This window comes from Cucumis melo, chromosome 9 (assembly GCF_025177605.1).
Source record: "Cucumis melo cultivar AY chromosome 9, USDA_Cmelo_AY_1.0, whole genome shotgun sequence".
In the NCBI taxonomy this organism is placed as follows: domain Eukaryota; kingdom Viridiplantae; phylum Streptophyta; class Magnoliopsida; order Cucurbitales; family Cucurbitaceae; genus Cucumis; species Cucumis melo.
Window position 1 is genome coordinate 13,581,870 of NC_066865.1, and position 72,089 is coordinate 13,653,958.

General features: G+C 31.2%; 1 protein-coding gene and 2 long non-coding RNA genes across 10 annotated transcripts; 2 read left to right on the top strand and 1 right to left on the bottom strand.

Moving 5' to 3' along the window:
- Positions 1-719: 719 nt before the first annotated feature.
- Positions 720-2,015, bottom strand: LOC127150912 (uncharacterized). 2 transcript variants are annotated; one of them, XR_007823486.1, is made up of 4 exons: positions 1,921-2,013; positions 1,667-1,842; positions 949-1,281; positions 720-824 (listed from the first exon to the last, which is right to left on the bottom strand). It is a non-coding gene; the product is annotated as an uncharacterized LOC127150912 (long non-coding RNA). The 2 variants fall into 2 exon arrangements; XR_007823485.1 differs by having other exon boundaries at positions 1,667-2,015.
- A 19,794-nt stretch (positions 2,016-21,809) lies between these two features.
- Positions 21,810-24,805, top strand: LOC103499313 (uncharacterized). Of its 6 annotated transcripts, none has more exons than XR_007823494.1 (4): positions 21,810-22,685; positions 22,973-23,054; positions 23,232-23,387; positions 24,570-24,805. It is a non-coding gene; the product is annotated as an uncharacterized LOC103499313 (long non-coding RNA). The 6 variants fall into 6 exon arrangements; XR_007823496.1 differs by having other exon boundaries at positions 21,810-22,000; positions 22,514-22,685; positions 22,973-23,387; XR_007823493.1 differs by having other exon boundaries at positions 22,973-23,387.
- A 6,142-nt stretch (positions 24,806-30,947) lies between these two features.
- On the top strand, positions 30,948-33,892 carry LOC103499314 (U-box domain-containing protein 2). 2 transcript variants are annotated; one of them, XM_051089605.1, is made up of 3 exons: positions 31,207-31,337; positions 32,526-32,588; positions 32,735-33,892. In XM_051089605.1, exons 2-3 carry the CDS (start codon positions 32,560-32,562, stop codon positions 33,588-33,590), a joined length of 885 nt encoding a protein of 294 aa, XP_050945562.1. In that variant the 5' UTR covers positions 31,207-31,337; positions 32,526-32,559; the 3' UTR covers positions 33,591-33,892. The 2 variants fall into 2 exon arrangements, with proteins under 2 accessions (XP_008460513.1, XP_050945562.1); XM_008462291.3 differs by lacking the exon at positions 32,526-32,588 and having other exon boundaries at positions 30,948-31,337.
- Positions 33,893-72,089: the final 38,197 nt, after the last annotated feature.

Sequence of the window (72,089 nt, forward strand, 5' to 3'; positions counted from 1 at the left end):
AACTAGCCCGAAAGTATAATAAATGAGTCATTGAGGTCGTAATATGAAGTAAAAACTTGGTTATTAAACGAGGGCCGCCAAGATGAACTGCAGGACAGGGAATAAAAAAGAAAAAACATCCTGCGTATAAACTATAGCCTATTTACTTACGAGAAAATATACTACGAAAATATGGACTTCTGATTACTGTCATAGTTCCAGGCAATGCATAACCATTGGAACTTTTCACAACCTTGTCAGAATACTTCCTTTTCCCCTTTATCGTTACAGTCAAATCTTTCCATGCAATGTATGCCCCAGAAATTTTTCTTCCAACCCCTCTATCAATGATAGAACTTTATCTGTTTCTATCATTGATAGACACCGATAAATTTCCATTAGCGTCTATCAATGATAAATAATTATACAATATTTACCACAAATAGATACTTATAGTAGTCTATCAATATCTATTGGGATAGATATTGATAGAACATTGTGAATGTCTTAAATAATGCGGTCCTATAAGCTATCATAATCGGTACACAATAATGTCATCTAAATTCAGGACTAAACTATTGGCCTAATCTTAGCCATCTAATGTGTTGAGTGTGATGTATTTTGGGTTAGGTACTGAGATTATCACAGAATTAATAATGAAAAAGATTGAGATTCAGAAACCCAATTTCAAGCCAAAATAGAAACTTGCCTGGTCAATGAAGAAATCGAAGTATTGCTTGAAGTGATTACGGATCATGTGTTTTCCAGTAGAGAGAAAACAGACAAGATCATAGGATTGAAGTGCAGAGTAAACAAATCCAATAACATTCACTGCCATACAGTACCTACAAATTTAATGAAATTCCCAAATTGAATCAATTTTAGAATATCCAATTCAATTGAAGTTAGAAGGAAATTGCATAAGAAATTTCAATAGGAAGAAATGGTTTCATTGAACGAATTGATTACCGGAATTCCTTATAGCGATAGAATGAATCCAAAGCCCAGCCCTGATCCTTATCAGAAGCCATAACCGAAACCGAGACCAAACAGAAGGCAAATCCACAAATTCTAAACCCTAACAAGATCTTCTTCCTCAATTCCTCCTTCTTAATTTTCTTAATCGATAAACTCTCCATCAACTTCCGTCCTCGCCCAACCTTACCGCCATCAGCACTCTCTACATCGCCATCGCCATCACTATCGCTAACCTCTTCCACCTTCCGCACCCCCTGTATTTCAGTATCCACCTTCGTTACAACAATCGGCTCAAATGGCTGCGCGCGGTTGGCTGCTACAGGTCTGGGAGATGGAGGATTAGCGGAGGCGACTTTAACTATTTCAAATTGGCTCTCTCTGAATCTACTGATAATCTCCACGCTCTTCATCAAATTCTCCATTGCGCTGTTATCGTACATTCTAGATCCATGGCCAGGGGTTCCTTTAGCCTTGATTATCAACGACCATGGCGATCTGTCGGCGTAAAAAACCCTAAACTCATCTTCCGGTGAAGCTTGTCCTTCATCCATCATAAACCCTACATTCAACTCCTTGAACTCCTTCGACTGAATGAACTTCGCAGCTCCATCGGAACCCCCAATCTCCATCGGACAGGGATGAAATCCCGGTTTCTGAGATTCCAAATGGAAAAATGATCCATACCAAGTCACAAGAAGAAGAGGCTTACCTGGACCGAACTCGAGTGCCTGCATATGGAGACCGATTTCTTGTGCTTGAGATCTGAGGAAGACGACGGCGGAGGCGTAATCGGGATCTGGATGTGCGGTTTAGATTCTGAGGTAGCGTTGAAAGCGAGAGACCAGAGAATCTTGATTGGATTCATCATCAACGTACTGCGAATGGCTGAAAGAGAGAGAAAATGAAAGGAGAAGAAGATAAAGAGTAACTGAAAAGAAGCGATAGTGAAGACGGAAATTCGACATGGGCTGTGCCGGTGGTTGCGGTGGTCAAGTAGTTCAAGTAAGTGGTAGAGCCGGTCGGAAAGTGATGAGATTGAGCAGCTATCGAAGAAGAGAGGGAAGAAAGTGATCGAGATTGAGAAGGGTGAAAGAAATTTAAGAAAGATGAAAAATAGTGTGGGGAGGGTTTGAGAAAAGAATAAAGTAAGAGAGAGAAAGTTGAATTTTTACAAAATTAAAAACTAAAAATAAAAATAAAACAAAAATGGGCTTTAATGTTAGTTCTAAAAAAGCAGGGTGTTTAATGTCGGTTTTAAACCGACATTAAAGATAGAGCTTTAATGTCGATTTAAAACCGACATTAAACATCCACCTTTTGAAAAACGACATTAAAGCCTATTTTTCATTTTTTTTTCACCCGACATTAAAGACTAGATTTCTTCTAGTGTATGCCCTTATTAAGTATATCCTCTTTCGGTATATATTTTGCGTTACCTAACTTAGTTTTTAAAATTGTTGCAGAATCAAATGTTGGAACTCCAGTCCCAGCCTACCCTAGAGGGTAGTCAGTCACTCTCTGGGGATGAGATATGCGATCAGGTGTTGGGTAGACGACCAGGCTACTCAAAAGGTCTTGGTTGGGGACCCAAGCTAAAGGCCCGCAAGACAACGAATGCAAACAGTTCCACGACATCTTATTTATCATCAACATAAAAAGAGATTGAATTACAATCTAAACTTAATGAAGCTTTGGAATGGATTGAAGTGCAAGATAGAAATCACGCAGCGTTAGCTTAACAAGTGGAACGAATGCAAAAGTTGATAGAAGACTTGATTCAGGCACAGCAAGGACCACCCAATGATCCCTAGCTTTGCGGTACATATATATGTCTCCATTATTCTTAAGTTTTTGCAATGATAATATACAGTGAATATATAGATATATGTACTAAACTTACTTACTTTTGTATCATATTGTAGGACCCAAGGTGTAGAATGGCGCGTACGAGCCTCGTTAGGAGACGTACGACTTTGTTTGTAGTATTTTGTATTATGAGAACTACATTTTTTGTATTATGAATGCTATTAATTATGTTTTTTAACTTATTCGTATTATGAATATTAAATCTTTTTTTTTAATTTGTCTTTGTATTTCTTAATTTATTAATTTATATTGAATTTGTTTTAATTTAATTCAAAACATCGAAAAAAATATTTGAGCAATCCGAATGTCATTATTTCACAAAAATAAAGAAATTGTTTGAGCAAAATATTTAGGGAGAAAAAACTAAAGATTACATATTTTAAAAAAAAATACATATAAAAAGGAATTCAAAACGCAACGAAACATCGAGAATAGGTTGCACAAAAATATCGGAAGAAATCATTCCCGACGCTACGACATGAGTCGGCAAAAATGACGTCGAGAGAGGACTTCCTGACACCGGTGATTTCGTCGTCAAAAAAGGCATCGAAAGAGGTATTCTCGACGTTCACTTTTCCTGACGTATGTTCCGATACCGTGAAAAACGTCGGCATATCCTTTTCTGACGTTCTTTTAACTTCCCTCGACGTTTTTTGCGTCGGAAGTACTCCCGTCTCTATTAGTGCAAGATGATACATAAGTACGTAAAAGACTTCTTAAACATGCATAAAAGCACTCCAAAGGACTTAAGAAAGGCATAAATTAAAAAGTTTGGAATGTGCGAGATGTGTGCGAGATATGTATGAGATAATACATAAGTACCTAAAAGGCTTCCTACACATGCATAAAAGCACTCCAGAGGACTTAAGAGAGGCATAAATTTGATTTCAAAACTCATAGAAAAAGTTTGAAATGTGCGAAATTTGTACGAGATAAAACATAAGTACCTAAAAGTGATTTCGAAATCAAATTCATGCTTCTCTTTAAGTCCTTCGGAGTGCTTTTATGCATTTTTAGGAAACCTTTTAAGTACTTATATATCATCTCGCACACATCTCGAACATTCTCAACTTTTACTATACATTCCAAAATCAAATTTATGTCTCTCTTAAGTCCTTTGGAGTGCTTTTACACATGTTTAGGAAGCCTTTTAGTATGTATTATCTCGCACACATCTCCCACATATCTTGCACATATCTCGTACACATTTCACACACATTCCAAACTTTCGCTATGCACATAATGTTAAATTTACCCAAACAAACCATCCCATTACACTTGAGGCTTATTGCATAGCACTTGAAAAATTCTTTAATTGTCTCTAATTTAGAGTTATTGTTGCTAGTTTGTGTCGTTTAATGTTCTTTATTTAGTGAGTTTAAAAAAACAAGTTATAAGGAAAATTCAAACATAATTGGACAAAAATTAGGGTAAAAAATTAAATAAGAGAAACCTAGGGCCAATCATGCAACTATAAGGTAAAACGAAGCCAAAAAACACGAAAAAATAGGGATCCAAAGCTAGCTCTTAAATGTGAATGACGCTACAAGAGTTCATTCTGAGGTTGTGCACTAGCGTTGTGGTGCTCCAAACTTCGGCATGTAGATTACATCATGCAGTGGTACCATTGGATAATGTTATCGTCTGATGCAACTATTGACACCACATTGACACCACATGTGAGTGTCTTAACATTCTATGGATGGTGTGCTTCTATCCATGGAATCTCTTACAAGTGCCTACCTTTAAGGATATTTTCGTAATGTTGCATCCTCATTTGCTCAACCTATGTTATATAATTTTATTTTGGTCCATTTTCATTATGATTTTCACTCTAAGGGTGCCGAGACCTACAAAATCATGAAACAAACATATAAAGTAAGAAATGAGTCTAAACTAAGTGGACCAAGTTAAAACATTTTAAGTGTTATATCTGCATCAAATTATTATTGGTATTTTATTTAACAACTTTGATGTAATTTTAGTATATATTTTTAAAATTTTATTATTTTCATGATATTTAAAGTAGGGATATTTTATCATTTTACTTGAACCCATGATGTGATATTAGGGTTTTCATAGGGAGGTTATCTAAACCATATTGCCTTTAGTTTGTTTCGAAAAGTATTGCAATGAATTGAATTTTGGTAACCTTTTAGCTTTTTCTTTTAAGTAGAGTTCAGCGAAACTTGCATGTACTAAGGAACTGACAATCACTACAACAAAATTGGATTATAATGTGATTAATTCAAAACTGACATTATAAGAATATGATGTCGTTTATAAACCGACATTAAAGAACATATCATTAAAATAATTATCTGAGAGATCACATGTCTAACCCAATCCTTAAGTTGAAACTAAGTTGATTTTGGATTTTAGTTTTTTTCTCAAATAAGAAGTTCACATATATCCAAAGAGGGCTTAATTTTCAATTCACTCAAGGTTTCGCAACTAACTTTTTTTCCCAATCTTGTAGTAATAAAGATGAATTGTTATATTTGAATGTCTTTCAAAATTAAAGGATATAAATTGAAGTTTAGGGTTAGTTGTGCAACAAACAAACACTAGTGAACGTTTAACTTAAACCTTTGGGTATACTTTAAGATCATTTCATTCGTGTGTGAACAAGATCCTTGTTTATAGAAAACATATATATGGCTTGTTTTATAGTGTAGTCATGAAGTACTAGAGGTATCATGCATGTGCAATAAATATATATAATTGAAGTTTGAATGGTGGCAAGACAAATGAACTAAGATTTTAACAAACCCCTCATACCTAGAACTGACCTACACCTTCTGCACTGTGCTAATTCAATCTTGGTCTAACAAAACTTCATAACTTTTACATATACATAACTACTTCCATTACCAAATTCAATATAACCAAATTCAAAATAATTAGAATCAGTCTATATATCTTTGTAAGTAAAATTGTTTGTAAGAGAAAAACCAAACCAAACCACAGATAAATAAATATATAGGGAGAATTGTTTTGAAATATAACAAAATAAATTAATATATTTACAATAAAATTAAATCACAATCTATATGTAATAGATCTTGAAAAACTGCGATAAAGTACTATAATTTGTGTCGATCAATAGCCATATAGAGACATATAGTAAATTATGGGCAGATTAGTTGTGGATATTTGGTATATTTTGATATATTTATTTATCGTAGTTAATATTAATAATTAGTATAGTTAGGGAGATTTCTAATTTGTTGTAAGCCGACACTTTTGGTTTGGCTTTTACTTCTAACAATATTAGTTTTGAAGATTTCTAAATTGGCGAAGGAGATAAAAACAGGTCAAACTTGAAGCAAAGTTTAATTAAGAATAATTATTATCATTTTGATATTATTTTGTACATATGAGGAGTCCATTTTTGTATTTGGGGTTTAATCTTTTTCCTATGTTTCAAACTTTGATCGCCGACTTGATAATTTGTACTTTGTAAATTTCTAAATAGAGAAAAACTTACAAATTTTTTTCATTATATTTGATTTGCAACAATCTTCAAGTTTAAATGGTTTTTCTTTTCTTAAATACCAATTTTTTTACTTTGGGTTTGTTAAATTAATATTTTAGTCTCTCCACTTCAGACCATCTCTTTAGTCTTCAATGTCCTGTTTGGTAATTTTTTATTTTCTTAAATTTAGTTTATAATTTATGCAATCTTTACTATATAAAAAGGCAGTATCCTTGGAGAAAAATTTTTAGACAAAATTAATCAATCCATTTTAGTTTTATTTCAATTTTGTCATAAATCTACGTGACAAATATGAAATCGATAACTCTCGTTATTTCAAGAGAATTTAAAGTTAGAAGTTGATATCATAACTTCAGTTAGAAAAGAAGATCGCAATGGAACAGAATTAACTTACCGTTATATATTTAATTTATTTAACAATATAATTATGATAATTAATTAAATACCACACAATAAACTATTCAAATTTGAATAAAAAAAGGAAAACTTTAACAAAACACCAAACTATTTACTAATGGAACAAAAACAAAGAAAGCATGCACAGCGGAAGACTAGGATCATGTTTTACTCTATATGCATCTAAACGATTTAGAAATTAACATGCTACAACTAAACGACAGACCTAAACGAAGAATAGAGAAGGTAAACGATCTTTTTATGAAGGAGAACTTAGAGATATGGATGGAGGAAGGTGTATCGTTTAGAGATTTTTATGAAACTTTTTGTCATCCACTTCTCATTATGTAAATGGAAGTTTATATAAAAAAAATTACATGCAAAATGCATGCAATTACTTCATTAAATCTCAACACCTAATTAATACATTAACTATTAATTGAATTAGTGGCTTATAATTGCATTATAAATTGCCACATTTCCCACTAACATTTAGTAATAAATATATCAGTCAAAGGACAATTTGGTCATTTGACCAATTAAGTCAAAGTCAAACTTTGACTTTTCTTCATCGAAAGTCAACTTTTTGACTTTTTGCTATTATATCCGTCTTGACGAATTTCAACTTCCAAGTATGAATCCGCATTCATTTTTCTAAAATTCAAATCATATTTGAATATAAATCCGATCAAAGTTTTGTTTTTCAAAGTCAAAAGTCATGTTGACTTTTACAACTTTGACTGTTTCAAAACTTTCCAAACTTCTAAATATGAATCCATATTCATAACATAAAGCTTAAAGTTTATATTTATCAACTTATATCATATATACTTGTCGGTTTCTCTCTCTTTACCTAATTCGAAAAATTTGAGTTATTCCAACATATTGTTCTAAGTTGAATCCATATGAGCTAGTAGGGGAACCTCATAAACCTATAGATCATGGGCTCCAACGATTCGAGATTAACTGGCTAAACTCTTTTAGACCAAGCTTAATCAACATTCGTTAACTAATGAGTCATTCCACTAAAGACTCATAGTTGCACTCCCCTCACTATATATATATTTCTGTCCACCTGATATAACTATGATGGGTAAGTTGATCCTTCACAAGTTGTTCGTAATCTTGGCTAGGTTAAAATACCGTTTTACCTCCGAGATCACATCTTGCCCCTTGAGACCCACTGATCCACTATTGAACAATTGGTTTAAGGTCCAACCTATAAACCTGAATCCTTCTCAGGCGAAAGAGAAGGTGGGGCCCCTTGTTCAAGACTTGGATTCAGTCCTTAAGAGAACAAACTATCTACTATCCCAGAATTGGGTAGGAGTGAATTCCATCTTACACCCTATGTTCTCTAGCTATCCATTCGGTTTTATTCCTGAAATGGGAGGCTTATTGGGCCAACAATGATGAGCTGCCCTCACCTATGCAAATCTAAGGATATTATCGAATAAACAGAAGTTCATAGTTAGTTTAGGATTAAGATCAAGTTACATAGGTCATCATAATTGAAATAGTCAGTTTATATAGCTTACGGCATTATAAATAAAAGTGACTATTTCGTGATTCCAGTCTTATGCAAACCATTTACATAGGATGCCCCTACTCCCATGTCTTCATATGAACGATTCAGGATTACATCGTTTGTACTAACTACGGAGCAGGCCGCATTCATAGTGTTTTTTCAGAATAAGGCGTCCAACCTTATTCATACACTATAGACTATTTAGGCTATTAACTTGAACTTAATCCATGTTTATGTCTCTACATAAAGTTCAAGTGTATTGACAAACTTAGTAAAATAGTATCAGGACCTTAATTTATTGGTTTTAAGATTATAGCATTCAATAACAAATTTATTAAATCAAATAACAAAGTATGAGTATTATGACATAAATTCCAACATTTACGGCCTGTGTAACAAAGCCCATAAAGTTAGCCATTTTTTTAAATATTCCAGGTTTGTCCCTTCTCTTCCTCGTGATTTTTGTGCAATTTCTTTCATCGTCTCCCTCCTCGATTTCTTTCATCCTCTTTCTTCTTTTCCTTTTCTTTTTTTCTATGATTTCTTTCCATCATCTTTCTTATTTTTCAATTGTTTTTTTACGTCGTTAAATTTTTCCATCGTATTTTTTTTCACTGCGATTTCTTTCCATCATATTTCTTCTTTTCTGATTTTGTGATTTCTTTCAACCGTCTTTCTTCTTTTTGGATTCTTTTTTACATCATTTAATATTTACATCTTCTTCTTTTCTGATTCTTTTTTACGTCGTTTAATCTTTTCATCGTCTTTCTTCTTCTTTTTTTTTTACACGTTTACATTTGGATAACCAAATCTAAATGACTGTGTACAAGACAAAGAATCTTGAAAAAAAAATCATTTTGATTGGAGTGGCCAAATGTAAACGATCGTGTAAAAAAAAATAAAAGATTGTGTATAAAGAATCTTGAAAAAAAAAATCATTTAGATTGGAGTAGACAAATGTAAACAATCATTTAAAAAAGTAAACAGTCATGTCAAAAAAATAAAAGATAATGTATAAAAAATCTTAAAAAAATCTTGAAAAAAAATCATTTGGATTGGAGTAGCCAAATGTAAACGATCGTGTAAAAAAGTAAACGATCGTGTAAAGAAATCTAAATGATCGTGTACAAAATAATTAAAAATTAAAAAAAAAAATCATTTAGATTTGGGTCCCTAAATCTAAACGGTTGTGTAACAAAATTAAACGATAGAATTAAAAAGATAATTTGTAGTCATATGTAAACGATCACGTATAAATTGTAGTCATATCTAAACGATCGCGTTGTACCCATATCTAAACGATCACGTATAAATTATAACCATATCTAAATGATCGCCTTGTAGTCATATCTAAACGGTCGAGTATAAATTATAGTCATATCTAAACGATCGCGTATAAATTATAGTCATATCTAAACGATCGCGTATATATTGAACCATATCTAAATGATCGTGTACAAATTATAACCATATATAAACGATCGCCTTGTAGCCATATCTAAACGATCACATATAAATTATAGTCATATCTAAACGATTGCTTATATATTGAATCTTATCTAAACGATCGCATATAAATTATAGTCATATCTAAACGATCGCAAATATATTACGCGCGCGTTAATGACAGCGTGATTGACGGGGTATTTTCAGTATTTTACATGGTGGGCCTCTAAGCTTTTTCCGTTTTTGAAATTGTTCTATACAGTGTAAATATTTTGCCGTTTTTTTTATATTTTTGAAAAGACCCCATAAAAATATATTATAAATATAATGTTGAATGATAGGAGGGATGAGGTTAATTGAAAGCAACCAAATATAAATGTATCATCAACATAAGCTCAATTCAACGGACACTTAATGTATTTGAAGAAAAAAGGTCATGGGTTCCATTCTTTCGCCCACAAATTTGTATACTTAAATTATTGTAAGGATGATATATATGTTTCTTGAAAATTAATTTTCAAAAATTTTCAAAAGTTAGTATCAATCTCCCAACAAATTTGTTTCTTAATTTTTCCTTAAAATTGGTTATTTAGCCTCAACATGGTAGAAGTTAGAACAATTATTTTAGGACTACATTATCATTTTTAATGTTTAGAGAATTATAGATGTTATTTTATTTCACGGTTGATTTCAAATATGTCAAAATGAACCAAAATATTTACAAAATAAGGTCCACATATAGATGTTGATCCACTACTAGAAAAAGACTCTTTCTTGACGGTTGATTTTTTCTTTTCTTGACGGTTTCTTGAAAAACCGTCAAGAAAGGGGTGGTTTAATGAAAAAACCGTCAAGAATTTTGATTAAAAGGCGAAGGGGAGGCAATTTACAGAATTCTTGACGGTTTTGAAACGTCAAGTAATATGCAATTTTTTCTTGACGTTTTGAAACCGTCAAGTTGTTTATTTTACATTCTTGACATTTTTAAAATGTCAAGAATTTTTATGAGTTTGATATTCTTGACGTTTTTTAAAACATCAAATGTATATATTTATCCTTGACGTTTTAAAACTGTCAAGAAATGTCGATAAATTCTTGACGTTTTAAAACGTCAAAAATTTTCATTTTCAAATTTATTGACGTTTCTTGACGTTTTAAAAACGTCAAGAATGTTTTATAAAAAAAACCTATTTTTTAAAAAATATATTATTTTATTAATATTTATTATTATTATTTATTATTTTATTATTATTATTAAATTTCTTTTTGAAAAAAAAAACCCTAAAATTCTTATTTTCTTCATCTCATAGCCGCAACGCCCGCCTCCCTCATCTTCTTCTTCTTCTTCTTCCTTAACCAATTGCTGCCACCTCACCCCATCTCCTCACTTCTCCACCGAATGTCGTCGTCAGCCCCTCTTCTTTGACGACCACCCACCGCAGTCAACCGTGCGTTCTAGTCGTTCGTCGACAGCCACCGAATGCACCGCACCGACGACCACCCACCGTTTGCCTAAGCCGAGCGTTGAGCATCGCGTCATTCTTCTCCCCGTGTGTCGTCTGACGAAGCCCAGCCATTACCACTGCATTTCTTCAAGTCACACACCAAACCTCAGCCAACCCGAGCCAACCCGAGCCGAGATCTCTATTGTCCAAGCTGATTTTCTGTCTTCTTCAGTCGCGTGCATCGAGCTACCTCCCAAACCAAGTCGCTCGCGAGCCACCCTTCCTTGCAGCTACTTGAGCCAGTGCTTGGTAAGAGAGAAAATGTGAACCTTGTAGTTGTTTCCTTAGCCAATTTCAATATTATTGTTGGATTGATTGGGTTCATGACCAATGATTTTTCTTGATGGGTTAATTTCTTATTATTGTTTTGAAAACTATCACCCAAAACTTTACCTTTCGTTATATTTTTGTGCACATATTTTTTAAACTACATTCATTAAATGATATCTATAAATCTACAATAATACATTTATTTAATATCTCCACCTTCAAATTATTAGATAGAAAAACATACCACTCTAATGAATTCATGTGGCAGTTTTATATGCATTTTTAGGTGACTTTTATCCATTTCCAATAAGCCCACCATTGACATGTGCTCTAAAGTTGTTTATATTTTAGGGAATTATAATACTTTTGCTAAAGAAAACTTTGTATATCTTTTTATTTTATTAAGGTCCCTCTCTCTATGTTTAATTGCAGAGAAGGGCCTTCATTTAAAGGGATAAAATAGTTGATAATGAGGACCAATGACAATGTTACAAGTTGATATTAGCAAAAATAACAAGGTTGAAAGTAACTTAAACCTTATAGTATCCCAAACTTTCTTTGTCACTTTTTTTTCCCTTTTTGTGTTGCCATCAAATTTTTCTAAGTTTATTCAACTATCCATAGACTTGGGCAAGGAGATTGAGGGGATATGAAGTTTCTTGATGTTGGAGATTTAGTGTTCACTTTAACCCACTGTGTGTATTGGCCAATACGACTTTGTTATTGTATTATTTTCAATTAAGTTTATAGGGGAAATTATGGACCACCAAGCTTTTCTATTTGGGATATCATTGAAGTTACCTTATAGGGGAAATCATGGATCACCATGCTTTTCTATTTAGGAGGATATTGAAGTTATCTTATATTGAAGTACTCAATAGAAACATTTAGGAATTGTTTTGGATGTACTTTATAGTTGATTTCATCCACTTAAAATACCTAAAAAAACCAATCAAAATAAGCACTTATAGTATGTATTTTGATATTCCTTTGTGAAGAAGGTAGAGTACCCATTTAGACTTTGTTTTAATAATTGCATTTGTTTGCATGCAAGTTCTTATTCCATTGTATTTTGATTGTTGGATTTTAATGTTATAGATTGGGTTATGGCCTATAGTAACTTGTATTCTTTTTGTTAGTAGGAGTTGCTAAAATCTTGTATTTCTCGTATTCTTTCATATGAATTTCTTTCATATTATGAATTTCTTGTATTCTTTCATATATTATAATTCAGATTGCTTGACGGTTTTGAAATGTCATTAACAATACATTTCTTGATGGTTTGCAAATGTCATAAATAACAATATTCTTGACGGTTCTAAAATGTCATTAAAAATCACTCTTGACGGTTCCCAAATGTCATGAAAAAGAGTACTCTTGACGATTATTAAATGTCATGAAAAATGAACTCTTGACGGTTTCTAAATGTCATGAAAAATGCACTCTTGACGGCTTTTAAATGTCATGAAAAATGCATTCTTGAGCGTTTTAAAATGTCATGAAAAATGCAATCTTGACGGTTTTAAAATGTCATGAATATTCGTATTCTTGACGGTTTTCGGGCTTCATTATCTCATTCTTGACGGTTCTAAACGGTCATAAAAACGTATTCTCTTGACGGTTCTCAACTGTCATGAAAAATTGAATACTTGACGGTTAAAAAATGTCAATGATACCAATTCTTGACACATTTTAAAACCATCAAGAAAATGGTCTTTCTTGACACTGGATTCAACGACGGTTTTGAAACCGTCAAGAATACTCATCCTTGACAGTTTAAAACTGTCAAGAGAGTCAGTTTCTGTAGTAGTGATCACTGTTTATTTCATAAAGAAGGAATGCAATTTTGCCGCAAATTACCCTTAATTCTTCATATGATTTGTAATAATTAACAAAATTATATATTAATAATCAATAAAAAAAAACTAACCGTATAAATATACAACTTTACCGCCCATTATCATGTTAGGAACTTTTCACTCATTAACACAATTTACATTTTCAATTACATCAACGATTAACAACACTAATGTTTGATTTTTGTACAAAAAACATAGTTGGAATGAATATCGATCACATTAGAGTTAGAATATATTACACTACTTGAACCATTATCCTTCATGAGTTTAAAAAAAGGTATGTAAAACTATTATAAACAAAAGCAAAATTTTCAAATACCTATTTAATTAAAAGTACGATATTTTAATTAGATTTCAAAAATTATGAAAAACTAAAATATTGGTCATTTTTTCAACCAATACTCAATTGCTAAGCTATGGTGAAGTTAACTGAACCGTAAATATGCAGACTAACCAAATTAAGTTAATTAAAAATTAAAAAAGATATTTAGCTCTATGATAATACACTAATATTTAAAAGTGTTCCTTTATTTACATCCAACTTATACACTAGTTCATATCTCCTTTCAAAATTACATGTTAATTTGTTATTCAACTTTCATTTTGGTGATGATCCACAATATCTAAAGCATAAACTCAGACAAGACATAAATTAATTTCAAATTTATGTTTGGTAGGATCAATTAAGTTTCTATTTTTTTATTCTTTTTTTTATATAATTTTTTTAGAGACATTGTTGATACCAAAATTGAGAGGTGAAAAAGAGGTTGACTTTTGCATGGTAACTAAACTAACAATTTTGTTCAGATGGTAGAAGAACGTCGAGCATTTTGAGAAAAAAATTTGAAACAAATGAGTGGTATTTTTAAATATAAACAAAATAAATTAAAATGTTTACCATATATAACAAAATTTTGGATTCTATTGATGATAAAAACTAATGAACTTCTATCATTGTCTATTAACGTCACTGACAGTACCTATCAATATCTATTTTTTGATAGAATCTGAAATTTTGTTATATTTTATAAATAGTTTGTCAAATTTACTATTTTTTATAATTTTCTTTATTTTAAACTATTTTTATCAAAAAATTTATAAAAGAAATAAAAAAACATGAATGTAGCTCAAGTGATGTAATAGAATACCTCTGAAAAACTGTTTTTTAAAACATTTTTTTAGGGGTGTAATTGGGTCGGGTCGGGTCGGGTTTTCTTCAAAACTTACCCGACCCGAAATGTACGGTTAATTCTGAAACCTGACCCACATTCGGGTTGGGCCGAATGGGTCGGGTCGGGTCGATTTTTTTTCTCTCCTTCTTAGCACTTATCTCCTCTGCAGTAATTAAAAAATTCACATTGGATAATAATCTTCATTTGACAGAAGCACTCAACATTTTCATTTCAATTTTAAGAAGGAAATGACGTTATTTACTTATCTATCCATGTTTAGGGGCAAGCAAGTAACCAAATTGTTTCTGAAACCTTAAAATCTCAACTCTAAAGTCTAATTCTTGAGAGAGAAAGAGATCCTGCAATAGCTTTAAGGCACTAAATAGATATGCTGGAAATGAATTGAAAAGAGCTTACATATATGATTACATACTAAACTGCAATAGTTTAATGTTTAGCATGTCACTAGCTTTAAGGCACTAAATAGATAAATGAAAATAATACTGGAAAGTGCAAACAGAAGTTCATTAAATCTCATTTGACTTGAGGGTTCAAAATAATCCTGCAACATTAGAATCAATCACAAAGATCCAACTATTATCTTAAATTAATGAACAGAGTTTACAATTGTGAAGGTATGAATTAATGAACATCTTCACGATACCACCTTGTTCGTATAACCCAAAGTGCTTCCATCACTGAGCTTCAAGACTCTAAAAAAAAAAGATTCGATATTTAACAAGTTAACAATTTTAAAAAAATGTAAATAAAGATTTGAGAGTAGGGATTTAAACCATAGAGTCATTATTCAAATTCTCAAATGCAGCTTCCATCTCCTTTTCTATGTTTATGAATTCTAGATCAAAATGACAAACAGTTAGCTTATATGGGATAATTGAAAATTTTAAATGCGTACTTCAAAAAGAATATTACCTTCATCAATTTCTTCAGTCCCGTCAATTTCTTCAGTCATGTCATCCAAAGGTTTAGACTGAATCCAATTATGAGCACAAATGAGTGCCTCTGCAGTTTGAGGAGTTAAAGAACTTCGAAAAGAATCTAACACCCATCCTTCAGTGCTAAAGGCAGACTCAGAAGGCACAGTTGATATAGGAATACTGTAGATGTCCCTAGCTACTTGTCTAATGATCTTAAATCGAGAGGAATTCACCTTCCACCAAGTTAGCAAATCTAAATATTCATCGGCCATACAATCTATACGAGCCTTATCCAGATAACGAGTCACCTCTGTTTTAACATCATCTAGACATGTTTTGTTACTTTGTTTAAATCTATCATGAACAGTAGCACGTGCCTTATAAGATCCACTAGATGAGATAGAAGGTATTTCACTTTGACTTTGAAAGACAAATCCTTCGATAGGTGTACATGATTGTGTTTGTGAATATTTTTCTTTTGACATTCTCATATAATAATCATCACACAATCGACGAAATGCTTCTTCAACCTTATTCGTCCATATTTTTGCACAATCTTCCTCCAAAAATTCATTAAAACAATAATTATCACATAAGCTAGCTTGTACCTAGGGTCAAGAACTACAGAAACATACAATAATAAATTGGTCTTCTCACTTGTAGTTATACCCCAATACTTGTTGAATTTTGTCTGCATGCTTAATGTCATTTGACTCAATAATGCATTCTCATACGATGAGTATTCACGAATTATTTCTTGGATCAAACAAAGTTCTTGAAAAAATATGTTTGAAGTCACAGACATAGATGCAGAAAACTTCATTGTTAATTCTGAAAAAGTCTTTAGGAACTTTACAAACACTTTTGCATTATCCTAATCTTCAGTAGTAGGAATATCATCCTTTGGCAAATAACTAGGGTCATGCTCCTCCAATCTTTCAAAAGTCTTTTGACACTTAATTGCTCCATCCAACATAGTAAAAGTAGAATTTCATTGTGTCGGAACATCCATTGTAAGACAATTTTTTGTTGACATCTTATCTTCTTTAGCAAAATCTTTAAATATTTGCAATCTAGCAGGAGATGACCTAACATACTTCACAGCATTTCTGATTCGAATGATAGACACATGCAAATCTTTTAAGGCATCACTAACAATTAAATTAAGAATATGGGCACAACATCTAATGTGAATAAATTCACCATCCAAAACCAACCCATTTCTGCCTTTAAACTTTTTAACCAAGTAGGCAATGGCTACATCATTTGAACTCGCGTTATCAACCGTTACAGTAAAGAGCCTATCAATACCCCAACCTTCTAAGCACTTTTCAATGGCTCTACCTATGGTATCTCCTTTATGATTAGCTACTTGACAAAAGTTCAAAATTCTTTTGTGCAAGTTCCAATCATCATCAATGAAATGAGCCGTTATAACCATATAATTAATATTTTGTACAGAAGTCCACGTATCCGTTGTTAAACAAACTCTTTGGCCACTTCGAGTTAATGCATTTTTCAACTTTTTTTTCTTCTTCATATACATTTGAAAACAATCTTTTGCAACGGTTACTCTTGATGGAATCACAAACTTTGGATTTAATGTCCGACAAAATTGGTGAAACCCTTCACTTTCTACGAACTTAAATGGCAATTCATCCAAGATAACCATCCTAGCAAGCATTTTTCTACAATTTTCTTGAGTGAATGATGTAGCCATCAAACTACTTTCAGAATCTCCCTCTCCTTCAACATTATCTTTCAATGGATTTACATACATCTTACATTTCTCTAAATGTCTTTTTAAATTAGTGGTACCATTTCTTTTGGAATCACAAGCATATGAAGCCCCACAATGTTTACAAGCGGCCCTAGGATTTAGGATCACATCCTTCTACTTTTATAAAATGTTCTCATACCGATGATGGTGGTTTAACCGATTTTCTTTTTCCTAACACTGGACTAGAACAACTCTGATTTGAAGTCTCGTCTACCGAGAATGAAGTCATCCTACACATAGAAAAAAAACACTCAAATCAATAATTGATACAAACAGAAGCTCATGCATTTTAAACAATGAATAAGGTAAACATCTTGAGAATTGAAAACTGAGTGATTGAGTAAAACAACTGGCAAGAAAAATGGCAAAAGAAACAAAAGAATTCTTAGAAATGTTGTGGAGATGGTTCAAAGATATGAAGAAAATGGGCACGCAAAAAAGATTCATGATGGACTTCCATCACTAATTATGAATCCACAAAATACCCACTTCCAATGAATCTTGGAACTCACAAAATCCGTTCATCAAACAGCTTATATTCATTCTGAACTCCCCATTCCATCAAACATCAACTACACATGGAATGTCATTTGATTCACTTTTACTATAGTACTTAAAATGTTTTGTATGTTTTGTACACTAGTAATATCCGGACAACATTATTGATCAATTAAATAGGGTGAAAAATAGGGTGAAAAACAAACTGCCCTTTCTAAATACTTTGGTGGTGGAAATCTATAGATAACATTGAAGCCCAACTCTTGACAATCTATAGAAAAGGTTGCAACTCACAACCATACACCATTGAATTAAAACCAACCTCATGGCATCACCAACAAAACCTCACAAGATACTAAAAAAAGCCCAAAAACATGTTATCTCTCTGCATATAAAATTAATAAGAGACCAAACCAAAGAAGGAAAATTAAGGAAGAGGTTGAGCAAATTAAACAAATAAACATTTGCGAGCAAAGAAAAAAAATGACGGATTCAATTCTTACTCCAAAAGCCATAACTTCTCCAAACCACATTTGAGAAGATAAATTAGCGAGAAATCCAAAACCCAGAAAGAAAAAACAATCAGAAAAGATTCGCAAGTTCCTAAAACAATATATTTGATAAGGATATTGCATGGAAATGGATCGAAAACAAAAGAAAGAAAGATACAGGGAAATTAATTAAGCATATTAGAAAGAGAGAATTAAAAAAAGAAACCTGAAATTGGGGAAAGTAAGAGGGATCTATTGATTGGGTGTTCGATGAACGCGGTGGCCTGAAAGAGTTGCCGACGAACATGTCGCACTGAAAGTCGGATGAAAAAAGAAAGAAGAAGAAGAAGAAGTAGGAGAGGAAGAAGAAGAAGAAGTAGGAGAGGAAGAAGAAGAAGAAGTAGGAGAAGAAGAAGAAGAAGTAGGAGAGGAAATGAAGAGCGAAGACTGAAGAAGAGTCGAAGAGGATAGGAAATGAAATTTAACCTAATCGGTTATTTTAAACTCGACCCGATCCGAACCGAATTAAATCGGGTCGGTTCAGTTCAGTAACACTGGTGTTACTAACCGGTCCAACCCAAACCGAACCGAGTCGGGTCGGGTTTTTTCACCCCTACATTTTTTTTTTTTTGTACTGTCCTTAATTTAACCAAATTTTTATTTGACTCAGGTTAAATTTCTCTTTCCTTCTTAAATTTCAAATATTCCAAAATATCTCCTCCAAAATCATTTAAAAAAAAGAAAATCTGAAATTATGAAATTAGGAACTGACATACTTAAATTAAAATGTTTCTTTGGTCGTAATCAGATATTGAGTAATGGTGATTCCATCGAAATTTAATTAGGTTAAATGTAACGCAACAAAATAAAGGTAAAGGATATTATTAAGATATATTCGGTCAACCTGAATAAAAGAAATGCATAAACTTATGCATATGCATGTGTGCAATACAAGTGAACGAGAAGAAAGTAACTTTAAAAATATATCTGAATTACAACTTAAGGTATTCTTTTCATTCAAATATCATTTTATTTCCCCATAAAAATTTGTTCAATTTTAGTTTCAACCTTCCTTATCATTCAATTTGCAGTAAATCTTAAATATTAAAATTAATTAAATGATAATATAATATTATTAAAGAAAAAAATAAATTGTGTATATATTTTCAAATATTATACTGAAAATGCTATAGACAACAATTTTTTTTTTTTAAAATCAACCATAGATTAGAATCATAGACTAAATCTAGATTTTTTTTAAAATACATGTACTGTAAATTGGACAATTGAAAGTATAAAGTACCTCAAATTGAACAAATTTCAAAGTCTAGCAATCAAAATAATAATTTTTAAGGGATCGAATCCCACAACAGAAGTATTTAGGGGGCGTTTGGGATAAAAGGTGGGTTATAATAGTCTAGGAATTATATTGTTTGTGGATTATTATACTATGCACTTTCGTTTTGTATGTTGATCAGTATTATATTAGAATCTATGTGTTTGGGGTGGCGATTCTTATAATCTTGTTTTTTCACTACTCTTTCTTGACATACATATATCTGATACATGAAATACACTTTTTTTTAAATTGATTTTATTAAATCTTGTTAATTAGGATGTTCGTTAATTAAATTTAGCTTTAATCTATAACTTTCACTACTCTTTTTTGGCATACATATATAGGGTACATGAAATACACATTTTTCTTAAATTGATTTTATTAAATCTTGTTAATTAGGATGTTCGTTTAATAAATTTAAGGTTAATCTCCATAAAGTAATTTGGAAAAAAAAAACTCAATACATTCTTAGTTAGATATTCGTATATACTCAAACTCACGTTTTTTAACATTATTTTTATTAATGGAAGGAATATATTATTATGAAATAGATCAAGATCAAATTTGTAAATATATTTTTCAAGCACATGTATTTTACATAATATGCTTTTAGTAGTTGGAATTTTGTGTACAAGAATGCTTTTGGCTGTAGTGCAAAAGCTTCTACTCTTTTTTTTTCTAAAGATAGGACTATATATAGAGTAATTATAGTGGGTAGCAATTTTTAGAATAACTATTAAATATGTAAAAATATTTTTAAAAAATTATAAATATAGCAAAGTCTATCGGTGATAAACCAACATTTGCTACATAGGGTTCATCATGATAAACTTCTATAATTGATAGATTTAACTCTCCCTCTCTCTCTTTCTCTACTACCACGGACCAGGCATAAGAATCGGAATCAATCACAGACCGACGAAGCGAGAGAAGTTTCTCTGTTTCTGTGCCTAACAATGCAATTTATTTCACAAAGTTCTAGTAGGCTACAAAATTACATAAATGTTTAGCCCAAATGTCAAAACTACTGTATATAAGGAAGAAAAGCGAATACCAGACATATTTGTTTTTATTTCAAAATACTCGTCTGGCAACCTTTCTTCTTAAAGAAACTTCTAAAAATTGCAGCGTTGTTCTTTTAAAATCAACTTGCATCGCTTTTTCCATTTTTTTATGTAAGAAAGTTACGGTTTCGGCAAAAAATGACGCATATAAACAAAAAATTTCGGCTGTTGAGTACCGATTCGGTAAGTTTTATGATCTTTATTCACTAAATTTGTTAGGGTATATAATGTATATTACAGAACATTTTGACTGGTTATGTATTGAACTGTAATATAGTTGATAGTTTTAGTTATATGTTTATTTGACTATCTTGGACTTTTTAAACTGGAATGAACATATGTGAACTAGGGGGAAACTTTTTGCTTTAGCTATTAGATAGTGTACCTTGCAGGCACGGTGTCCTACGGAATCACCACATATTGTGTTCCTACGAGATCACTAGACTGATTAGATGAATCCTACAAGATCACTAGACTGATTAAGTGTTCCCACGAGATCACTAGACAGATTGACGTGTATCCTATAGGATCACAAGACTGTTATGGTGTAGGACACTTCATAATAGAAAGTTAACAATTTTTACCCTTAACAAGACTAGTAATGGGTCTTTTGCTGGGTATAATTTTATGCTCACCCTTTTCATGTTTAACTTTTTCAAGCAAAGGTAATATGAGAGCGAGGCAGACCGTGAATAACAAGAATGGCTCGTGAATACCATATGAGAACCTTTCAAATGCTTCTGCTTAACGTTTTGCTTGTTTTTAAGTTTTGATGATTATTACAGTGGGTTTTATGTTTAGAACTATTGTATGTTTCATTTTGACTTAAAACAAAAACAATTTTGTCTTTTCATGTTTATTTGAAATAGGGCCCGAACTAATTTTCTTTGATGTTCATTAAATAAATTTTATAATCTTTTGTATATTAACTATTTAATTTGGTCTCTTGTCACTACAAGAAAAGTGATCCATTATGACAGTTGATTCCATCTCAAGTTGAAAGGAGAGAAGAAATAAATGCCATCAAATGTCAAAAAGTGCGTTTTTGGTGGAAAAAGACGGAAATTTTTTGGATTTGAAGAATTTATGACAATTTTTAAGTGTCATGAATCTATGAAAATTTTTAAATATCATTAAATATAAATAATCAAATTATAAGTATTTATTTTAAATTACATAAAAAGAAAGAAAAAGAATAGGGAGGGAATTGAAGTTTCTTTTTCGTTCAAGCGTCCCCTCTTGTTCTCTCGTCGACTGCCCCATCACCATCTTCTTCCTCTTCTTTTTTCTCCGCTAGGGCGCAACAACAATCATCCCAAATTTCGTGCTCCTTCCTCTTCTCCCTCTGAACCTCTTTCCCTCGTCGGTTCTCACACTCACAGTATTTTATCTGTAAGTTTTTCTAATCTTTTTGAACTTTATCGTCGACTTCTCATGTTGGTTTTTGGGTTCTTGATTTCTCTTCCATGCCCCCTAAGTTTACCCTTTTCTCTAAAAAAAAGTTATCCCCTAAGTTTCCTTTCCTTTCTCTCCCCCTTCATGAGTTTTTCCTCCATAGCCTTCAGGATGAACTACTCCGACAAAATCGTCCAAGGAATAAAAACTCTGACTAATAGCTCCGTTTTTCTCTACCCAAGATACATTTCTTCTTCTTCTTAGTTTTTCTCCATTTTTCTCTGCCATAATTTCTCTACCCTAGTTTCATTTACAAATCTCACCATTCATCACCATTCGTTTGTCGATTTGGACTTCAAGTCAAAGAGCGATCTTGTCGTATTTCATCCCGTTGAATCCCTTTAAGAAACTATAATTTTTCCTTCTCAATCTATCTTAGTTTTTTTTCTTTCTAAGTTGCTATGAGATAGAGATAGAGATAATAAGTATTGTTGCTGTCTTACTTACCAGTGGAAGCCTTCGAAGCTTTCAAGGATGTTGTAAGCTTCTACGTCTCTGAACTTAACATTCTCAGTTGGAATATCTTTGCTTATGTCTCAATTTGAAGATTGTTGCATGTTTTCTCAAGGACATAGTAAGATGGTCTAAGACTTACTTTTCCAGGATTTTCTGTTGGAATTTGGTAATTGCCTGTATTGTTTTATTTTTTATTTTTTCTTTTTTTAAAGTTGTTCTAGTTTTCTACATTTAAAGTTTTGATATGGCTCAATTTACATTGTTTCCTCCAAAACCAAACGTAGTAATTTATCTTTTTGATTTTACATAAAGGAAACATAGAGATATTGGTGAGTAAAACAGACAAGAAAAACTTATTCTAGTTGTGGTTACTACGCTTTAAATAGGAAAAACGTGTTACAATGCCCTCCACCACTCCATTTTTTTCATACCATTTGATGTCATCTTATTCAGGTTGCTCCAAAACATTGAAGATTGGATATAAAATATAGCCAAGATGCAGTTTTACTGCTTTCTTTGATGAACTTGCCTAATGGTATTTGAGTATTGGAGTATTCCCTTTTGTTATGGAAATAATAGTGCTTATTGTTGCACCATACTATGAATTAGCTATGCTTTTTGAAAAATATTTGCTGCAACTGATTCCCTCTCTGTCTAAGAACGGTTCCGTTTGTTGTAACCCTTGATTAATCATACTATTTTATTTCTAAAGGAAGCGAACTACTATTGATGAACATAACATGCAGAGCATTTTTTAAGAAGCAGAAGTAGTTTTGTAAGGAAGGTTTTGAAATGGTCTTCCAATGATGTGATGTATTCATGCTCTCTTGCTGGGAACTGTGGTCTTGCAGAGCAACCAATGTAACAGGTCTTATTTCTTTCCTTCGAGATCATTTCTATTTAATGATACAGCCAATTGGTACAAGAAATCTTGAATTGAGATAATATATATCTTTCATAATGTTGTCTCTTGTTACCAAAAACTTTTACTTTTATGAACACGTAGTGTGTGTGTGTGTGTGTGTGTATATATATATATATATATATATATTCATTAAATAATGGGTTTCAAATGCTTTAAATAGTTGTCACTTTAAGTTATTTAGATTTTCTTATTCTTGCTCAGATTGCATCATTGGTGAATGATTTTTGTTATTTTATACATTGTGCCTCGTGTTCGTACTTTTACACTTAATTTAGTTAAGTATTTCATGCGTACTGACGAGACTAGGACCATGTCTTTGAAGATGCATAAACTTGGATTGCAACCGACATTCCACACATTTGATGGTTTTGTTAGATTAGTTGTTTTAGAGAGAGGTTTCAGTGCTGCATGGAAATAGTAAGTTATTTTGGCTTTGATTAGATCTTGATTCGTTACAAGCTAATCTTTTTCATTTATTGGAATACATAACACTGATGTTGGAGTATGTCTTACATTAAAGCGAAACTAATCATCATTCTTTTTGGCTCTGCATTATTAGGATGTTTGAGAATAGCTGTTATGATAGAAGATGTTCTTTATACAAAATTGCTTTATCACTCTCATTGAAGTACTAAATATATATATGGTTTTAGGAGAAACATAGAGAGACTCAAACATTCTATACTTCTAGATTTTGTGACCTTCAGAAATTGTTACTAAATATATATATGGTTTTGGATGTATTCTTGTTGAACAATAGAATGTCCATATGTCCAACTAAGTTTAATTAATTTTCGTACTATTTAATGTTGTCATCGTGGTTGAACAAAACCATTATTTATTGTTTCTCTCATTCACAGTAAAATATGTTTCTGTTACTCATTTCCATTAATTTCTAAAGAGGAGTTACTCAAATAGAAGACGTTCAGATTCTTATTGCAGATTTGGGTATCATAAACTTTAGTTGTCACTAATATAATCACGCCCTTTCTCTAACCTACTAGATCTCTAGTAATCAAAACTAGATTTTTGGTGTTAAGTTTGCATAAGAGTTTTCTATTTTTCTCATATTCTTATATTGATGTGTAGAGTCATACTCTAAAATTTCATTTTTTTTCTTACTAGGTTTTGCAAGAATCCATTGGAGCAATGAAGCCATATTGGAGCAATTGATTGATTTCTAGGCCTTTTTGTAGGTTTGGTAGAAAATTTTTGGTTGAAATATACTATTTAAATAACTTGTTGGTACCAAAACATGTATGTTCATTCTATCATTGTACAAACCCTTTACCATCAATTATACAAATACTACAAAGTGTATGTTAATGTATATATATTAAAGCGTGGACAGTTTGTTTCCATATGGGTGTGTTGTATAGTACTTTGTGCTTGAATTAGTCTGTGTAATGGCAGGGCGGCAAGAAAAACAGGGATTGAAAAAAAAATAGGGCAAGAAACAAATGTAATTATCGAGGAGTATATGACATATTTGAATTTTTTCAAAAAAAAAAAACTGTCATGGAAAAGATATTCTTAACAGTCAATTAAACTCATACTAGGTGAAATGATGACAGTTAATCATTGTCATAAAATATAAATAATGACAGTAATTGTCTGTCATAAATTATAAATAAAGACAGTTATTGTCTGTCATAAAATATAAATAACGACAGTTATTATCTATCATCAATAAGAGATTTGTGACATTTATTTTCTGGCATGAAAAATATCTTTCATAACAGTTTTTTAAACTCTCATAAAATACTTTTCATAACTACTAGAACAATGACTGCAAATAACTATCACGAAAACTAACTATGATAGCGTTTAACTGTCATCTTAAGCAATTTTTCTAGTAATGAACGAAAGTTTATTTTTATTATTATTTGTTTTGGTTTAAACTCTAAAGTATCTTTGAGTTAAAGTAATGACCTCAATTTAATATAAGGAGTTGAGTTGTTACACTATTACAAAACATAAAGGGGTAAAAACTTGTACAATTCATCATATTCAAAACTACCTACCTTACAAAATCTCTCTCCCAAGTTCAAAGCAGTCAACTCTTACCCTATCCAACCTACACATTCTTGACAATGTCTACGAGGCCGTTAAAGACATCAATTGAAAGCAAGTTGTATTGGAAGAAATAAATGCCTTAGAAAAGAATAACATGGGGACTAACAAACCTACTCCATGGGACAAAATGGTAGGATACAAATGGATTTTCACCATAAAAAAACAAAGCTAATAGGGAAATAGATAGACTTAATGCCCGACTTGTTGCTAAAGGGTTTACCCATTCTTATGACATTGACTACCAATTGCCCATATAGCAAAATTAAACATTATTTGTGTCGTTTTCTTTTTAAAATTGAATAATGATTGGACACTTCATCAATTAGATGTAAAAAAATGTCTTCCTCAAAAGCGACCTAGATGAAGATGTATATATGAATACACTAATAGGTATAGAATCAACAAAAACTGTTAATAAGGTATACAAAACCCAAGAAATATATTTATTATTTAAAACAATCTCTTAGAGCCTAGTTTGAAAAGTTTTCAAAGGTAGTAAAGAACAACTAAGTATTTACAGTGTCAATCGACCATATCCTCTTTGTCAAACATCCTTGCAAAGAAAAAATAGTAATTATTATTGTGTACATGGATGGCATATCATAATAGGATACCATGAAGAAGAAATAACAAATCTAAAGCTACTTTTAGCTAAAAGAATTTAAAACGTAAGACTTTGACAATCTTAAATATTTCCTAGGAATGGAAGTGACAAGTTCCAAGAAAGGTTTGTGTATCTCTAGAAAAAAGTACATCATTGATCTTCTAAAGGAGACATGTATGCTCGAGTGCAAGCCCTCAAATACTCTGTTTGATTCTAACTATTCCTTGGGAAAAGAAAATACATTGATCAATAAGGAGCAATGTTAGAGACTTGTTGGGAAGTTAATTTACTTAACTCACACTAGACCTGATATTTGTTTTGCAGCAAGCTTTATGAGTCAATTTATGAATAACTCCACTATGCAAGTTGTTTATAGGATACTTAGATTCTTAAAAGAAACTACAGGGGAGGGATTATACTTCAAGAAATTCAAGAAAAGAATTATTGAGTAAGCTAAAAAAATTTCAGAAGATCAGTAACTAGATATTGCACTTTTGTGTAAGGTATTCTAGTCAATTAGAGAAGTAAAAAATAAGTTGTTGTGTCTAGAGCAATGCACTCAAGTCATATGTGAAGGAATATGGCTCCAAATTAAAGCATCTTAGTGAGACTAAAACTCACTACAAAAGAATCACTAGAGGTTCATTGTGACAACCAAGCAACTATAAGTATTGTCAAAAATCTTTGTCACCATAGCCTCATAAAATATGTTGACATCGATCGACACTTCATCAAAGAGAAAATTGAAAACAGAAGCATGTCTCTCAACTACTTACCCACTAGAATGCAGATTGCTGACGTTCTTACCAAAGCTTTACTCAAGAAGAATTTTGATGCATTAGAGATTTAATCAATATATACAATCTTGCTTGAGAGGGAATGTTGAATATTGGAAATTCTCTCCCATTAAATGAAGTTACCTACCTTGTTTAATTTTTCCTTTTATGAAAAGTTTTCCTTATTTTCCTTTACGACTGTTATTCATATTTTCTTGTATAATTCTTTTCCCCTCTTCAAGTTGCGGGTTGTGTATTTGTTTAGAAAATAAGAAGAAAGTTTTCAGTAATTAGAAATTCTATAGTTATGAATTGTGAGATGGGCTTTGAGGCTTTTGTTTGTGATTTAAATTGTGACATTTTTTTTTGAAAACCCAAAGTCAAAGATTCATTGAGTTTCTTTAAAGGTTGAGTGGTTGAAGGAAATTGAAATTTTTTTAAAAAAGTGGAAATAAATTTTATGAAAAATTGGTTGATAGCCAAGTCACATTGTTGAAGCATCATTAAAAGTGTGTTGGATTTGCTGTGTCATTAAATAAGTGTCATGGTTAAGGAAGGAAAAAAATTTGCAAAAATGACCAAGTGTCAAGTAGGCGGTTAAGCAAGGAAGTGGGTGTTAGGCGTTTAGAGGTTATGTTGGGTGGCCAAGTTGTGGCAAAAACCTCTAAAGACAAAGCATTAGCCGACCAAAGTCATATGGAGTGTGCGTGGCCGAGAGTTGTTGAGATGCCAAATAACTTCTTAAGGCCTATAGAGCTAGGCGAGATGAGCATGGGCTAGGTAGCAAAAAAAAAAAAAAGAGAGCAAATAACCTCTAAGGATGATACTAGGCTGAGATTTGTGTGTGCTGTCTCAATGGGTGTGATTGGTGGCCAACATATAACTAGGTGAGGAAGACTTGACTTGAAAGGTTAGTGAAGCATATGTGCTGATGATAAGGGAAGGCCCTAGGTGAGGAGACTGGGCTGCCAAAAGGCTTGGCAAGGATGCTTGCATGCACGAAAAGGCTTGCGGCCATGTAAAAAGGTTAGAAAGGTATTTTATGCTTGGGCATTTTGCTTAAGGTTTAGTCGAGGAAGTAAGGTTGGTGGCTGACTTAGGCAAACTGGTTAGACGAGTTTCAATTGTCCTTTGCATGAAAGAGTTGAATTAGACAAGTTAGAGTTGTTAATAAATTCTTATGCAAGGCTCACTATAAATAGGTCACTTTAGAAGAGAATTTCTCTCATCTACCCATGTGTTTTGGTTTAGATTACTCTTAAAAATTTTTAAATTGAGTCTAGTTTTCAGATTAAAGATTTCGATCAAATTTGAGGCAAGAAAGATTAGGTTTAAACTAAAGAAAATAGAAAATGTCATTTTCAAATAGAATTTGAGTAGTCTTTACTTATAGAGGGTTACATGATGTATTTCTTGGATTTTTTTTTCTTTTGCTAAAATTTCTTTAACAAGTTTTATTCTTGCTACCTTCTGTTTAGGCCGTAAAATTGCTCACTAGCTCCACAAGGAAAAAGAAAGTAAAAAATAGATAAAAGGAATAAAAATGGACTTTCGGGATTTCTCTTGTTATCTGAGTTTTTGACTATTTTGATCATCCTTCTTCAAGTTAATGATTTGTTAATCTGAGAGGGTGTTTAGGATTTCTTATTTAAGGTGTTTAGGATCTTGTTTCATGTACTGTTGTATAATGTATATATAAACACAATATTAAGATTTCATTTTGTATATACATATGTAAAAGAGAAATATTATAGTTTATAAAAGAATATTAATTTTATTTATTTGTTGGCGTAAGAAAAGATATTTATCTACACGGACCCATAACGTCGATTTTTAATTATTTGGTGTCATAAAAAAATGGACAATAGTGCAACAATTTAATAAAAATAAATTTATAAAAATAGATCCAGAAACAAGGCTTTAATGTCGGTTTTAAGCTGACATTATTGGGGATCTTTAATGTCGGTTTTAAACCGACATTGTTGGCCTCTTTAATATCGGTTTCAAACTAACATCAAAGCTCAACTGACATTAAAAGCATTTAATAACACTATCAAAGATGTCAGACCGACATTAAAGTCCAATTAAGATTAAAGGACTTTTATAACACTACCAAAGATGTCAGTTGGCCTTTATTGTTGCTTTTAAACCAATATTTAAATAAATTTTGAATGAGGTATAGCACACACATACATATGAGCTATTGCTAGTATACCATTGTTAAACTTGCAATTCATGTATGATTGATGCACTACATTTTATCTATTTGATTGGATGTTGACACATATTATATGTTATATATTGATTTACTTTTAACACCTTCCTAATACAAATAGAATTAAGAATATACACCTATATTTTTTTTTTTAAATAGCAAGTCTATCATTAATGTATGTAAGCTACAACTTATATATGCAAGATAGTTAATATAATTAATTGACATACCTAGTTTAACTAACAAGTTCATTAGAAAAAATAACTGTAACAGAATTAAGGGTATGTTATTGTTGAATAAGAAATTTTGGAACCAATCACAAATTGCCACATCATTTACTAAAATAATTATATTTGGGATTAACTAAAAATTGACATGTGTCCCAAATTAAATTTTAAGACAAATTGGACAATTATAATGATGTCAGGTGTCTTTATTATGACAATTGGGTCAAATTAATTATTTTAGTTCAATTAAATATTATTTAGTTATGCTAAAAGTCAATTGAGCTAAAAAATAAGCTTAATTTAGCCTAAAATAAAATATGATCCAAATCCATGTGATTGAGCCCATGGGTATGGTCCATGGACTAGAACAGACTCAAGTCCATAAAAGCCCACCAGGAAACTCTATAAATAGAGGAGTTCTCTTCATTTGTGGGGTTGGAAATTTTTGACTCCAGAAAGTCTAGAGAGAATTCTCCCAAGAGATAGAAGCCTTCTCAACTCCTGAAGTCAACCAACCTCGAAGATCACCGAAGATTGAAGCTTCTTTGAAGATACAAACTTTCTTCCAAGACTCCAACTTCAAGAACACTCTCAAAGATTAAAGCTCCTTTGAAGATTCAAACTTTCTTCGAAGACTCCAACTTCAAGAACACCCTCAAAGTTTGAAGCTCCTTTGAAGATCCAAGCCTTCTTCGAAGACTCCAACTCCAAGAACATCACGCACTTCGCTTCCTCAAATTAAGTGTAAGCATCCAGCCGAGAGAGAATCAGATGATCAAATTCTAGAGATCGAACCACATCGCATCAAATCAACGCAAATACAACATCAACACAAGTTCAACTCCACGAATCAAATTTCTTCGAAAATCTCGTGTGAACAGTTATTATCTTGAGATTAGAGGTTCGTTTTCTTATTTCATACATTCTAACAAGTCTATCAATGATAGACACAAAAGATAATTGTAAAATACATATTTGATCCAAATTTTGTAATAAAGTTGAGGGTAAGAGATTTGAACCACATATAACTTGATTCTTAACACAATACAAACGCTATAGTTGAACTAAACATGTGTTAACATTTGATTCATGGAATATTGATATGAAATTACTTTTATGCTTGATAAGAAGAATGCCTAAAAATAGTGGGATAAGGGTAGAGATCACGAATTAAACCAAGAAAAAAAAAAAAGAAAACGGTGGTAATGAAAATGTAATTTGAATTGAAGTATTAATATTTGAAAATCACCAAACCTAAACCTAAATACAAAAGTCGTTTCATTTCAACTTCCAATCCGATAACGACTCTTATATCACTTTAATAACTGCCCTTGCCCGTGCCCGTGCCCCTACCCCTTGCCCCCACACTTTAATATTACGAATTTGCCCTCTACACAAGAAAATTCAACCGTCAAAAACATAACCTATACCCTCCTATTCTATTTTCCTCTTAAAAAGAATTCATTATTAATTTTATTTAATATTCATTTTTTATTATTATATTTTTCCTTTTTCTCTAAAGAAAAAAACGAAGTTAATTAATTAAATTGAATTAAAAAGAAATAGAAATTAAAAAAACAAAACAAAAACGTTTTCTCTCTCTCTTTTTCCTAACTGTTGCTTAAAGCCACGCTCTTCTCTTCTCTTCCTCTTAAATCTCTCTCACATCTCTCTCTAACTCACCCCTCCCTTCTCCTCCCTCATGGATTATTGCACCTCTCCCTCCGCTACCCACCACCACCGCACCACCGCCGCCTCCTCTCCCGACGCCGCTCTCCACAAGGCTCTCCTCCTTGTTCAATCCGACGCTCTCGATTCCAAGTTCCAAGGCGCCTGTGAAATTCGCCGACTCACCAAAACCTCCCAACGCTGCCGCCGTCACCTCTCTCAATCAATCCCCCATCTCGTCTCCATGCTCCATCGCCTTCACTCCCCTGAATCCCACCTTGAGGCCGCTCTCCTTGCTCTTCTCAACCTTGCCGTTAAGGATGAAAAGTAATTAATTCCCTCTTAGATCTCTTTTGCCTTCTATTTCACTTGATTCCTTTTCATTCTTTTGGAAATTTGGATTGACTTTTCTCTTTCCGTTAAGTTTAATCAATTTTTTTTTAATTAGTTTCGCTTTTTGATTTGTTTCATCAAATTAGCGATACTCCATGAGGTTTTATGGTTACTTATGTTATTTTCTTACTTTGTTTGGCCGGTGAGAATAAAGAAATGTAAAATGTGAAAAAATAGAGGGAGGATAAGGAGGAGGAGGAGGAGGAGGAAGGAGGTGGGGAAGAAAATCTATCTCAAAAGAAATTTAAATGTGTTGATTGGCCAATTAGATAGAGATATGCTTTCTTGGATTCCCTTAAGATGACGTTTTTCTTCTATATTGACTATGTTTTTTGAATTGATAAAGAATTTGCTAGCTCTGTATTTGTGTTTGTTCTGTTGGGCTTCGTTTATTCTATTGTTAAATATACTGTTGTTATTTCGTGGCTTTAGTTGTTGGAGGCTTCCCCTTTCCCCTTTTTTATTTTTTATTTTTGTAATGTGGTTGGCATGGCACGCGGTGGTTGAGGTCTTTGATTACCCAATTTTGGGTACAAAAGAAAGGAAAAATGTGTTATTTTGTCTGTTTTCTTTTTGAAATGAAAGCCTCCAGATATTTTCTTTCTTCATGATTTAAGGTCCATGGGAAATATGCTGTTATTAGTATATATGATATTTCTCTTAGTTACTACTTTGTGATATGGGATGATCTGTTTTTGAGTGATTTGAAGAAACATTATTTGAAAGGTTTCGTAGAAAAGGTATTCAACAAGCAGACTTAATCTTTCGAAATTGAAACATGATTTTCTTTAAAATTGGTTTGTCACTCTGTTGATTTTCATATTATCTCCTCAGCTCTTTCATTAGCTTGCTTATCCATTACAGGATCCTCCCCTCCCCATTTGACTGCTCTCTTGCTAACTAAATTCATTGACCTACATATAATTGGCTCCTCCTTCGGTACATGCGCATGGCTGACTGTATCTTGCAGATGTGCTATTTCCCGGTTCTTTACTTGTTCCTTGCACATGATATTCCCTGTCTCGTTCCGCCTACAGCATTTTTGAAAATTTTCCTAGAAAATTTTGGTCTAAATTTCAGTTTGTGGAACTCCTGTTCACATCAAGTTTTAAACTGTTTCAGTACCATGAATGATACTGTTTGCTGAAGGAAGAATATGACTACCTGTAGTGATTTTTGTGTTAGGTAATGTAATGAACTTTGATTTTGTTAATATAATGACATCTGTTTCTTTAATTTGTTGGTGGTAGGTTTCTGATAATTGATTCCATGTGTAACACTGACTTTAGTACCTATCCTTCAGATATTAATTTATTGTAACATGCCTACAGGAATAAGATCAAGATTGTAGAAGCTGGTGCCTTGGGACCAATAATTGGTTTTCTTCAGTCAGAGAGTTTGATACTACAGGAGAATGCAACTGCTTCTTTACTTACTCTATCTGCTTCTACTGTCAATAAGCCATTAATAAGTGCTGCTGGTGCCATTCCTCTCCTTGTGGAGATTCTTAGATGTGGAAGCCCACAAGCAAAGGCAGATGCTGTAATGGCCCTTTCCAATCTTTCAACACTTCCACATAATCTTAGCATCATTCTAGATTCAAACCCAGTCCCTGCAATAGTTAGTCTATTGAAAACTTGTAAAAAATCCTCAAAAACTGCTGAAAAATGCTGCTCATTGATTGAATCCTTAGTTGGTTTTGATGAAGGCAGAATAGCATTGACATCTGAAGAAGGTGGAGTTCTTGCTGTTGTCGAAGTACTTGAGAATGGCTCTCTTCAAAGTCGTGATCACGCTGTTGGTGCACTATTGACGATGTGTGAGAGTGACCGATGCAAATACAGAGAACCTATCTTAGGAGAAGGGGTAATCCCAGGCCTTCTTGAACTAACTGTCCAAGGGACACCTAAATCTCAGTCAAAGGCTAAAACCCTCCTAAGGCTATTAAGAGACTCTCCATATCCAAGATCTGAACTTCAAGCAGACACAATCGAGAACATTGTTTGTAACATTATCTCTCAAATCGATGGAGACGACGATCAATCTAGTAAAGCAAAGAAGATGCTGGCAGAGATGGTGCAAGTAAGTATGGAGCAAAGCTTGAGGCATTTACAAAGAAGGGCTCTGGTATGCACACCCACTGAAATGCCTATTAATGCATGCACCTCTGAAGTTTCTTCAAAGTAATAAAATTTGTACTTAGCTTTCCCCATGGAGTTTGTAGCATAAACTTCAATAGACATAAACTTCTATAGTTGTTACCGTTAGAGAAAAGGTTCATAAAATAAGATGAATAGGAAAACAAGCCAGTCCAGGCAGTTAGTGGGAGTGTCGGGAGACTGGTAAAATGTCAATAAAACTGGGAATGGGATCTGTACGAGGTTTAAATCATACTTTTTTTTTTCCTTTCCTTTTTGCTTGTTTTGTAAATTTTCTGTGTATTACATTATAGAAATAGTGAAGTTTGCAAGTGTTCGTTTCTCTTCTAATTGTTAAGTGTCCCTCTCTTTGGGTACATAAATATTGGAGTTGTTTGGCCCTTGTTAAATCGACTTTAATAGTGTTATTATTGAAGTTTGTACATTTATCGAGTAACCTTATATTTTTTTCTCTTTTAGAGAACTTCGTCTTACAACTTTCCATATTGAACAGAGTTTTTTAACTCAAACATATTAACTTTGTACATCATAACTCAATCAATTCAATATCCGTAGGACATGTTGAATGATACATTGGAGAAGTTAGTGTCATTCTCTCATGGGTTAATGTGAGTTTGAATTGTCATTTCTTTGATGAATTATTGGAAGGTACTAACTTTAGCTTTGATGTTTATGAACTATTAGAAGGTACTACTTTAGCTTCTTCATGTGCATGTACATGGCATAAAGCCAAAGTACTCGATGATCACAAAGCAAAAGAAGGGTAAACAGGAAAGAAGGATAGGGAAACTAGGGATAGGTTCTTGCCTTGGGTTACAAGTGATTCTTGTGCCAACTCTTGCCTTGGATACCCTTTCTATCCCAATCTTGTTTGAAGGAGAAAGTGGGAATGAATCTTCACTCTAACTTGTTACCACTACACATATGCACACACGTGTTGAAAAGTAGAAGGTACATCTCTTTTTTAAACTCATTTACATAAAGCTAAAATGATTGGTCAAAGAACATTTAGCCGTTGGTAATTTCGAGAAACATAGCACTCTCAAACTATGCTCATACCAATGAGAAAGACTTGAAGGAGTTTTCACTCGGTTCACAAGTTTCTCAAAAAAAATTTGATCTCGTGAGTGGGTCAACTTTGTGCACCTCGATTAATTTCATGGGACAACTCATTTGACCCTACTCGAGTACTTACCTATTAAACTAAAATGATTGGTCAAGGACCATTTAGTCCTTCACTAATTTCGAGAAACATGGTACTCTCAAATTATGCTCAATATCAATGAGGCTTAAAAGTGTTTTTAGTTTCTCGAGTTTTGTCCCTAAAATTTTACAACAATATGTACTAGACTTCAAAACATTTTATCCCTAAGTTGTCAAAATACATCTTTTTGGTTTGAAGTTATTGAAAATAGGTCGAAAAGATCCTTGCAGTGTTCTTTTTCTCATTTTAAATTTTAAAAATATTTTTTAAAAGAAGTCTCTTTTTGTAAATATATATTAAAAACATTAATAAAAAATTTCAATGTGGGATTCTCAACATGCCTTTGATCACGACGGTGCTTCTTTGGGTTTTCACCATTTTTGATCGAATCTCAATTTCACTTTATTGGACCAAATACCTGTTTTGGATTCAATGAGCTCTAATACAATATTTAATAATATGTGGTTTAATTTCAAAATCAACAGGCAATGAAAGAATTAACACATCTATCTCATAACAAGTGCGAGTCTCATTGATTTTCAATATCTGAACACAAGCACCTTTTAAAACTTATAATCTTAAGAACTTAAAAGACTAAAAGAGATAATTTTTGAAAATTGAGGGAGCAAATAGACCTATTTTAAAACTCGTATGGACTAAAAATGTATATTTTGAGAACTTAGGGATCATATACATTTATTCTTTAAAATTTGAGAAGTAGAACAAAAATAAATAAATAGTTTTCGCTTTTGTTAATAAAGTTTTAATTTTAAAGAAATAGTTTCAAACTCTGCTATTAGCAGAAAGAGTATAAAATGAATAACCAAAATGCATAACCATATAATATAAACACAAGAGAAGAATGAATGGAAATGTGGAACAAATTAAAAAAGAAAAAGAAGAATGAAAAGGAAAAGGAAAAGGAAAAGGAAATTATAGATCAACACCACCAAGGTAAGAATATTGGAACAAAAATTATCTTTATTCTTTCATATACAGCAAAGTTGTAAAAGAATGGGTCAACAGTAAATATTTCACCACAGACCAAACAACAAAGTAAGCATGTAGAAAAGCAAATATAAAGAGAAGGGATAAAGAATGAAATGTCAAAACTTACACTTCCTAACTCAATACAATTTTAATTGGCTTCCTTGGTTTTGTTACTATTATATATTTTAATATAATTACAAGCTATCTTCAACTCAAAAATATATATTTCTATCTATACAAAAGTTTAAACATTAATCCGTAGTTACAAACATTGCTTATCCTCTGCAGATCCACGATTCTTGTTGTCTTTATTTTAACTTTTTAAGTCTTTAATTTTGGAAAAAGAAATTTGGAGTGTTTGGTAAATATCCAAAACATAATTTTCAAAATAAAGAAAAATATACAAGTTTATAAAATAAGTTGATTTCTACAAACATTTGAAATTAGAAAAATATTTTTTTAGTGTTAATTTTTAATCGCTTCCTAATTTCCAAAGTCAAAGCAAGTAAGCTCTCCATCTCTCGGTACTAAAATTATTGTATTTTAGAGATTTATAATTTTTTTTTCCATCTCTAGGAACCCCTCTTTATTCACAATATGTGAAGGTGGAGGAACCAATCTTGTCCTTTAAAATTAGTATAAGTTCGTGTTGGTTAAACTAGGTATAAAATTAACTACTATCGTTTTGTTTTATGAACAAAATCTCTCTCTTTTTTATTTCTCTTTCTACCTTTGATAATCATTTCTCCTTATTTTATCATATTTTATCTCTTCTTTTAGAAAAAAAATTGCATATCATGATGAAAGATGGATTAAATGTTAATAGTCCCTGTGTTATTCATTTTGGTCGCTATATTTAAAAATATTCATCGTGGTCTAGTACTATCAAATGTGATCCATTTAGTCTTTACTTTGAAAATCCTTATTCTAGTAATTGTACTTTTAAAAACCAACCAGTTTGACCATTTCATTTTTAAGTGACCAAATAGTTTCTTAAAAATGCAAGGTCCAAAATTAAAATTACTATGACTAAAAGGAACCAAAGTTAAAAAGTGTATAGATGGATGAAAAGGGAACATTTTAAAATAAAAAAAATCGAAATGAATTAAAATAAAAAAGTAGAAAAATGAAAAGTAATATTTAATTAAAACTATACATATATATATATATATAAGAAAAGTAGGAGTAATAAGGATATGTAAATAACCTTCTAAATCCATGAATAGTTGACATATCTGTTTCTTTTTGGCCTAAACCCAATTGAATTCACATACCATTCAAATCACATAACTTATGCTTTTTGTTGGTAGAATGAGTCCAACCAAAAGCCAGCACGTAAAGCATTTAAGCAAGAAACAACTAAAATTAACACCTCACGATAATAAATTAATTTGAGGTTATCTATTTTCTTTAGTGTGAAAGATAATTTTAGAAAAATGCATTCTACAAAGATCACACCCACACAAAAAGTTACTACGAATGGATGAAATGAATAGTTTTAAAGGGCAAAAAAAGAGAGAAAAGAGATGAGTATTTTAAAGTTGATATCTACTTTTAGTTAGTGGTGATGATTAAGATATATTGTTAGTAATACTTTGAAGTGTCCAAGCAAACTCACAATATATACAAAAGAAAAGAGAGGTTGAGAAATAATGTTTAATGGGTTACCAAACCAACTTTCCAAATCACCAACCAAACAAATGATTGCACATCAATTCTCTTCCCCATGAAGCAATGCCCCCTATGCTCTCTTTTTCATTTGCTTTTCATTCAACATAAAACTACTCTTAACTTTTTCCTTTTTATTACTTTTTCTATTTTTTTATTCATTATACTTTGTTAATTCACACTTTAAAATATATTTGTTCAAATAACTCCAAAGCTTCAGTAAGGAGTTAATTGTCAACATCACTGGGAAAAGTTTATCAAATATCTATGTTGATTAAATAAAAGGCCAAAAACTTTTTTTTTAAAAATGATATTAATTACAAGAACAATACTACAATAATTTTAGGTTCATCTAAAAGATAGTTCTCTAGTGGGCCAGTTGAATCTTTGGTTCATTAGCCCATGGGCTCTATCTTGGACCTAGCCCAAATCGTTTCGTAGGCCCACTAGGCCTACACCTATATTTTGAGTTGACCCAAGGGTATATATGGAAATTGGTTTGTTTTCCTAATGACAAAAATAGGATGGATGAAAAACAAAAATAAGATTAAAATCAAAACTTTCTTGTAGTTTAGTTTGGAGCAAAATCGTATATCCCATACACGACTTTACTAAATCCAGTCACAACTTACTTGCCAGCCACGTTAACATGTGCGGAAGAATAGTCAAACTTTTACAAACTAAATTTGTAGACCGAATCTCCGACTTCAATAAATTATTTAGTATTTTTAATTTATTTAATTGTATTTATTATTTTTAATTATTTATTTAATAATAAAATAAAAAAATATTTTAGCCAGTAATTTCAAAATGAATTCAAATTAGTATTTCAAGTAAACTATATAAATGGACTAAATTGTAACCACAATTTTAATGTAGACAATACCCATTGATGTTATTTTTTCTTTCGATTTTGTTCCTTTCTTCCTTATATTTCTAAGGTTTTTCTCCGTTTCATAAATATAAAAAATTACTAAAATATTTACGGTCTATGTAACAAAACCCATAAAGTTAGCAATTTTTTAAATATTTTAGATTTTTCATTCCATATTTCTTATCCTCTTTCTATGATTTTTTCTATCTGTCTTTCTTTTCTTTCTTTCTTTTTTTCTGCTGTGATTTCTTTCTATCGTCTTTCTTATTTTCTTTTTTTTTTTACATAACTAAATCTGATTTCTTTAATTTCTATCGTCTTTTTTCTTTTTCTATTTTTTTCGCTGTGATTTCTTTCCATCATCTTTCTTCTTTTTCTCTTCTTTTTCTTCTTTTTTTTCAGTGTGATTTCTTTCTATCGTATTTTTTTTACGTCATTTAGATTAGGGTAACTAAATCTAAAAAATCGTGTATAAAGAATCTTAAAAAAAATCGTTTAGATTGAAGTAGCCAAATCTAAACGATCATGTACAAAAAGAATAAAAAAAATATCAAAAGAATTTAAAAAAAAATCGTTTAGCCAAATCTAAAAGATCGTACACCAAATTTTGAAAAAAAAGTTGTTTAGATTTGTTTAGATTTGGCACGATAGCCAAATCGTTTATCGTTGATCGTGTAGCCAAATCTAAACAACCAAATCTAAATGATCGTGTAGCCAAATTAAATGATAGAATTGAAAAAATAAATCGTTTGGATTTTACTATCCAAATCTAAACGACCAAATCTAAACAATCATGTACCAAACAATAGCCAAATCTAAACAATCATGTACTAAATATATTACGTGCGTTATTGACGGCAATTGACGTGACATTTTTGATATTTTCCATTATGGGTCTATGAGCGTTTTTCATTTTCGAAATTGTTCTATACAATATAAATATTTTGTCGCTTTGTTATATTTTTTAAAATACCCTTTTTCTTTTATAGCTCAATATAAATAGCTCCTCCAATTTTGTTATTTTCTTTCTCATGCTTTTTTCTGATCTAGTGTTTTAGTAAAAAGGATAATGCAATTTGATTTGACTTTTAATTGAAAATGGAAGTTTAAATTACAAACTAATCATGTTTCACTTACTCCACACGTCTTCATCTTGAACATCATGGACTTCTTGAAGTTTACATCAAATACGCCTTTGATCTGTGTCAGCAACATTGACTTGACTTGTTTGCTGAATAATATATTCTACATCTACCAAAGTTTGATTATACATTGAGCTCAAATCCGATAAATTATGTTGCACCAAGTACTAGTGTACGTCTTGAATAAAGTTAATTTATATATTAATTAATGTTCATATCATATAATTAAAGTACATATCATATTTAGATTTTACCACTGAAATAATCGATAGGTACTGTGATAAATTGTCTCGTGGTCGAATTGTACCATGCACGTCACAACACGATATATTCTTCATGAATTCTACGCCAGTTTTGGTCGTGCTTACTGTGTAGTGACGGATCTATAAAACACAAAATGGTACGATTATCTGCATATCAAACTATTGCAACACACAATCTTCTTTTTACTGTCAAATAGCATTCCTTTTTTAACTAAACAAGAATTGTTTACTCATTTACTCTTACCTCCCAATGTTGACCTTTGTTTCACAAACAAAATAAATAATATTCTAGTCTATTAGGGTAAATATCTCTGATGGTACTGATTCGTTTCCATTTTCTGGACTTTGAACACTTCCAAATAATTCATCATCTTCTACATCAAAATTACTATCCTCTTTATTACCAAGTTCAAGAATGTCTAGATATTCATGACAGATATCGACATATTTAATCAATTGTTTACAACTATTAAAGTTGAGAAAAGAATAACACATCGTTCTAATCTATTAAAAAGGGGAGGAAAAAAAAACTCAAATACTTGATCCAAACTCCAAATGCCTAATAATTTCATAAAAGCCTTAAGAAAAAATAAAAAACAATCAACCTAATTTTTCATTCCAAACCCGTAATACAATTATTTTCAATCCAAACTTTGATTCCAATCACACATATCTACATCAACCCCAAACTTAAACAAACAAAACATTCATTCCAACATAATCTAAAGTCCATATATGTTTCAAATATTAAGCCTAAACTCAAGCAAGGTATACATTGTATTCTTCTAGTTGGCTCATTATAAAAGGATTTAATTGCAGGGATTTTAACTCAAATAACCTAATTTGGTTATTGATTTTACACAATGGGCCTAACTTGTCCATAAATTACACTAAGGTCTTAATTGGACTAATATTTTACATAAAAGTATGACCCAAATTACAACACTACCCATATTAAATGATTTACAAATTAAAAGAAAAAATTGGTAAGTGATACGTTAATGGTGTGAAAATGGGGGATTTTTAAACCACGTAAGGAAAGAGCAATGGGCAATTGCAGAATCCATTCTTTGTATGCTGAAAATTTTCTTCAACTGATCGTTAGGATTTTGTAAATCACCTTCATCTCTTCTGCAACATTCTTACCTTCTGGTGACTGTTCATCAGCATTCTTCCCTTCCGATGAGTTTTTTTTTCTATTCTTATCTGGAACTAAAGAGGGTATATATGGAATTGTCTTTCACTTATTAGTGTTTTCAATTAATCATTCTTCAGTAGACATTCAAGGTTCGGGAACTCCATTGCAAAACTCTATTTTGAAACATTCCATTACAGTTCCAGTGAGTATCCCATTACTGGGATTAAGGGGGTATATATGTGATATCCATTTATTTATTGAACAATCTTCCATTACTGTGATTAGAATGTTGAAGAAATTACGGTTTTTAAGTGAAGCTACTCTGTGTATTCCACAAATTGCATGCTGTACATATTTGTTATTATAACACAAATCTGAATTTTATATTCTATATAACCTTAAAGTGTAGATACTCTATGTAAAACATACATTTAGTAATGCATGTTGTATATATTTCTTGATTAAATCGGCATTTTGATGTCTGTATATATTTAAGTGATCATATAGTTTTGAAACAACCAATTGCAAGTGTTGATACTCTGTGTATACCACAAATTGCATGTACATATTTGTTGTTATACCACACATCTGAATTTTATATTCTATATGACCTTAAAGTGTAGATACTCTGTTGGAAACATACATTTAGTAATGCATGTTGTATTTCTTGATTAAATCGGCATTTTGAAGTTTGTATATATTTAAGTGATTTTATAGTTTTGAAACAACCAATTGTAAGTGCAGATACTCTGTGTATACCACAAATTGCTGACGGTACATATTTGTTGTTATACCAAAAATCTAAACTTTATATTGTATAATAATATGTAGGATAAGGTTGAAAAACAATGGTTCGTAGAAGCTAAAAATGCTTAGGATTGAGGTTGAACAAGATTAAATCAAACAAGGATGATCCTATTGTGATCGACGATAATGCAAAGATATATTTGATATTTACTAAATTGAAATTCTATATTGTATATATAGTTAAAAAAAAATATAATATGTGTATCTATTGTAGGAGGAAATAAGAAATGAAGAACCAATGGAATTCCAACCACCACAAACAATTTATCCAGAAGATGATGAAGAATACTTAAAAGGGTCGATAGGTACACAGATTGTTGTGTACCATGATCAGAAGTTTATGAAAACAAATGTGGTTTTTGAAACTCCGATTGCCAAAATGCCAAAAAAGAACAAAAGAAAACAAATGAAAAAAGGAAGTATATGTTATATTTACTAATGTATATATATTTTATATGATTTAAGATGTTGATTCCATTATACTTGTTTGTAGAATAATGAAGGAGAAACACTCAATGATGTACCACTAAACTTCTCATCGGAGTCTGATGAGGTTTATTTATGATTTGTACATATTTCAAAAAATTTTATTATATTCATTTTTATGTATAAATAGAAACTAACGTTAATGATAGTTGATTATCTGTAGGATAATGTACCAATAGCGAAAAGAAAATTATTCGAAAGTGTGTTCAAGGGGAAAGGAAGGAAACCCAAACTGAAAATGTACGTATATATGAAATGTAGGTATGTAAATAACTATCGTTAGATTACTATAAGGTTTTTATTGTTCATATGAAATATAAGTATCTAAGAAGAAAAAGTTAGAGAAAGATGTGAAAGCAAGAGAATAGAAGAAGATCAAAAAAAGTGATAAGAAAAAAGAGGTAGAAAAAAAAAATACAAATGTGAGGAAAGGAACAAGAAAATCAAATACAAAGGTATATAAAATATATGTATATAATATTGCAGTTTTTCACAGTATCGGAACGTACGTCGGAAAAAGTGAACGTCGAGAATACCTCTTCCGACGCCTTTTTTGGCGGCGAAATCACCGGTGTCAGGAAGTCCTCTCTCGACGTCATTTTTGCCGACTCATGTCATAGCGTCGGGAATGATTTCTTTCGATATTTTTGTGCAACATATTCTCAACATTTCGTTGCAATTTGAATTTCTTTTTATATGTATTTTTTTAAAATATGTAATCTTTAGTTTTTTCTCCTTAAATATTTTGCTCAAACAAGTTCTTTATTTTTGTGAAATAATGACATTTGGATTGCTCAAATATTTTTTCCGATGTCTTGAATTAAATTAAAACAAATTCAATATAAATTAATAAATTAAGAAATACAAAGAAAAATTAAAAAAAAAGATTTAATATTCATAATACGAATAAGTTATAAAACATAATTAATAGCATTCATAATACAAAAAATGTAGTTCTCATAATACAAAATACTACAAGCAAAGTCGTACATCTCCTAACGAGGCTCGTACGCGCCATTCTACACCTTGGATCCCACAATATGATACAAAAATAAGTAAGTTTAGTACATATATCTATACGTTCACTGTATATTATCATTGCAAAAACTTAAGAATAATGGAGACATATATATGTACCGCAAAGCTAGGGATCATTAGGTGGTCCTTGCTGTGCCCGAATCAAGTCTTCTATCAACTTTTGCATTCGTTTCACTTGTTAAGCTAACGCTGCGTGATTTCTATCTTGCACTTCAATCCGTTCCAAAGCTTCATTAAGTTTAGATTGTAATTCAATCTCTTTTTGTGTAGATAAAAAAATGGGAAAAAAACAGCGGGCGTAGAGGAAGATTATGAAGTATTCATGACTATGCTGAAATATAGTTTAGGTACTATTAGTGTTTAGTATATATTAAGTATATATATATATAATGATATTGTCCTTTATATTATGTAAACATGGTACACCATTGATCCTGAAAAGGAGTTAATGGTCTAGAGTGCAAAAAGTGAACATCTATGCAAGATTAGATGTAATTAGATTTATTAAAAAAAAAATTAACTACTAGGGAATTAGAAGTGTTTAGAAATATAACTTTTGGTAGTTTTTTAGACTTCAAATTCTCCAAATTCCAAATCCAACTCCTATACCACATAATCAGACGTCAATGTACATTGATGAAAGACGATGAGTTGTGGTTTAACTTCGAAAGAACTATAACCAAATTTGACATTAGGAAATTCGAGGCAATAACCAGTTTGAATTGTGGTCTATTGCCAACCGTAGATATTTCTAAGGTAAAGGAAAAATTTCTTTCGAAGTAATTCAAAAATAAATTAGATCCTATACCGAGGTCTAGGGTCTTCTTTTTTATTTAATGAATCGAAAAAACTGAAGGAGGAAGATAAAATTAAGATGACAAAAATATACTTGTTAGAGAATTTCCTCCTTGGAAAACAATTCACAACCGAATGTGATTTAGAACACATCAAATTATTGGATGATGAAAAACAATTTGATGCGCTTCCATAGGATAGGATAAGTTATAATGTGCTGATTGAATCTATGAAAAAATCTATAAAAAACCCTACTACCGTAACTGTCGGAATTTCTGGATTTGCTTATTCCCTAATAGTATGGGTCTATGGGTGCATCCCACTGTTGACCGGTCCTTCAATATTTTGTGCACAAAAAGTTGGTGATAATAAGATCTGCATGATGAACTGGGTAGTTGACAGCCACCCAAAATGGGAAGAACTAATAGAAAAGGTCTTCGACAATGACCAGGTTTGATCAGAAACTATATATTTCATACATACCGTTAATATTTAATATTTACATGCAAATAGTACAGACTCATATCTGAATATGATCTCTAAAACAGTTCCAATACAAGGCCATGTTTGAGGATGATTTTGTGGAATGAAACACATTCCATGAAATGGAAATGGGGGAGGAAACTCATGAAACATTTGAGAGAGGTGAATGCTCACGACAACCTGCGCCATCCAATGAGGAAATTCCTAATTACTTCGTCAAATTTCAAGAACTCATTATGGCCAACAATCAATGTTTAAACTAAAAATTGGACAAGCTGATTGAGGATGTCGAATGTCTCAAAAATATGTTCAAATAGAAGGTAACTGAAACAGTAGAAAATAATGAAAACATACAAAGAGATTTTCGACAGTGTACATCTTAGGGGTATATATGAAGGCGGATGGATTCCTCTAATACCTGAATGCCAATGAAGCTCTGAACACCGTGATATAATATAAAGATTCCGGTGGTTGAGGATTTTCGACGGTGGATGAAATATCCGATGGTAGATGAAATATCCGACGGTGGAAGAAATATATTGAATTGGTGGAGGACTTTCGGGGGTGAAGAATTTTAAAATTATTCCAACGGAAGACGTGAACAGAAGACGACGTTTGGTAAGCAACAAATTGGAAGAAGAAACCAGAAGACGACGGAGGAATTAAGAAATTGCATTTACAAACATATTTTTGAATAATGGGAATAATTAAGAAATATATTTTTGAATAGTATTTCTATATTAAAACATATATTATTTGATTATAAATAAATTGTATTTATACAAGGAAACATTTTTTTGATTTATTTAATTATTAATATTAATTAAAAATACATATAAGAAAATTATAATGTATACAATTATGATAATGATAATAAAATTAAGAAAATAATTAAATCTTAAATTCGGATTTGCAATATATTAAATATTAATCATAAGGATAAAATGGTCCTAAAAATAAGTGAATTTCTATGTAAGTAAAAAATTAAACTTTTAAGATATTATTGAAATTTCTTAGACAAATTAGGCTTTTCCTCCAAATTTTTCTTAATTGTAAGTCTTAAATTTGTTTACAACCAAATTAATCCCAAAAACTATGTACAACAAAAGTTTACAACCAAACTAATCATACCAATGCATACAAATACAAACTAAGGCCAATAAGTCAGGTTTGAAACGAACTAATATATGAAAAACAAACCTTAGATCGACCGTGGAAATGGAGATCAAATGCGACAACAAGAGGATGATAGATATATCGACGGATGATTATAAAACGAGGGAGATTTTTTTTCAAGATTTAGTGGAGGCAAATACGAAAAAGTAGGTCAAAAGAGATTTGGGACCACAAAGTCATGTACCTCCGATTATATTTCAATATTATGGTTAGGGTAAAAAAAGAGAATGTCAGTATTCATATATGAAAAGGAGTCATCTAATAATAGTAGTATGGACAAAAATGCCTAATGGTTAGCAGGAGTTAGGAGGGCTTGGGAGTTATGTACGGTTGTCTAGGTGGTTATTGGGTAGAAGAAGTTATGTATATGTGTAATAAGTGTGGTGTAGGCTAGGGAATTTCTCTATGTGTCTATCGTATATTGTAATTTACTGTTATCTAACGGTGTTAAATAAATAAAAGCTTCTCTTTATTTTGGTCGTTCTATCATAAATGACTTCATGTATGCTAGGCAAATTAGTAGTCAATACTGCCACATTAGCAAGAAGTCGGGTTTGATGTATACGATGAGTCAACGACTTTATCTAATCGTGTATCGAGTACACGACTTTACTACCAAACTTTTGTCAAATGTTTCTTCACCACCTTATTTTTGACAATATGTATTTAATTATTGTACTATAAAAAATAGAGTAAGAGATTCAAACATGAATTTACTGATTAGTGTTTCATCTAATAAACTATGTTTGAATTGATATGGAAATTATTTAATTTGTTAATGAACAGTATGTTGAGGTTTTATTTATAAATGCTTTTGAGAGTATTTAAAGTGATTACATAAAGATCTCAACTGCTTCAAAGTCTTCGGTAAGATCGATTACAAATAAATTTGTTCGAATTACTTTCAAAAGTCAAACTAACGTTCACTACTAGATTTGAACCGTCAATTGCTTTGTAAAATCAACAAAGAAATTCATTCTCATACTAAAATTCTTAATAATTTTCTAATACTAAAATTCGGTTCTTTATAAATAAACATACATCAAATATAAATTTAAGTTGAAATCATATATATAATATAACATTTTAAATATAAATTACCGACAAAAAATAATTAGGAAAATTGCCTCCGATAACAAAAGAAAATTTAGAAAAAAATAGTTTATAGCACACTTTTCTTTTGCATATTGCAAATATAACAAATATGACAAGTAATTAATGATATCAAATGACTATCGGAGGGTTATCTGCTTTTAAATTTGTTACTTTTGCAAATTTATCATAGGGTTAAAAAATGTACTGACATGAGTTTTATTATCATAATTTTTTTTTTTTGCAAACACCCGAAAACATTATTCAAATTTTTATAGTAATGGGTGCATTTAAGTCTACCAAACTCTATAACCTACTTTAGAAAGAGTTGAAATTTACCAAACACAAACAGACTTTGTTTTACACTCATTTTTTTAGAAACATAATTACCTATAATCTATACTATATATAAAAGGACGGAAGTAAAGAAATTTTTTACCTCATTTTATCCTTTCATTATAACTTTCTTTTGTCTTGTTTAGTAGCAATTTTGTCATTCACATAGTTTTAATGTTTATGGCCATTTTCATATTCAACGAGATAGAAGATACATTCCTTAACTTTTCATCTTCTTATTATAACTTTTATCAAAATTTAAATTTTTTTTATCCAATTAATTATGTCATTTAAATTTATCCAAATTCATTCTCATTCCTTTCTATCCTTTAATCTTCTATCTCCCAACTATTCACATTCTCTTATCTTATTAATTCTTTTGTATTTCTTTCAACCTTTCAAATTCTTCCTTTTTAAATTTTAGATATAAATATCTCATTCTTTTTTTTATTTTCACTCATGTTCCCAAATCTCAACAGGGGTGAAGAAAAAAACCAAATCAAAGTATGTTTTTCTATTCTCTTCTATTTTTTTTTATTCTGTCTATTTCTCATATAGAAGTATGCTTGTGTATATATATTCTCTAATTTATAAGTTTCTTTTTAATATACAACAGAAGTTGGGAAAACTTGAACCACCAACTTCGTGGTTGACATGTAGATGTGTCTATGCTCTTTATGTTTAAGTTATTTAATATTAAGAATATTTTTTAATGTAACAGTGAGATTCTTGCTCGTGTTTTTTTCTTTATTTAATTTTTTTATTAAAGTTATTATAAATTTTGAAATACTATATTATGATATTTCTAAATTTATTATTCATTTTCCACTCATTACAATGTAAATATAAAAAGGATATAAACATAAAAATATTAAAATGATTGTTCAAAGTTAAGTTAAATCTATAGATTTTCACGTACATCACACGCGATCTTTATTAGTTATTTAAAAAGTTGCTATAATACCCAACTAAGCCCACAAGCGGCCGTTATATTTTTCTTTCTGATTTCATTTTGTAATATTTTTCTTAAATTACTTTGATTTATGTTCTCTTCCACACATTTGATCATTTTCAAACTATAATTTTCTCCTGCTCGATGCCAACCTAAGGATTGATGGTTGAAGTGATGAGTTAAAAAAGAGAGATTTGGTAAATCTGATTTTGTATAGTTGGCAATCATATTTATTTTCATAAATTTAAAAATGGTTTTGAATTATTATGCTTGAAACCAAAAAGTGATGTTTGCATTTGTTTGTGATTCTGTGAAACGCTAAATTCAGATCAACCATCAGCTCTCCTTCAAGCTCTATGGATCTATTAAAGCAACCAAAAAATTAGTTATTTTGTTACCTTTTAACTCCTATGATGCTTGTTAGAGAGGGGCTTATTTTGTTAAACAGAAGCAAAATAACAGTATTAATTATTGTAGTTTAAAAGGAAGCTTAGGAGAAAAAAAAAATGAAGTTAGAGAACTTATCTGTATTTGGCTTTGAATCATCTTCATCTAAAAGAGTCTGTTGAAAAAAAGTGCTTAGAGATTTTGAAGAGGGGATGTAAGCAAATCTCTGCTGAACCACTTTATTAATCCATATATGTCTATTAATTCTTCTCATTCTCTTCATCATCATCTACTTCTATGATTCATCTCCTTTGATCTTCGTAAATTTCATTGCTGAAACCATCATCCCTTTTCTCTCTCTTGGGCAACATGCAAAGAAGGGGAATCAAAATGGTGAATGGTTCTGTGTAAAAGGCAAAGAAAATATGTTAATAAGAGTGAAATTCTTGGAGTGTTAATAGGAGAAATTGTTATATTATATCATTCGATTCCCTTATATGCCATGATTGAAAATTGGTATCGCTTTTGATATAAATCTTTCTGATTGTATGCGTGAATTTCAAGTAGGTCTCATTACTAAGTAAATTATTTTATTTAAAGGTGCTTTTGTTAAGTTGAGAATATCCTTAAGGTGAAGTGTGAAAGTTTTATCAATCTTTGTTTGTCATTTCAACTTGCTATTATTACATGAATTCTATTCCAACTTGGCAACTTCATTGGCACTTTACCTTTCCCTCACTTCTATCAATTTTTGCTAGGGCCCGGGTGTTACTATTGGTAACTTTTCTTATTTTTCTTCTGATACTTCCTATCTTAATCCTCGTATTCTCTTTTTGTGAAATTTGGTTTCAAGGAAAAATAAAACCTTAGCTTATATTGAAAAAACATACATAGTTGTTTATATTGGGAAAGAGTGTTATAATCAATGTTCACCAATTTAGAAGCATGTTTCTAGATTGGTCTCGCTTTGGAGAAGTGATTTGTTGAAGAAAGATGGTCTTTTAATGATCCAAAAACATTAATTAGTTCATCGTTTCTTGCTTGATCCAAATGCAATATATGCAGGTATAGGTTGATACAGTAAAGAAGCTTGCTTCATCTTTATGAAGGCCTACTTTTGATAGACATGGTTGTCATCAATGATGCATTATGTAAACCATTTTTTTCCAACTTGGTTGAAGTTTTTGATGTGAATAATATTTATATAATTTATTAGTTGGTGTCTTACTAGATTTAAAAAGATCATGATGTTTGTGTTTTTTATTAGGCGGTTGAAGTTGCGGCACTTACGAGAGCTGTATATATAATGGGAAGTATGCTTGTATCGGAAGCTTTTGAAAATATGTAAACTAAATTAGCTTTTGATCGTGTGAAACTCTTCGTCATGTGATTTTTTTTTCCCAATTACATATGCTTAATGTCTTATGAGCTCATGTGAATTTGGAAGTAATTGGGATCTTGTATCTATCTTAAGCATTTAGATATTGCTTAAATTAACTTTTGGAATCAATATATAATATTTCTGTACAAATTTTATTATCATTTAAGTAGAAATTAAGTTTTGTTCATATACGTGACAAGTGCTAAGAAAAATGTTATGGATATAAAGTAATTTCGACAATGATACACAATATAAAAAACAGTTGAATTTAATTTCTTACGACTTCCCATAATGTTGGAAATGTACACACTATACTAAATTTTTTTAAGAAAAATTAAGTAGCATTTTGAGAATATGATATAGCGAATATAACACATTGTTTTAGATTTTTGCAAATAAGACACAATTTTCACTTTTTAAAATACTCTTTATCTTAAATTTGTTATTATTCCCAAAGTATTTGGAGAAAAAGAGGAAATTTGGAAAAAGTGTATGAGAGAGGAAAGAAAATAAATATTTATAATTTTATTATTTATATTCAATGATATTTAAAAATTGTCATAGATTTATTACGCTTAAAAAACTGTCATAAATTCTCCAAATCTGAAAAGTCGTTCTGCCTTTTCCAGCAAAAAACACACTTTCTTAACATTTATGACATTTTTTTCACCCTTCAACCTCAATTTGGCTATACTCAACTTTTATAGAAACTCATATTTCTTGTAGTGTACCCTTCCATATTTCTTGTAATGGTTGTTGATTTGAGTAATTTAACTTCGTTCTTTATTTTTCTCTAATTTCTTTGACGTGTATTGTGATTGAATCTGATTTCAAATGATTTTGTTTTATTTTGGTTTTAGTTTGTATCAGTTTTACATATCAGTGTTGTGATGTACTTATATTATATTTTATTAGTTAGTTGATATACTTACTACATGATTTTCATTTTTTCAAATTTTATATAGTTTATTATAGTATTATTAAGTATATGAATAATACAATTCATTATATCATTATTAAGCATATCATGGTATATTATTGAAGCATATCAACATATTAGTAAAGTGAATCATTATCAAGTATGGGAATCAAGTTTACAAGTGTATATCAATATTATATCTAGTGTATAAGTAGTACCTCAGGCATATCAAGTGTATTTAATCAATCAAGTGTCGGTGAAGAATACTAAGTGTATCTGCAGTAAATCAGATGTATCAAACATATCACGTGCATCAAGCGTATAAATTTGTTGAGTGTACCAATGAAGCATAACAAGTTTATCACATTTTCAGGTGTATTAAGGTGTTTCAGGTGTATCAAATGGTATTGAGTGTTTCAAAGAGTATCATGGTGCATCAAGTGTATCAAGGTCCAAAGGTTATCAAGAATATCAAATGTATATCAAGTGTATCAAGGAGTATCAGGTGTATCAACAGATATTAGGTGTATCAGGTATTTATCGAGTGTATCAGGTGCATCAAATATATATCAGAAACAAAGGTATTTATAACATTTTATATCTAATTGTATATGTGGGCAGGGCTTTGATTTTTTTTCTTCCATTTTTGAAAACAATAAATTTGTGTGCTATGAACTTAATTATTTTAATTTGTTTTATCTTTTTTGCAAGTGTCCCTTTTTTGATATCATTCATCACTTACGACAGTATATATTGAGAAATAAGCTATCAAAAGTTTATAATTTTACATGCTATAAAAAATGTTATAATATAGTTTTAATAGTTTATGTTTCTTGATATTGTTAACTTTATAATTTGAAAATCACATCTCTTTTCAATGTATTAAAAACGCTATAAAATCGTTTTCATAACGATTACCACATGTTAAAAGAAACCATAGCATGTCCTATCGACCTACGATTTGTTGCCATAGCATGACAATTCTACAATTAAAAATGGGTAATTATAATTGGTAACAATTTTAGGAATGATAATTAAGTATATAGCAAATAGTTTAAAAAAAATTGCAAAGACTAAGATTTGCAATACGGTTTATCAGTGATAAACTTTTATCATCGATAGACTTTGACAGATTTTGCTATATTTGTAATTTTTTAAAAATGTTTCTACATATGCTAATATTTTGAATATAATAGCTATATTTGCAATTATCTCATTAAAAATGGACGTTTTACAGCACCTATTATAGTGAAAAAAATGTTATAGAAATTGTAGGACTTTTAATAGCATCGCCTGTGACAGTGTCCCTAAAAATGTTATCAAAGACTTAGAATACCGATTTTTTGCTTTCCATGGTATGTGATATTTGTTGTATTGAACAAAAACTCCACAATTGAATTGAGAATGTGTTCCAATCTAATATAGAAGAGTATCTAGGGGATAACAACAATGACTTGTGAGAAGGGGGACACCAATTAGTAATCTCAATCCTATGTAGTAAGACATATTTAACACTGGGCACAACCGTAGGAAGTTGACCCTTACGAGGCCACGATGAGCGTGCATTACTAGTGAGCACAAAATTCAAGGCTCCCAAGGGAGGATATTGCTTTTTATCATCTTCATGAACATTTTGATTCAAAAATTGGTTGGTAATGCAAGATCTTAATATAAAGGGATGTCTTTTAACATAAGCTTTCTGATAATCTAGACCAGCAAAATCAATGAAGCTAGCAATCAAATCGTGAGGTCCAGATCTAGGAAAGGGAGTCTTATTGAAGAAGAGAGGCGCCAATGAGTGGGATGATTCTTTGAAAAATGAAAAGAATGATTATTCTAAAGATAAAGTTCAAAGAGAAGGAAGGAAGTCACATTGAGAGAAGCTGATGGAGGAAAAGTTATTGCGGCGAAGGAGTTATATCGCAAGAAGAGTTAGGCGATTGGTGAAGTGATGTGAAGTGAAGTTAGAAAAGAAGTGGGCAGTTGTGTTCTATTGCCAGAAAAAGAAAGCGAGGAAAAAGAAGACAAAAAAAGTTTAGTTTCTCGAGAATGAGAGGACGAGGAAGAGTTTAGCTTCTTGAGAAGATAACGTTAACATCTCAAGAACATGTCTACTCTTGAGTTAACCACTGGCATATGTTTCGAGCTTGGATTTAGTTGTATGGTGCGACAAGGTGGTAAGGCGATACGTGTAAAGTTGTAATTCAGAACTGGCGGGTAAAGAAAATAATTATCCAAAGGATTAATATAAATAGGGGTGGAGGTCGTAAGAGAAGTGTTGTTATTTGGAGGTTTTGTCGAAAGATTGCAAAGAGTTGAGTTGCTGCTAAGGGAGTACTAGGCAAGTGGCTTTCAGGAAAGAAGAGGATCAGATATTTGTGTGAGTGATGTTTATAAAAGAAAGAAGTGTTTGAATATATTCTTTCTGAGTTTTATGATATACTTATGTTAACGCATTAATATGACACTATTGTTAATATTGATACTGTTTATTGAAAAGAAAGTTATGAACTAATGTTTCTTGACTTCTATGTGATGAAATGACGATTTCTGAAAAAAATGCATGAGACTTAATAAAGTTTGCTATGAGATGACCTTTGTACCCTACGCAACATAATGTCTCACACTTGCTGTGTGTTTTGGTGTGGGATGCCTTATCCTTGTTGTGTGTTACGAGATAAGTCGCTCTATTCTTGTTGTGTGATCTATAATATAATGACCCTATTCCTACTACGTGATCTTGAATAGGATGCCTTATCCTTGCTGTGTGATTTGAAATGGTTCTCTGTTCTTGTTGTGTGATATAGAATAGAATTTCCTATTTTTGTTGTGTGATCTTGAATAGGAATATTCTTCATTACTTGCTATGTGTTCTAATGTGGGATACCCTTTGCTTGTTGTGTGATCTGACATTGAAAGATGCGGTACGCTCAATTAAAATTGATGGAACTCGCTAAATGCATTGAGATTACTTTACGTAACTGTAGTATGGCAAAAGAGTATGGTAAACGCTTGAGTTGGAGAAAGGGTACAAAAATGTAACTAAATACGTAGAACGATTATGTGAGATGATCATACAATGGGATATGAATTATGTGAAATGATTTAAAAGAAGTATTTTGTGAGTGACCTTCTTAAGCTAAACACTCATGTGCGAGTGATTTTCTTAAGCTAAACACTCCTATGTGAATGATTTGTAAACTAAATGTTTTGTAAATGCATGTTTTCTTAATAGATTCTTTCTGAGTCTGAGTTACGCATAACACCTTTTGTATTCTCTATGTTATTGTTGTTGTTGTTGTTGTTTAAAAAGAGAAAACTATTGCTTTCTATCTGTTGATTCTGATGAATGTGTGCAAACCATTAGCCCCATTCCTATCAAGTGAGTAGTGATTATGTGATTAAGCTAAGTTGGTTGTTTAAGTGTTTTCCACTGCGTTGAGTTGTATTGATCTCTTGAGTTCAAAGTTGAAACTCTGTGCATATGAAGATTGGTTTGAGAAGTTTCGCTTACTAGGCGTTTAACTTGTTATCTCGGGAAGAGGTACTCGTTGGGTGTCAAGACGGCACACCTCCTTCTAGTTGCATAAAGTGGCTAATGGGGCGGGGCATGACACAAATTAACAATGAATTCTTTAATAAGATAACGATAAAAAAGCCTCAACAATAAAATTATTCTTTTTAATTTAGTATCCAACTAAAGTTGCATGAGCTCAATACATTCTTGAGGTCTGTCTGATAGTTCCTTTTCATCAACAATAAATTTTTTCCATCAACAATAAATTGATTCCACAAGCCAACAGATTCCTTTGTTTGGAAGGAAACGCTGCTGAAGGGGACAAAAGGAACCTCAGGACCAATTGATCGCTTCTCTTTACCTTTTGTTGAAGCACGAGTAACCCTAATCTTTTCAACATTTCCTACATCAGTAACATGATTAAAGTCCTAATTTCTGTCACTGCCTTCGTAATGAATTCTATTTGAGACATTTTTAGGAGTCTCAGGAGAAGTATTATAAACTAAGTCAACATTCTGTAACTTTGTTCGTAAATGAGCAATAGGAACATTATCATCATCCTCATAATCTAATGATTTGTTAGGATAGCCAGGAGGAGATAAAACTAGAGTCCTTTAATAGAGGAGTTTAACAGCTCAACATCATTCACATGCATCTAGTTTTTAACTTCAAAATCGTGGAAAGGAATGGTATCTTTAATATCATCTTGAGGAGCGATATCCTCTCTAACAACATTACCAACAGGGTTACCAGACTATAAGAAATTTTGGATCTCCCAATTCCGCTTTACATCATCAGAAGAAAATTAGGTGTTGGGAGATTGGGAATCTTTTAACACAACATGAGTTAAACCGTTGGAAGATATAGTATCACCCAATGCATCAAAACAGCGTCAACCATTAGTTAGCATCTTTCGACGTCGTGTTGTATAGGCGTCGGGGGTAGGGGAGAACTCTTAATGATGCTATTAATGCGTCGGGAGTTTTTGGGCAACTGTCGATGCAGCCGTTAATGCGTCGTTAGTTCCCTAACAACTCTCGATGCTTATCGGGATGCGTCAAGTTTGCCTTTAAAATCCCTCTTCTGATCTCTATATTTCATAGATCTACGAAGAAGGGGTCCAAAGAAAACTTACAAAGTTACCCACCACCGTCGCTCCTGCCATACCACACAACGTCATCCTCGCCGCCTGCTCCATCTCTTCTAGTGTTGTCGCCTTCATCTCTTTTAGTAAGTAATTTGAATTCTGTCCTAAATTTTTTTCTAAAATCCTAATCATGTGAATGGCCACATTGATCGCTAAAATGTTTACAGGATTGTAACATTGATGAAGTTGTAAACGAGGAAGAGCCTACACCTTCAAAGAGTTCAAAGGATAAAAAGGCTAATAGACTAGATTCTGGAAAAGGATAAAAGTCTTGTGTTTAATATTACCAGCAAAATTCCATATAAAACTATTTTAAAAGGTTCAAGCTAAATAAATATTTTGATATTTTAAATGTTGTATTCCTATGAAGAAGATATTTAAATGTTACACGTATTATTCTTTTCATAATAATATGACACTTAAATATCTGTTTTCAGGACTTGATTATTAGTATTGATGATACAATTTTGATGTTGATAATGAATGTTTAGTTAAGAACTCAAAACCATAAAAGAAAAAAAAAGTGAAAAAAGAAGGGAAAAAAGTGCATTTAAGTGAAAAAAATTCTTATTTTTATTTGTTGAAGGGTGAGACCTTAAGGGTTTTCCTACTTGGTTGCTTAGCAAAATGCTAGCTTTTAGGCTAAGATCCTCACATCCTGGTTACCTCCGATGGGTATGTGTTCTTTATTATAAGCTTATATGTAAGTTGACTGACTCTAGGATAAATATTAAATTCAGGCAAATCAATCTTATATGTGTAATGTGACATTTTCTCATGTTATTACTTGATACATTAATATTTTTATGAGAAACTTTAGTTCTTTTGATTTGATTGGAAAAGATGTTTGATTGCAGAAAACTTTAAGAAGATAATTCTACTGACTATATATCAGGTTCATGCCACTTTCTTGTTGAGTTAAAATGCATGGTTTGACCTTCTACCACCCTATTATTAACTTTGTCTGATTCATTAATGAATTTGTCTTCCAATTGTATAATTTTGTATTCACGCTTTTGTTCTTTTGTAATAACATATTTTCTTTCACATCTATTTATAACTTCAACAATAAAACAAGAGTAGTTTATAGAAATGGTTACCTCATATACATTCCATGATATTCGTATGTTTCTATTTTTTTATTTTGAGATGGAAAAGTTCGAGTAACAAAGTATAATATGTACCCATGTTGACACTTTTATCTTGTACACTGTCTACTTCTGCAAACAAATTCTTTTATTATGTGATAGTTTCTTATATGAGCCAACTGTCTTTTATTAAGAAGTGTGAGATTGAAGTCTTCCTGAGTCTTTAACTTGTGAAAGAAGTATCTTATGTTTTAGATTTGCTTGGTGCATATGTTTTGACCTATTATTTTCTCTTGAATTGTTTGTCTACCCAACAACTTTCCGGTATATATACTTTATTTCTTAATATTTGGTATCACTCATTATATGTTGAAATGGTGGGAGATTATTCTTTCGAAAGTAGCTCCCCTTCTTTACAATAATGGAGGCCCTACAATAATGGTCTAGGTATGTAAAATTATTATTTTTAGCATATCTTCTATAGTTAAGGTATGTGGCTTGAACTTATTCTTTGTGCATTATTTGTCAAGAACTTTTTAAGCTTCCTACAATACTGGAAACATTTTGTTTTTAGATGCCTTTAGGGTAGTCTCTTCATCCACTTTCACTCTTCATGGGTCGAAAGTATAGCTTCCCTTTTTTACATTATGTATTTTTTCAGGTGTCCTTTGGCACCGAAAGATCATCACGATCGAACTTGAAGTTAAATTTGTCGAGACAACGTGTAAACTTCCATCACTCTTGTATTCTTTAATTGTATGTAACATTCTAAAATGGTTTGATATGTAACTATGTTCATATAATCATGTTATGTATAGGTTCAAATTGGTTTCTAGTTGTCTTCGAATTGAATTTGCATGAGTTTTAGTTGGTTTATTATGTTTGAATTCTTATTCGGAGTCATTTGTGTGCATTCTAGCCAAACAATTTGAGTTCAGGCCTTCGTAGTCATATAATTGTTCCTGACATTTGAAATTTTTGTTTGTAGTTTTGGACTTCTTCATTTTACAACTAGGACTCAAGTCATTTTGGAAAGATTTATATGGATTACTTTATTTGGATGAATCAATTATGACATTGCAAGTTAGTTTATCAGCATTTGAAAACTTTTTATTTGTGAAATTTTTTATTGATGATAGATCTCTTAAGGATGGACCCTTTATATGTTTATCTATGTTGTTCATTTTTTTGGCGTCCTTTTCTAAATTTATATCTATGGAAGTTGTTTAATGATTCTTATATGTTTATCCATTTTGGGTTTCAAGTGAGAAGTATAGTTTGATGTAATGGTTGGGACTGTTTCAAAATCTTGATTTTCTTATAACCTTGGAACTTAATGGGATGTTGCGCTGTTGATTTGTTGTTTTTCTAAATAGTTTGTTTTTCTTTGTCTTTGTGTATCTTTGGGGGATGAATTTTGATGCAAGTGATTCATATCTTATTGCTAGCACTAATGGTGTTGGAACAAAACTAATGCTTGCTTTTGAAACTGGATCAATTCATGACACTATAGGAATTGATTTGGTAGGAAGTTAATATGGGTGGCAATTTTTGTATTTTGTAATGATTAGTAATTATCTTATGAGTAAGTGTTATTCTAGGTTGCTATGAGTGTTAATGACATTGTTACTTCTGAAACAAAGCCACTATTCTTTCATGATTACTTTGCTACAAGCCACCTTGATGTTGACCTTGCTAAAAAGGTATGGATGAACATTGAAATAAGTTGATTTGTTTGAGTTGTGCTTGTTCAAATGAATCAACCTACATTATATTGTACGACTCATATCTTCTTTGTGTATAAGTGATAAAAGGAATTATGACTAGTTGCAAACAATCCGATTGAGCTCTTCTCGGTGGGGAGGTATGTTCATTATTTTGTAAAACTGTTTTGGTATTGAAGAAAAATTAAAGGTTTCCATCGTATGTAGTGCTTGTTAACTTAGTGTAATTTCTAGGTTGGACTTAGTTTTATTGTATTTAAGTCGATCATCAATCGTTCCTTGGTTTCACTTGATAGTGAAGTTCATACAAAACTTGTTGTCTTAAGAGAAAGCATCCCGTTATGGGTGGGACTAAAGGCTCAACTATGACAACTTTTATTTCTTTGGTCTTGCCTTCATAGTAAATTATCACGATTATTTATCAAGCATTAGCTTATAATTATGATAACTTTGAATCTGCATAGTTCCTTGTTGCTAGTGGGAGTGAATTTCGGATACTATTCTAACATAGCAAAGGCCAAACAAGATGGTTGCACCTGGTAATTTTAAGGTCCTATTGAATAGTTTAGTTAATTACGAATTATGTCTTATTTCAGTTTATGCTTTTGTTTTTCGATTGAAACACTCATAATTTGTTATGAAGTATGGACCTTGTTAGGTTATTGGAACAAAGGTTGCATTTAATTTTGAAGATGTGTAGAAGAGAAGAAATATGTAGTTCATACCTAACTGATTGATGGTTTGGTTTGGGTACCTTCAGATTTGATACTATGTTTTGATTGGCATTACAAGTTCATTTGGAAGTCGATAGTAAGCTTTAGTCTCTTGGAACTTAGATTTTTTAACCCACTTTTCTCGTTGGGTTTATTGGATCTTGCTCAGATCTTCTCACATTTTTATTTGTCATTCTAATGATCATATTGTTATAAATAGTTCTCTTTATAGAAACCTATTATAGGCTTTATGGTATATGGTTGTGAATGAAATGTGACTTTGTTTTTTTATGCTAGTTTTTTTTTTTTCTAATTTCCATTTTGGAGAACTATGTTAGTTTCTGTCTTGATTTCAGGAAACTCTTCTAGTTATCTTTCTATTTTGTTTTTATTTGGTTTTTATTGGAAGTTTAAAAAAAAATAAAAAATCAAACTCCTGACGTTGTACAACGGCGTCAAGAGTTTTATATGAACTCCTGATACCTACATATGGCAAAATCTCAACATCATCCCGATGTTGGAGACTTTTCAGAAGAAGTCCTAATTTCAACTATGGGCCTACCAAATTAGTTTTAATCAAAGAAGAAGTACTAACCTTTTCGATATCTTTTTGTTTCTGTGGTAGGACCGACTCTACCAAATCAGTCATAATTTGTTTTCTTGGAGGGGGAAGACCACCAAAATAAACACCATATTTGCTTGAAACATGAGGAGGAACATTGTCAACAACAACTTTCTTTCTTTTTGTCTTTTCTTTGTAGCAAACCACTATATTGTTGGAAGTGTGTTCCTTAATGAGTACTCACCATGAGTAAGAGATTTAATTTGGAATGAAAAAATTGGAAGGATGGTTGCTTGACAAAATGCACCAAGAAAATTTCAAAAGAATTGTCACACAAAACATTCACAAGTTTAAATTTGTATTACCCCTACAATCGATCTTCCATAAACCTCCAACTACCCAAATTAAGGTAGTAACAAAGTAAAATATAAAGTGGACTTTTGGATCAAGTGGGCCACAGACCGAATTACAAATAGTAGAATTTTGGAAATAATTAAAAGTTGACATGTGTCCTAAATTGAATTTGAAATCATAAATTAGCTAATTTGCTTGACGCTACATATTTTCATCATGAACGTTGGATCATGTTAATTATTTATGTTCAATTAAATATTATATATTTGGACTAAAGTCCAATTTGACCCAAAAATAGGATTAATTTAGTTCAATGCTAAATAAGGCCTAAGTTCATATGGTTGGGCCTAGGGGCAAGCTCCATAAGCCAATCAAGCCGAGGCTCACAAAATCCATCTGAAAACCCTATAAATAGAAGAGTTTTCTTCATTTGTGTGGTTCAGAAACTATTGTTCTAGAGAGCCTAGGGAGAATTCTCAACCGCAAGAAGACATTGTAGCTTCTGAAGAATGAATCCCTTCTTGAAGCTCAAGTTCTTTAGAGATACAATATTCTTCCAGAACTTCAACTATAAGAATATCACACGCTACTGCTTCCTCAAATCAATTGTACATATTCAACAAAGTTAGAATCCGATGATCAAATACAAGAGATCGAACCACATCACATCAAATCAACATAAATTTAATTCCATAAAACTTTTGAAAACCTCATGTGAATAGTCTCGAATCTGTAATTGTTATGCATCAAGTGAACATACGGCCAAAGTTGATATTAACAATTGGACAATATTCAAAACCTTAGTGAAAAGATCAGCTACAATACTTCTTTGTAAATATGTTCCAATAAAATTTATTTGCTTTAAATCACGTCACATATAAACTGGTGTCATATGATGCTATGTTTGGTATGACTGTGTTGTACTAAAGTGTTTTGAGATGTTAAGGGAACTTATATTGTCACAATAAAGTGTCATAATAAAGTGACATGACATTTTGCGAAACATCATACTTCTGAAGTGTAACGTCCCTAAAATTAAGATAATTTTGAAGTTAATTATCTTAATTTTATTTAATTAGATTTAATTTATTGGACGTTATTTTGAATTTATTTAATAAGAATTATTTGATTTTATGGGAATTAAAATTAATTAAATAATTGTTGGATGAATATTTGATTAATTTAGAGGTTTTGACATGTGGTGTTGTTGAGATTGAATTAAATTACATAATTATGGATGTTATTTAATTAATTTGTACGGAAATTTTGTTGGAGATTTTATAATTATATGTATATGTGGATATATATATATATAATTATTATGGGAAAGGAAAAGATAAGTATATTTGTTGAAATATAATTATTTAGGGAAAAGATAATTTGTATTTTAGAGAAAAGATATTTATTTATGGAGAAAAAGGAAAATAATTATATTTTGGAAAAATATAATTATTTATAAAAAGATATTTATTTTTGAGAAAGATAAATAAGAATTAATTATTGTAGAAGATAATTAATTATTTTGGAGAAAGATAAATTATTGTGGAAGATATTTAATTATTTTGAAAAAAGACAAATAATATTTAATTATATGGAAGATAATTATTTTGAATAAAAATAAATAATAATTAATTATTATAGAAGATAATTATATATATATCCTAAAAGGAAAAGGAAATAATAATAATAAATATTATTGTTATTATTTGGGTTTATAAATAGCATTGGAATGCTCAAGTTGAACAAAAAAAAAGGACAAAGATAAAGGTTATTCGTCTTCTTCACTAAGATAAACTTTTGTCGTCGTCGTCTCACCAGTTTTAGTTATGATTGGTCCCTTTGACAAAACTCGAAGATTTAAGTGATGAATTTTCTCATCAAGGTTTAGATGATTTTTCAACCTTCATTTGGTCAGGTTGGGTAAACTAAGGTAATTAAATTAATAATTTTTAATTTAATTTTGAATCTAATTAGAGTTTCTTTAAAAGTTCAATTGGCTAAGTTTTTTAGATTTAATCTTAGATTTTCTCAATCAAGGTTGAATTGGTTTCAACCTCAAATTTTGGATAAGTTAAATTGGGAAATTTTAGATACTAACTATTGGTAAATTTTATTAATTAAGTTATTGATTTTCTCTTACTGTTTAGGGTCTGCTTTAATTGGAAATTATCAGCAAAAAAATATTTTTAGCTAATCTCGAAGTAAGATTCTACTACTGGATCTTCGAACTGAATTTAAGAAACTACATGTATTTACGATTATGCATTGATGGTAGCTAGGATGCATAATGCAATGTTATAGATGATGATTGATATTATAATTAATGATGATGATTGATATAATGATTGACGATGATGACTGGTATGTTTATGATACATGATATATTAATCATACGAATAAGAACGTTATGGTTATTATTCATGTCATGTTATGATGTTTATGATGATGGAATGTGGTGTGTCTGTTAACTTTGTTCGTTAAGCTTTTTACCCCACTTGTATTGTGATCATATCTATGGTGTCACTCGCACGACTAGGGGTGTTTCTACTGATCACTCGCACAATTTAGGGGTGTATCTATGGATCACATGCACAGTTAGGGGACAGTTATATTGTGTATACAAGGTCACCCGCACGACTAGGGGTGTTCCGACGGGATCACTCGCACGATTAGGAGAGTACCTACGTATTACATATATGTTTATGGAGTGTGTACCTACGATCACTCGCACAACTAGGGGTGTTCCCACAGAATCACTCGCACGATTTAGGGGTGTTCGTATGGTCTCACTCACTCAAGTGTGCTCCATTTGGACACACGATGTTATAATTATGTTTCTAAAGGAAAGTTAACAGATCACCTAGCGGGACTAGTAGTGGGTCCCTTACTGAGTATATTTATATACTCACTCTTTCTTATGTTTAATATTTCAGGCTAAGGTAGAGAACTTGATAAGCTGACGAGTGACAGAAAGTGATCCGTGGCATGCCATAAAGGGACACAGTTAACTTCCGCGTCTATTTATATGTTTTTCAGTATTTTAAATTTTAAAAATTTTACTTAAGATTTTGTCCTATTTATTTTTTTTAGTTCTCTAAAATTGATAGAACCCGCGGGTCATGTTTTCAAATTATTTTTATTAATTTTGATAATCTTATGTTTTTGTGAACATCTTGATATTAATTTTATAAAGATTTTAGTTATCCTCTTTTCAAGAAAGTGTCTTTTGATGTTTATCTTTTGAGTAATGGCCTTAATTTAATTTAAAAGTTCATGTTGTTACATGAAGCATTTGTTTCATCCAAAATTAGTTTACTGCAACTACTCTTTAATGCTATGTACTTTATACTTCAATTGTATATAATGAAACACAATTTTTTTTTTTTTTTTTTTTTTTTTGCTAAACCATGAATTTAGATTGATTCCCAGAAAGAAACGTGCTCTGATGTACTCTTTCTGCCTTTGGAGCCACCTGCCCAGTTAGCATCACATTAGTCGATGAGTGAACTACCGATGTCATATAAGTACTACAATCCATAATTGCTTGTTTCAATCATATACCTTACGGTAAAATCTCCAAAATCTTAATTTTATGAAAAGTGCTAGACAATTACATGGAAATAATGTTGCTCATGCAAGTATTGAGCAACAAATTAATATGAGTCATGTGTTAATAACATCCATAGTTGGATAAAAGGATTTCAAATGTAAGATGTAATATTTGAATAAGCCACTGAAGTAAATGAAAATATATCAATTTTTTAAATCTTATATTACATTACCAACTTCTAAGTATTTATTATATATATATATATCTGACTAAGGTCATATTTACCAAATTGTAATGAAAATTGGTGTATTTTTTTAATGGAATGGTGTTCAATTTGAAAAAAATACCAATTTAAAAGAACCTTCGTATGAAACTTATGATTGCATCAAATTAAAATTTTAAACTTTTACGGAGAATCAATTTTAGACTCTTAAGTTTCAGTCATGCTCATTTTGTAAAATTGATAAATTGTAGAGATCTACACACATATGAAAATTATTTCATTAATTACTTTTAAAGAATTAGCGTAAGGAAGAGTCTAAATGTTTACTTGACTTAAATTAATTTTTAGTTTCACGCAATAACATTAATCAAACGAAATTAAGAGGAGCATGTAAATTTTTATACTTACGAAAGTTCATAGCTTAAATATAATAGATATGATTATTAGATTGAAGTTTTAATATATACAACTATCAAAGTTTAGAAAATACAAATTGATATTTGCCGCTAAAAAAACATATAACTTTTACAATGAATGCGTCCTTCAATTTGTTCAACATTCTTAGCATAAATCATGTAAAGGGACCATTTTATTATGCACAAAATTGAATTTTTATGCCTAATAGATATGTTAGTTTTTGTTTTATTTTTAGATGTCAATTTAAATGTTAATTTACCAAACATTCACTAGAAGAAATATGGTCTATGATATTGGTTGGAAAAAATGAAAACAGATGTTTTGTTCAGACAACAGTTCATTACGCTGTCACGTCGTCCTTTCGTTTAGACAGTAGTCGCCACACTGTGTTTGTGCCCAGATCGTCTTTGTCATCGTTTCGTGCCCAGATCCGTTATGCCATCGTTTTGTGCCTAAATGTGTCATTTGGTGTCCAGATCGTCTCGTCGTTGTTTTATTCTGTCAATCGTCGTCGTCGCTTGGTGCCCTAATCTCTTGTGCTTTTGGCCAGATCTGTTGTGTTTGTGTCTGATGTGTTGTGTTTGTGCCCATATTTGTTGTAGATTTGTTGTAACCATATTCGTCATTTTACATGGTATCAATGAAGATTTCTATGTTATTTTCTTAACTGAATGCACGATCTGCCTATTAACTAGGTATACTATCTACTTATTAACTAGATAAATTACAGGTTAATCCAGCCTAATATTTACTGCCATAAGTTCAACTGAAAATATCTTTCGAAAGTTGGTCGGTTGCATTGCTCATCAGTAGAGAATTTGCTTTATCTTGCAGCTTTCTTTCCAAATGTGGACAAGCCAAATACAAGAGACACTCAATATATTCTAAGAAGCGCGAGGACTCGACATTTCAAGCTAAAGACTTTGTAACTACCAATGATTCTTATACACAAGTAAGTGATTGACTTCTAAAAATGAAATACTTTAATCCAATTTTTTATCCTCCAAATTGTGACATAAATGCCAGTAAAAGCTTATATTACGACCTAAAATTCGATCATGGTGTGGTGGCCTCACAAGGACAAGCAAAGGGCTAGTAAAATGCTGTGTATCAATATATACATTGCTAATACGCGTTATTCTATATCAAATAGCAACTAGAGAATGCTTTCAAAATGCAATTTGGTTTACAATTGTTTGGAAATTTGATATTTGTTGGTCCTTTAGTCTGCAGTGGAGTAGATTGATTCTAATACCGTAAAATAGATGAACCAACATGTTTTAATGCTCTTATTTCGGAATTGGCATAGTTAATTGAAACACTTCTGATGTTTTTTGGGTGTGCAGTTCATAGATGGAGGAACGATAGTATCACCAACAGTATTTGCTAGATGTAGCTTGTGTTACTTGATGAGTGATATGCCTCAAGAAGCTCTAGGAGATGTTATGCAAACCCAAGTGGTATTATCATATTGGCTATCACGTCGCGCCCCACTGGCCACTTCATCCGACTAGAAGGAGGTGTGCCTCTTAGACACTTAACACATACCTCTTCGAGAGATAACGAGTTGAATGCCTAATAAGCAGAACTTCTTAAACCAATCTCCAATGAAGAGTTCCAACTTTGGACTTAGGAGATCATTACAACTAAAAGCAGCAGAAATACACCTAAACAATCAACTTAGCTTAATCGCCTAGCATTTAACACTTAAACTCTTTAGTTACTAAGCGATAAGCACAACAAAGATGCAAACACAACACAATAAAAAAAAAATACAACCCTGCTTTTATTACTTGATCGAATACTTTTACAATTACATTTATTTTCTCTCAAGGCACAAAGATAACAAAACCTAAGCTCTGAGCTTCACGCCTTCCGTCATCCACTTGATTGTTACTCTTTACGTCAAGGTGTCCAAGAGCATAAGAACCCTTTTCTTATCCTTCACCTTGATCGCCTAGCAATCCATCTCAAACACAACACTCACCCATACACAAAGTTGGGATGCAGCCCCCTTTGTACTAATAACTTTAAACCATCTGAAGATGGATAGCTTGATCTTCTTTACTGCATCACAAACCATCTTACCTTTCCTGACTTAGCCTCAATGCCTTAACACTTGGGGTAGGAAAACTTAAACGTGTAAGTCAAATACTTAGTGAGTAAAGTTTTTGGAAAACCTTTTTGGGAATACAAGTCAAGCATAAATTCATTTACATTTCTCAAATGCGTCTTCCACCGCCTTGTTTCATAAATCACATAAATCTCACATTAGCTCATCTTATTCTTTTCTACCAAGAAAATGAATCCTTCCCCCCGCCATGCCTACGTGATTCACTCTCGCCAGTATCTTGTGATTGAACTACTGTGATGTTCACTCCATCCACACCATATGGGAAGTTTCCTATTCATTAATTTTTTGTTGCATTGGTTGTCCACACAACACCATTCACATTATGTGCACACCGCATAAACACTACTCACTTGATAAGAATAAGGCTAATGGTTTGCACGCATTTATCACAATCAGCACAAAGAAAGCAATAGTTTTCTCTTTTTAAAAAGTCAACAATAATAATAATAAAACAGAGATATAGAACGTGTTATGCATAACTCATTCAACCCAGAAGAAATCTATTTAGAAAATATTATAAATCATTTAGCTTAAAAATCACCTACGAGGGAGTGTTTAAGAAAGACACCCACAGGAGTATTTAGTTTAAGAAGGTCACTCATGCAAGCTTCTGGTCCTTTTTCTTCCCCGAATGCCTCTCTTCGCCTAGAACTCTCTCAGCAGCAACTCAACTCCTTACACTATTTCAACAAAACTTCCAAAATAGCAGTGCTTCTTTTAAGTCTTCACTCTTATTTATACCAATCCTTTGGACCCATTACTTTCTTTGCCTATCAGTTTTAAATTATCACTTTACACATGTTACCTTACCGTCTTGTCGTACCATGCAACCAAATCCAAACTTGACATGTAAGCTTGACGGTTAACTTCAAATTACACATTTCCTCGAGGTGCAAACCTTATACTCTCGAAAAGCCAAACTCTTTCTTGCCTACTCCTTCTTGGGAAGCCAAGTTCTTTTCCACACATTTTTCTTCCTCACCTTCTCTTTCTCTCGACGAACCACTACCGCCCACTTCCTTTCTGACTTTGTCTCATGTTACTTCATTGGAACGCCTACTTCCTTGTGATAGATCAACTCCTTCATCTCGACACTCTCCCTTCATCACTTTCTTTCCAACGCAACTTCCTTCCTCCGTTTGAATTTTATCTTTAGAATGATCATTCCTTTCATTTTAAAAGGATCATTCCACTCTTCGGTGTCTCTCTTCTTCAACAAAGCTCCCTATTTCAGATATGGATATCACATTGGTCAACTACTTTGTATCTTCAAGTTGTTGCATGCTCTTTTCATCATTGGAATAGAAAATGATGCATAAGAAACTCTAAGAGATGAAATATCTCTGGAATTCAAAAAAGAAAGCACTTGAATTTGTATAGGTCCTTCTTCTCTTTTAATTCGACATTATTCTTATATACTTATTTGTATAGGTCAACGTTGTAAAAAGCCAAAATGTTAACTTTTGACTTTTGACTTTGAAATGTCAAACTTTGACCTGCTATAGATTCAAATGTTATTTGAAATTCAAAAAAATGAATGTGGATTCATGTTTGGGAGCTCAAAATTAGTCAAAACAAATAAAATGATAAAAAGTCAAAATGTTGACTTTTAACTAGGAAAAGTCAAAGTCAAACTTTGACTTGAATGGTCAAATGACTATTTTTCTTTTTGACTAAAGTTAGTGGGAAAATCCAACATTTTGTTGAATAATCCCACTAACTCATAGTGAGATATGTGGTTGCATAAAATGTTGACATACCAAGCCCACTAAAGCCCACTAATGGTTAGTGGACTATGAAATTTTGGGTTTTTGTGAATCAATTACATGCATTCTTGTATGTAATATTTTCAGAAAGCATGTAGTTTGTTCATAAAAGAATGGTTTTTTTAAAAAAAAAATAATAAAGCTTTTGGTTAATTTAATTTTTCTTAATTAAATTACACACTTTTTCCCCAAATCAATTCTCAAATATATATCCCTTCATATTATTCCATCATTACACACTTTTCCATATTTTTCCTTCATCCATTGTGTCCTACAACTCGATTCTGAGTCCGGAGGATAGTAGGTGACTACTAGTAGTAGTCCGGTGAAGGTCATGTAAAGATATTCGAGTGATTCAGAAGCTACAAAAGGTATTTTCTTGATAAATCCTAAATCATGTAGTTTAGATTTATGCATGTTTACCTTAGCAATTAGGGTAAATTTAAATTTGTTTTCCGCTATGCATGCATGTCTAAAATCTATCAGTTATTGTATATATAAACAAAATATTAAGATTTCATTTGTATATAAAAGTAAATGAGAAATATTATAATTTCTAAAAGAATATTTATTTTATTGATTTATTTGTGTAAGAAAAAAAAGTATCTATGTATTTGTTTTATTTTCAATAACAAAATGATCACCTACATTTTATCAACAATTACAAACAAAACCAAGTGACAAACTGACACAAAAGAAGATCTATGACCTCAATTTTAAATGACATCAAAGCAAAATTGATATTGAAAGACATCTTGAATGTTAGTTTGAAATCGATATCAAAGCACAAGTGACATTAAAAGCCTTTGATAACATGTCATAGATGCCAGTTAAGAACCGACACCATACCTCTATAATGTCGGTTTTAAACAGACATTGTTGGCTACTTTAGTGTTGATTTTAAACCGACATTAAAGGGTTTTAATAACATGTTCATAAATGTCAGTTGCCAACCAATATCGTACCTCCATAATAAACCGACATTAAAGCTCAATTTTGTTGTAGTGATTTGTTAAGATTTAAATTTTTTGTAACATATAAACTAATGTAAATACCATACTAGATAAAAAAAAAATGAAAGTTTAAAAGCCACTTTTTTTAAGAAAATTTGTTAGAACATAAACTAAAAGTATATGGAGGGGACTAGATACTTATATTTTGACACAAGAAATAAATTTAATGATAAAATTTTCAACATTTATATTTTATAGACATAATAGAATTCTTCTATTATTATTTTTAGACAGGACAATATATAGTGAATTTTTTTCTCAGAAAATACAGATGTGTATGTGATAGATGATACACTTAAATCAAACTAAAGAAATTAATTGATCGAAATTGATTGGTACAATAATTGCAATTAAAAAAATAGGGAGAGAAGAAAAAAAAAACAAATGTTCATAGTTGATAGCCATTATAATATTTAAGAAAGGACGAGAAAAAGAATGCCAACATAGCACACGAGACTAAAGAAATACCAAAATATGCATATAGAAAAAGAAAAAAAAAAAACACTCATGCATATCTACAAGAAAATTCCTTACAAGCATATATTTTATTTAGAATAGAGCTCAAAAGGCCAACCTTTTCTAACACAACTAATAATGAAGCTAAGTCTCGAAGTATTTGATATATTTAAGTTTACTTCAAATCTATCCAAATTCCAAAATCAATTAACTTATGTTTTAATATAGCAATTTTTCATTTTTCACATGTCATACTTCATAAAAGATTCAAATAGATATCTATTCCTTTAGTAACACTAATAGATGTCTATCTAAGTTTCTATCTATATCATCGATAGAAAGTAAAACTTTGTTATATTTATAAATATTTTTTACATTCTTGTTATTTAAAAAAAATCAATTTAATATGGTAGAAATTTTCATAACTATAACTCATAAGTCTTGACCTTATGGGTTAATTAGTAATTTAACATTGTATTAGAGTAGGAGATAACATGTTTGAAACCCTTGTGATATCATCCTCTCGATTTTTATATATTAATTTTACCATATATCTTAGTGATAATAATATATTAAATTTAGAAAAATTAATTTCAAATGAAAAAATTACTGAAAATATCTACAAATAGAGCAAAATTTTATAATCTATATCAATAATCGACCCTAATAAAAACACATCAATATTTATTTGTATCCATCATTGATAGATTTTGTAATTTTAATATATTTGTAAATATTTGGTTCATTTTTTCCTATTAAATACAATACATAAATTTACTATAAGTATATAACTCATAAGTTTAACTTATTGTTAGCTATAAATTTTCTAGTCTAGCTACAAGTGATCAGGGAGTGTAGAACTATTATTTATTAATATCTATAAATTATTTTTTTGGAGACACCGACAAATTTAGTATAGGATCAAGGAGGCTCGAACTCCCCTCAACGACTTTATACTTTTTACCAATATTAGAAGTTAGTCTAGCTGATAAGATTGTTTTCTACCCTCTAGATCTAGATTTAAGTCTCATTATTTATATTTTTTATAGATTATTTTTATTAAACTATAAAGTCCTCTTTTGAGAAAATTTTTGGATTCATCACTATTAGGAGATATCTATCTTTTTTTTCTTTTCTTATAAATTTATGTATCATCTTTTTGAGGAAGTAAATGGAAGTTTGAACATATTTCCTCCTCGTGATGGTGTGATTGAATAATTTTTGGAGTTGAATAAGTTAAGTTGTGGGAAAAAGGAATTGTGCGTTATGAGTGGGATTGGGCCATGTGAGTAAGCATGTGAGGGTTTAATTAGGGAAGGGCTTTAATTGCATGAATGAAGACAGCTCTAATCGACCACATTTTTGGTTATTAATACCAAATAACTTTTAAATTTTTTTAGAAAAGTCAAAGTCATAAATAAATTAAAACTAATAAATTAAAATAAAATAAAATAAAAAGGAGAGAATCTGTGTTTTGGATCCCTTTGAGTTTAACTTAGTCTCACATCTGTGTTTGCATGCATGATTTAATGACGCACACAATGTGCACGCCTTAGCTCCATATATTTAAATTTTAAACGCTTCACTTCTTTATGAGTGCCTTACCACTAAATCACGTCTCCTCATGCAGATTCAATTCAATTTCTCCAACTATATGGTAGTTTTAAAAAAAATTTCATGTTGTATATCCAACGTTATTATTTCTTATAATAACTATGTCAATTTGAGCTTAGCTTAATTGATATTTAATTAACTATTTAAAGTAATAGTAAACATTCAAGTTCTCATATCACACATTTATCGTAAAAAAGAAAATGATATGTTTACAAATAGTATGTTACTCATTTGATCAAATTAAGATATTATCATGTGATGAAGAATTGTGTGAATGAAAGGAGTTTATACGTAAAAAGCCTTTTCAAATAAACCATATGATTAGAATACATTTAGCATTTATTTTAAAGAATCTTACTGTGTATATGAGTTTTTTTTTTTTTTCCTGGTGTTTGTAATGCTAATTTTATAACTCCATTTAATAACTTTTTGTTTTCTTTGGTTGGTTTTACCCACTTACTTGATTCAATAGATCTTTTATGCCTTCACTTATATAAGTTCAAAGGGAAAAATATAAAAGTTACTCTTAAACTCTAACATTTTCTATAGTTGTCGAGGATTCCACGTTATATTGGACAAATCAAAGGACCTCACATTCTTAAAAAGATGAATGAGTTACTCTTCTAATTGTAAATTGGTTTTAAGATGAAATTTTCACACTATCTAATATCGTATCCGCATTGGAAAAATCAAAAGATCTCACATTCTTAATAAGATAGATGAGCTACTTATTCTATTGTCAATTACTTTTGAGATGGAAGCTCAAATATGTGTAGACATTCAACGTTATACTATTGAAATAGAAAATTTGACCACAATTTCATTTTGATCCAAACATTTTTTTGTACATTTCATCATTTATGATTCTAGTAAACATCTCTTGTATTTTGCTAAGTCCTCTTTAATGTCCGATTTACACCTGCAATCAAACTTTAGATTGGTAATTGCCTCATCGCTCCTTTGCATCCCCTATGATCTAGCAACATCATTTTGTTGCTTACCTTGAAGGCTTCTAAAGAGCGAACTACTATCCTTACAAACCAATATGAGTCCTTTCAATATACTTTATCCTCACTCACATGCATGGTAAGAAAATTCTTAAGAGATCACTCAACATA

Coding starts and splice junctions, on each gene's coding strand:
- LOC103499314 (XM_008462291.3), top strand. CDS start 31,045: ATGGATTATTGCACCTCTCCCTCCGCTACCCACCACCACCGCACCACC. Junction 31,338..32,734: donor CTTGCCGTTAAGGATGAAAA/GTAATTAATTCC, acceptor ACATGCCTACAG/GAATAAGATCAAGATTGTAG.